This window comes from Tamandua tetradactyla, chromosome X (assembly GCF_023851605.1).
Source record: "Tamandua tetradactyla isolate mTamTet1 chromosome X, mTamTet1.pri, whole genome shotgun sequence".
NCBI classification, from domain to species: domain Eukaryota; kingdom Metazoa; phylum Chordata; class Mammalia; order Pilosa; family Myrmecophagidae; genus Tamandua; species Tamandua tetradactyla.
Genome location: NC_135353.1, coordinates 7,100,622 through 7,172,462, shown reverse-complemented (window position 1 = coordinate 7,172,462; position 71,841 = coordinate 7,100,622). Strand labels below are relative to the sequence as shown.

Here is a 71,841-nt window from a genome sequence, read left to right as displayed (position 1 = left end):
AGCGTCACGAGACCCTGTATGATCTGGTGCAGAGTCACCACTCCCAGTGCTCCCACGATTCCTGGCAAGTGGCTCCGCTCTGTTCCCCTGCACCTCAGTCCTGCTCACCACAGGGCCTTTGCTCATGCTCTGAGGGTTGGCAATGCAAATAAACACCCCCAGTGCATTAAAATATTAGATAGATAGATAGATGATAGATAGATAGATAGAAATGTTCCTTTTACCACAGTAATAAAATAACAAAATAAATCTTACAATAAATAGGCAGGTTATCCAGGAACTCCAGTCAGATCATGCCTCACCCTTGCTCAAACCCTGCAATGGCTCCCAGCCAACCTGGACCCAAAGCTAAAATCATACAAGGCCGAGCATGACGTGCTGTAAAATATCCATTCCTATGACTCCCTCCAATCTCCCACGTCGTTTCATCACCCATTACACTGACCTGCTCACCTCAGGGCCTTTGCTCATACTTGAAGGCTCCTAATGTAAATAAAAAACCTTACTGCAATAAACAAACAAATAAATATATGTGTAGTGTGTGTGTGTGTGTGTGAAAAGCATGAAAAGCTTCATTTACAATAGTAACAGAAACTTTAAACTAAACCTGATTTAATATGCAGGACAAACATGAACCCCAGGCTGATCATGCCTCTCCCCTGCTCCAAACCCTGCAATGGCTCCCATGCAACCAACAGTCAAAGCTAAAGCCTCACGAGGCCTGCATGATCTGGTACCGAGTCAGCACTCCCAATGCTCCCCCGATTCCTAGCACATGGCTTCCTCTCTGTTTCCCAGTATCCCAATCTTGCTCATCACAGGGCCTTTGCTCATGCTCTGAGGGCTGCCATATAAATTAACTACTATAATACATGTGGCAGGCTTGGTGACCAAGCTCCTTTGACACTAGCAACTTAAAAATTAATCCAAACCTGACGTCAGATATGCAGGACATTCATGATACCCAGACAGATCATGCTTCACCCCTGTTCAAAGTCCTACAATGAGGAGCACACGGGTAGTTCATTGGTACTATTCTTGTCTGCCATGCAGGAGACCTGGGTTTGAGTACCAGCCCATGCACACCAGAAAGGAAAAAAAAAACAAAGAAAAAGAAAACCCTGCAACGGCTCCCATCTGACCAAGAGTCAAAACTAAAGTCCCACCAGGCCCTGCACCATATCATGTACAATCACAACTTTCAACGCACCCTCCATCCCACTACTTGACTTCATCTCCCATGCAACCAACTCTCCTTACACCAGTCCTGCTCACCACAGGGCCTTTGCTTATGCTCTGAGGGCTGCAATGTAAATACACAACTACTCTGCAAAAAATGGATAAACATATATTATAGGAAGCATCCATTTACATTAGTAACAAAACAGATTAAATTAAACCCAACATTAATATACAGGACATCATGAACACCAGGTAGATGATGCCTCACCCCTGCTCAAAACCCTGCATTGGCTCCCACCTGATGTAGATTCAATGTAAAGGCTCAAAAGGCCCTGTATAAGCTGTGTAAAATGTCCATTCCCATGACTCCCTCCACCCTGCCCTGTGGTTTCCTCACTATTTCCCCATTACAATGACTTGCTCACCACAGGCCCTTTGTGCATGCTCTGAAGTTTGCCAATGTAAATAAACAGCCCCACTGCTCTCAATAAATAAATGTAAATATATATATACACATATGAAGAAAAATATATTTGCAGTACTAATGAAAATGTTTCAAAAAACCCTGATATCAATGAAGTTCAGGCAGATGATGTCTCTGCACTGCTCAAAACCCTGCAATGGCTCCCATCAGACCCAGGGTCAAAGCTGAAGTCCCACAAAACCCTGTAGGATCTGGTGCACAATCAAAACTCCCAACACTCCCTCCATCCCACCATATGGCTTCCTTACTATTTTCCCAGAACAACAGACCTGCTCACCACAGGGCCTTTGCTAATGCTTTCTGGGTTGCTTTGTAAATAAAAATCCTTGCTCCAATAAAGACCAAACAAATACATACATATGAAGATAAAATCATTTACAATAGTAATGAAAACATTAAACAAACCTTAAAACAAATATGCAGGATATTCCTCTTCCCTAGTCACAACCCTGCAAAGGCTCCCATCTAATTAAGAGCCGAAGCTATAGTCTCACCTGGGCTTGCAAGAGCTGGTGTACAATCACCACTCCCTATGCCCTCTCCACTCCTGCCATGTGCCTTATTAGGTTTTAACCCAGCCTGAATGATCTGTTCACTGCAGGGCCTTTGCTCATGCTCTGAGATCTGCCAATGTACATAAACAACCTTATCAAAATAAACAATTAAATACACACACACACACACATATATATATACATCTACAATAGTAACGAAAATGACTAAAATGAAACTGACATTAAATATCCAGGACATATTTGAACCCCTGTCAGATTGTGCTCCATCCCTGTTCAAAACCTTGCAATTGCTCACAATTTTCCCAGACTAAAAATGTGACAATCTCATAAGGCCCTGCATGATCAGGTGTACAATCACCACTCCCAGTTTTCCCACCATCTCACCACATGGTTACCTTGTTGCTTCCTCTGAATACAAGTCCGGCTCACCACAGGGCCTTTGCTCATGGTTTGAGGGCAGCCAAAGTAAAAAACAAAGCCCTACTGCAATAAATAAATAAGTATGGGTGTGTGTGCGTGAACAGGAAGAAATGCTCCATTTGTAACAGTAATGGAAACATTAAGGTAAACCTGACATTAATTATGCAGGATATCCGTGAATTCCAGGCAGGCCATGCCTCTCCCCTGCTCAAAACCCTGCAATGGCTCCCATCTGACCCAGAGTCAAAGGTCAAGTCTCACAAGGCCCTGCATGATCTGGTGCAAAATCACCACAAGAAGTCCTCCCACCATTCCTGCCACGTGGCTACTCACTGTTCCCCCGTACCCTAGTTCTGCCCACCACAGGGCCTTTGCTCATGCTCTGAGGGCTGAGAAAGGAAATGAACAACCCCACTGCAATAAACACATAAATGTATATGTGCGTGTGTTTATGAAGAAAAGTTCCATTTACCATAGTAACTAAAAGAGTAAACTAAACCTGACATTAAACATGCAGGACATTCATGAATCCCAGACAGATCACACCTCACCTTCTTCACAACACTGCAATGGCTCAAATCCGAAGCAGACCCAAAGCTTAAGTCTCACTAAGCCTTGTGTGAATTGCTGCATGATCACCATTGTATGTGCGCTGTCCAATATTCCCACATGGATTACTACTTCCTCAGTACACCAGACCTGCTCACCACAGGCCTTTTGCTCATGCTTTGAAGTGTACCAGTGTAAATAAACATCCCCACCGCTCTCAATAAGTAAATAAATATAAATACATACATATGAAGAAAATATTTTTACAGAAATAATGAAAAGATTAAAATAAGTCTGACATCAATGAAGCTCAGGCAGTTCATGCCTCGCCCCTGCTCAAAACCCTGCAATGGCTCCCATCAGACCCAGGGTCAAAGTCAAAGTCCCACAAGGCCCTTCTTGACCTGGTGCAAAATCTCTACTCCCCACAGTTCCAACACTCCCTCCATCCTACCACGTGGCTTCCTTGCTGTTTCCTCATTATCCCAGACCTGCTCACCACAGGGCCTTTGCTCATGCCTTGAGCACCCCCAATGTAAATGAACAATCTTACTGCAATAAATAATGAATGATATATAGATATATATGAAAAGGAAGAATAGATCTACTTGTGACAGAAATGAAATATATTTAAATAAACCTGACAATAAATATACAAGACATCAACCCTAGCCAAATCATGATGCGTCACTATTCAAAAGCCTGCAACGACTTCCATCTGTCCCAGAGTCAAAGCTAAAGTCCCACAGGGCCCTGCATGATCTCGTGTACAATCTGCACTCCCAACGCTTCCTCCGTCTTGCCACCTGGTTTCCTCGCTGTTTCCCATGTCCAGCAGACCTGCTCATCACAGGGCCTTTACTCGTTTGTTGAGGGCTGACACTGTAAATAAACAACCCTACATCAATCAATCAATAATTGTGCGTGTTATTGCACATGCACACGCCTAGGAAGAAAAGCGCCATTTACAATTGTAACAAAAATATTAGAACAAACCTGACTTTAATATGCAGGACATCATGAATCCCAGCCATGCCATGCCTCACCCCTGCACAAATCCTGCAATGGCTCCCTTCCCGCCCAGAGTCAAAACTAATGTCACAGATGGCTCAGCATGATCTCATGTACAATCACAATTCCCTGCGCTCCCTCCACTCATCCCACGTGGCTTCCTCCCAGTTTCCCGAGCACACCAGACCTGCACACCACAGGGCCTTTGCTCATGCTCTGAGATCTGGCAAATATAAAGAACCCTACTGTAATAAATATACCAATATATGACAAATAGATTCATTTACAATAGTAACGAAAATGATTAAAATAAAACTGACATTCAAGCTCCAGGACATACTTAAACCCTGCCAGATCATGCTTCATCCCTGCTCAAAACCTTGCAATTGCTTCCAATTTGCTAAGACTAGAAAGTGACAGTCTCACCAGGCCCTGCATGATCGGTTGTGCTATGAACACTGCAAACGCTCACTCCATCTTGCCACATGGCTACCTTGTTGCTTCCTCTGTACACAAGTCCTGTTCACCACAGGGCCTTTGCTCATGCTTTGAGAGCTGCCAGTGTAAATAAATAGCTCTACTGCAATATATATACACAAATGTATATATAAAGAAAAGCTCCATTTACAATAGTAGCGAAAAAGATAAATTAAACCTGATATTACATGTGCAGGACATCTGTGAGCCAGATCATGATTCAACCTTGCTAAAATCCCTACAATGCTTCCCATATAACAAAGAGTCAAAAACTAAAGTCCCACCAGGCCCTGCACCATCTCGTGTACAATCACACCTCCCAACACACCCTCCACCCTGCCCCTTCACTTCATTGCTGTTGCTCTTCTACACCAGTCCCACTCACCACAGGGCCTTTGCTCATGCTTTGAGGGCTGCCTTGTTAATAAACAGCGTTACTGCAATGTGTGTGCGTAGGAAGAAAAGCTCTATTTTTAATAGTAACAAAAAGATTAAACCAAACCTGATATTAAATACTCAGGACATTCATGAAGCTCAGGCAGACCATGCCTCAGCCCTGCTCAAAACCCTGCAATGGCTTCCATCTGACCAACAGTCAAAGATTAAGCCTCACCAGGCCCTGCATGATCTGGTGTAAAATCACCAGTCCCTATGCGCCCACCATTCCTGGCACGTGGCTTCCTTGCTGTTTCCTCTGTTCACCAGTGCTGCTCACCACAGGACTTTTGCTCATGCTTTGAGGGTTGCCAGTGCAAACAAACAACCTCACTGCAATACATTGATAAATATATATACATAGGAAAAGATCCATTTACATTAGTAGCAAAAAATATTAAACTGAACCTGACATTAATATGCAAAACATCCTTGAATCCCAGCCAGATCATGCCTCATCCTTGTTCAAAACCCCGCAGTTACTCCCATCTGACGCAGAGTCAAAGCTAAAGTCTCAAAAGGCCCTGCAAGACCGGGTGTGCAACCACGACGCCACCGCTCACTCCATTCCTGCAAAGTGGATTTTTTGCCATTCCCCTATTACACCAACCTGCTCACCACAAGGCCTTTGCTCATTTATTGAACATAAATGAACAACCCTACTGCATTAAGTAAAGAATTGTGTGTGTGTGTGTGTGTGTGTGTGTGTGTGTGTGTGTGTAACAGGAAGAAAAACTCCACCTACAATAGTAACAAAAATGTTAAACTAAACCTGAGGACATCCATGAACCCCAGGCAGACCATGCCTCACCCCTGCTCCAAACCCTGCAATAGCTCCCATCTGACCAACAGTAAAAGCTAAAGACTCACAAGGCCCTGCACGATGTGGTGCAAAGTCACACTCACAATGCTCCCTACACTCCTGCCTCATTTTTTCAGACACTGCCTGGGCTCCAGGTGGTAAACAGCTTCTGAGGACAAATAAGTCACAGAACAGTGCCATTTGCTGGGCAAACTAGAAAGTGCAGGGAATCTACAGGGCTTTTCAGAGCCTCTCCAGATCCTGTCCCAGGTTCATTGGAACTGGTCTACACCCCTTGCATGGTTACCCTGCCCTGATTAGGCTGAGAAATACACATGACACATCTATCAAATCAGTGCCCTAATACAAACGCGGACAACAGCTAAATCCTAAACAGGAGAGAGAAATCAACCTTCAAAATAGACCGATCAAGATAAACCAATGATAATATATCAGCAAAAAATCACAAAGCATACTAAAATTCAAGAATAAATGGCCCAGTCAAAGAAAAAGATTAAAAAGTTGGAATACCTATTATAACCTGCCAACCCCCAACCAGGACCATTCCAGCCAATCCTTAAGAACACCTAGGGCAATTTATAAGATTCCTCAAGGGTTACAGGCACTAGAGCAACTTGCCAGAAGCCTACAACCTCCAGATGTGTCCCTGGTCCAGATAAGTTCCGAAACCTAGCCCAGCCTCTCCAGAACATCAGATAGTTCCATCTCCTTACCCCATATTAGTGACAGACCTTCCAACCTGAAAAATTTAGAATTGCCATAGCCCAAACAACCCCAAAGAGAGGGATGGAAAGATCAAAGGTGATGGTGGAATTATTCATAGAAGATAGGACTTAACAAATGAATATGAAGGTTGAATCATTAAATTGACATCTCCTTTAGTCTCCAGTATCTTAGAGCAACTAGAAGTAAAAAACCTAAAATCGTGAAATTGCAACCCATGTCGAAGTCTGAACTCTGTTCTACAACTAATTATGGTGCTGTGCTTGGAAATTTATAGCTTTTTTGTATGTATGTTATTGTTCACAAAAAAAGAAGGAAAAAAAAGTTGATTGTGATGATAAAGTGTTTAAGCCCTCTAGCCTCCTATGTCCTGGAGCAGCTAGAAGGAAAAATCTAAGAGGATTGTATGGTAGCCCATGACAAACTCTGGGATCTGTCCTGTAACCACTTGTTGAAGAGTGCTTTGAAGACTATTGCTTTTTTATTTCTTTGCTTTGTATATATGTTATACTATAAAACAAAATTTTTTTAAGTTAGAGTAGATACAGAATCTGCAGTAACTAATCAAAGATGTGCAAACAAATCTCCTGAGTCAATTCACAGAAATGAAGGAAAATATAAATAAAGATAAAAAAGATATTAAGAAGACACTAGAAGATCATAAAGAAGAATTTGAACAAATACACAGAAAAGTAACACATTATGGAAATAAAAGACATTGTAGAAGAAATTTAAAATATACTGGAGGGTGGGCAAAAGTGGCTTAGTGGCAGAGTTCTCACCTGCCATGCTAGAGACCCAGGTTCGGTTCCTGGTGCCTGCCCGTGTTAAAAAAAAAAAAAGAAAGAAAGAAAGAAAAATATACTGGAGACACACAACAGCAGATCTGAAGCTGAAGAAAGAATCAGTGGGTTAGAAGATAGTTCAATGAAATTTGAACAAACAAAAGAACAAATGAGAAAAAAATGGAAAATTTTGAGCAGGGTCTCAGGGAAATGATTGACAACACAAAGTATGCAAAAATACACATCATGGGTGTCCCAGGAGAAGAGGAGGAAAAAGGGACAAGAATAATATTTGAAGAAATAATGGCTGAAATTTCCCAATCCTTATAAAAGACGTAAATATGCAAATCCAAGAAGTCCAACATACTCCAAACAGAATAAATCTGAATGGACCCACTCCAAGAGACTTATCAGGCTGTGAATTGCCAAAGAGAAGGAGAAAATTGTGAAAGCTGAAAGAGAAAAGCAATTCACCGCATAAAAGGGAAGCCAAAAAAGACTTAAGTACTGATTTCTCATCAGACACCACGGAGACGAGAACGATTGCCAGTCAAGAATTCTCTGTCCAGCAAAGTTGTCCTTCAAAACTGAGGGAGAGTTTAAAATATTTACAGATAAGTAGAAACTGAGAGTGTTTGTGAATAAGAGACTGTCCCTAACTTCCCCATTTGGAGGACTTCTGATAATCTCACAAGCAGTAGGGACAATGAAATCAATAGGCTGAGCCCTCAACCTTGGGGTTCTCTCCTATGAAACTTATTCCTGCAAAGGATAGGCTAAACCTACTTAAAATTAGGCCTAAGAGTCATGCCCAGAGAACCTCTTTTGTTGCTCAGATGTGACCTCTCTCTCTAAGCCAACTCAACAGGTGAACTCACTACCCTCCCCACTACATGGGACGTGACTCCCAGGGTGTAAAGCTCCCTGGTAACATGGGACAGAACTCCCAGAGCGAGCCGGCACCCAGCATCAAGGGATTGAGAAAGCCTTCCTGACCAAAAGGGAGAAAAGAGAAATGAGACAAAATAATGTTTCAGTGGCTGAGAGATTTCAGAGTCAAGAGGTTATCCTGGACGTTATTCTTATGCATTAAACAGATATCCCTTTTTAGTTTATTGTTTAATGGAGTGGCTGGAGGGAAGTACCAGAGACTGTTGAGCTGTGTTCTACTAGCCTTGATTCTTGAAGATGATTGTATAATGATTTAGCTTTTGCAATGTGACTGTGTGATTGTGAAAAACTTGTGCCTGATGCTCCTTTTATGTGTGGTATGGACAGATGAGTAAAAGCATATGAAAATAAATAAATAAATAATAGGGAGGTAAAGGGTGAAATAAAGAGGGTAGATATAAATGCTAGTGGTCAATGAGAGGGAGGGGTAAGGGGTATGGTATGTATGAGTTTTTTCTTTTCTCTTTTTTATTTCTTTTTCTGGAGTGATGCAAACGTTCAAAGAAATGATCATGGTGATGAATTCACAACTGTATGATAATATTGTGAACCATTGATTGTGCACCATGTATGGAATGCATGTGTGTGAAGATTCCTCAATGAAACATTATTTTTTTTAAAAAAAACAGACTGTCCCTATGAGAACTGCTAAAAGGAGTCCTGCCAGATGAAAAGAAAAGACAGGAGAGAGAGGTCTCGAAGAAGGTAGAATTGAACAGCACTAGTAAGGGTGACTTAAAGGAATAAAAGAGATTTGACTAAAAACCAAGGATAAGATGTTTGAATTAAGGACTGCCTTTATAGTAATAACTGAATGTTAATGGATTAAACCCCCCAAGCAAAAGACACAGATTGGTAGAATGGGTTAGAAAATATGATCTGTGTATAGGCTGTTTCCAAGAAACTCATCTTCATTCCAACAATATGAATAGGTTGAAAGTGAAAAGATGGAAAAAGATATTCCACACAAGTAATAACCAAAAGAAAGCTGACTTTCACAATGGAGATGAATTAGCTTGCAAATTTATAGTTCTAAAGCTGTGAAATTGTCCCAATTAAAGCATCAACAGGATGATACCTGGACTCTGAAGAAAGGCCACTGGCTTCTGGTACACCTCTGTCATATGGGAAGGCACATGGCTGGCATCTGCTGGTCCTTTGCTCCTGGTTCCATTGCTTTCAGCCTCTGATTCCAATGGCTTTCCCTCTGAGCATCTATGGGTCCTCTCAGCATTGCTGGCGCTTTTCTTCCTCCATGAGCTCTCTGAGTATTCTTTTCTTTGTTCTCTGGGGTTTTCTGTCTTTTATCCTCTCACAAAGGACTCCAATAAAGGATTAAGACCCATCTTGAATTGGGTGGGTCACATCTCAATTGAAACAACCTAATCAGAAGGCCCCACCCACAATAGGTCTGCACCCATACGAATGGATTAAAAGCACATGGCCTTTTTTAGGGTACATGACAGCTTCAAACTAGCACAGCTACTAAAATGCGCTCTGTAAGAACAAAAAAATTGACATAAAATGTCACCTAGCATTGCAAATTATTGTTTGCGGCAAGTCATTGAGAAATCAATCAGTAAACTCTTTCATACAATGTGACTATAATGCTCCAGGAACAAAATCAGCGTTCTCCTATTGACAAATGACGATGTCATTGTCACAAGAACTTTCAGTAACTTTCTCATTCCTTCATGCAGAGAACGCAACTTAGTCTTATCGTTCTGTGAGAATAATTTATTTAGCATTTAGTACAATGAGGCCATATGTTATCTTCTAATACAATATGCCTTCTTAGAATATTTTGGTACAAGAATTAAGAATTGTCTCTTAGATCAAACACATATTATTGCATCCAGATTATAACAAAATTAATGAAAACGATCAAAAGATGATTTTGTGAAACAGAAAAGAAAAGCACATTAGATTTTTATTTTAGGCATTGCTTTACTCTTTCTCATTTATCTTTCATTAACAAAACCGTTGGCTTTTTGGAAATTGCAAATTACTTTACATTCTTTTTTTTTATTTTTTTATTAACGGAAAGAAAGAAAAAAAGAAAAAAAGAAAAAGAAAAAAAGAAACTAACACAACATTTAGAAATCATACCATTCTACATATGCACTCAGTAATTCTTAACATCATCACATAGATGCATGATCATCGTTTCTTAGTACATTTACATCGGTTTAGAGGAACTAGCAACACAACAGAAAAAGATATAAAATGTTAATATAGAGAAAAGAAATAAAAGTAGTAATGATAGTAAAAAACAACAACAAAAAAACCCTATAGCTCAGATGCAGCTTCATTCAGTGTTTTAACATGATTACTTTACAATTAGGTATTATTGTGCTGTCCATTTTTGAGTTTTTGTATCTAGTCCTGTTGCACAGTCTGTATCCCTTCAGCTTCAATTACCCATTGTCTTACCCTGTTTCTAACTCCTGCTGGACTCTGTTACCAATGACATATTTCAAGTTTATTCTCGAATGTCCGTTCACACACATCAGTGGGACCATACAGTATTTGTCCTTTAGTTTTTGGCTGGACTCACTCAGCATAATATTCTCTAGGTCCATCCATGTTATTACATGCCTCATAAGTTTATCTTGTCTTAAAGCTGCATAATATTCCATCGTACGTATATACCACAGTTTATTTAGCCATTCTTCTGTTGATGGACATTTTGGCTGTTTCCATCTCTTTGCAATTGTAAATAACGCTGCTATAAACATTGGTGTGCAAATGTCCGTTTGTGTCTTTGCCCTTAAGTCCTTTGAGTAGATACCTAGCAATGGTATTGCTGGGTCGTATGGCAATTCTACATTCAGCTTTTTGAGGAACCGCCAAACTGCCTTCCACAGTGGTTGCACCATTTGACATTCCCACCAACAGTGGATAAGTGTGCCTCTTTCTCCGCATCCTCTCCAGCACTTGTCATTTTCTGTTTTGTTGATAATGGCCATTCTGTTGGGTGTGAGATGATATCTCATTGTGGTTTTGATTTGCATTTCTCTAATGGCCAGGGACATTGAGCATTTCTTCATGTGCCTCTTGGCCATCCGTATTTTCTCTTCTGGTAGGTGTCTGTTCAAGTCTTTTTCCCATTTTGTAATTGGGTTGGCTGTCTTTTTGTTGTTGAGTTGAACAATCGCTTTATATATTCTGATACTAGACCTTTATCTGATATGTCATTTCCAAATATTATCTCCCATTGTGTAGGCTGTCTTTCTACTTTCTTGATGAAGTTCTTTGATGCACAAAAGTGTTTAATTTTGAGGAGCTCCCATTTATTTATTTCTTTCTTCAGTGCTCTTGCTTTAGGTTTAAGGTCCATAAAACCACCTCCAGTTGTAAGATTCATAAGATATCTCCCTACATTTTCCTCTAACTGTTTTATGGTCTTAGACCTAATGTTTAGATCTTTGATCCATTTTGAGTTAACTTTTGTATAGGGTGTGAGATATGGGCCTTCTTTCATTCTTTTACTTATGGATATCCAGTTCTCTAGGCACCATTTATTGAAGAGACTGTTCTATCCCAGGTGAGTTGGCTTGACTGCCTTATCAAAGATCAAATGTCCAAAGATGAGAGGGTCTATATCTGAGCACTCTATTCGATTCCATTGGTCAATATATCTATCTTTATGCCAATACCATGCTGTTTTGACCACTGTGGCTTCATAATATGCCTTAAAGTCCGGCATCGCGAGACCTCCAGCTTCGTTTTTTTTTTCCTCAAGATGGTTTTAGCAATTCGGGGCACCCTACCCTTCCAGATAAATTTGCTTATTGGTTTTTCTAATTCTGAAAAATAAGTTGTTGGGATTTTGATTGGTATTGCATTGAATCTGTAGATCAGTTTAGGTAGGATTGACATCTTAATTATATTTAGTCTTCCAATCCATGAACACGGTATGCCCTTCCATCTATTTAGGTCTTCTGTGATTTCTTTTAGCAGTTTTTTGTAGTTTTCTTTATATAGGTTTTTTGTCTCTTTGTTTAAATTTATTCCTAGGTATTTTATTCTTTTAGTTGCGATTGCAAATGGGATTCATTTCTTGATTTCCCCCTCAGCTTGTTCATTACTAGTGTATAGAAAAGCTACAGATTTTTGAATGTTGATCTTGTAACCTGCTACTTTGCTGTACTCATTTATTAGCTCTAGTAGTTTTGTTGTGGATTTTTCCGGATTTTCGACGTATAGTATCATATCGTCTGCAAACAGTGATAGTTTTACTTCTTCCTTTCCTATTTTGATGCCTTATATTTCTTTTTCTTGTCTAATTGCTTTGGCTAGAACTTCTAACACAATGTTGAATAATAGTGGTGATAGTAGACATCCTTGTCTTGTTCCTGATCTTAGGGGGAAAGTTTTCAATTTTTCTCCATTGAGGATGATATTAGCTGTGGGTTTTTCATATATTCCCTCTATCATTTTAAGGAAGTTCCCTTGTATTCCTATCTTTTGAAGTGTTTTCAACAGGAAAGGATGTTGAATCTTGTCAAATGCCTTCTCTGCATCAACTGAGATGATCATGTGATTTTTCTGCTTTGATTTGTTGATGTGGTGTATTACATTAATTGATTTTCTTATGTTGAACCATCCTTGCATACCTGGGATGAATCCTACTTGGTCATGATGTACAATTCTTTTAATGTGTTGTTGGATACGATTTGCTAGAATTTTATTGAGGATTTTTGCATCTATATTCATTAGAGAGATTGGCCTGTAGTTTTCTTTTTTTGTAATATCTTTGCCTGGTTTTGGTATGAGGGTGATGTTGGCTTCATAGAATGAATAGGTAGTTTTCCTTCCACTTCAATTATTTTGAAGAGTTTGAGGAGAGTTGGTACTAATTCCTTCTGGAATGTTTGATAGAATTCACATGTAAAGCCGTTTGGTCCTGGACTTTTCTTTTTAGGGAGCTTTTGAATGACTAATTCAATCTCTTTACTTGTGATTGGTTTGTTGAGGTCATCTATTTCTTCTTGAGTCAAAGTTGGTTGTTCATGTCTTTCCAGGAACCCGTCCATTTCATCTAAATTGTTGTATTTATTAGCATAAAGTTGTTCATAGTATCCTGTTATTACCTCCTTTATTTCTGTGAGGTCAGTAGTTATGTCTCCTCTTCCATTTCTGATCTTATTTATTTGCATCCTCTCTCTTCTTCTTTTTGTCAATCTTGCTAAGGGCCCATCAATCTTATTGATTTTCTCATAGAACCAACTTCTGGTCTTATTGATTTTCTCTATTGTTTTCATGTTTTCAATTTCATTTATTTCTGCTCTAATCTTTGTTATTTCTTTCCTTTTGCTTGCTTTGGGATTAGTTTGCTGTTCTTTCTCCAGTTCTTCCAAGTGGACAGTTAATTCCTGCATTTTTGCCTTTTCTTCTTTTCTGATATAGGCATTTAGGGCAATAAATTTCCCTCTTAGCACTGCCTTTGCTGCGTCCCATAAGTTTTGATATGTTGTGTTTTCATTTTCATTCGCCTCTAGGTATTTACTAATTTCTCTTGCAATTTCTTCTTTGACCCACTTGTTGTTTAAGAGTGTGTTGTTGAGCCTCCATGTATTAGTGAATTTTCTGGCACTCCGCCTATTACTGATTTCCAACTTCATTCCTTTATGATCCGAGAAAGTGTTGTGTATGATTTCAATCTTTTTAAATTTGTTAAGACTTGCTTTGTGACCCAGCATATGGTCTATCTTTGAGAATGATCCATGAGCACTTGAGCAAAAGGTGTATCCTGCTGTTGTGGGATGTAATGTCCTATAGATGTCTGTTAAGTCTAGCTCATTTATAGTAATATTCAGATTCTCTATTTCTTTATTGATCCTCTGTCTAGATGTTCTGTCCATTGATGAGAGTGGTGAATTGAAGTCTCCAACTATTATGGTATATGTGTCTATTTCCCTTTTCAGTGTTTGCAGTGTATTCCTCACGTATTTTGGGGCATTCTGGTTCGGTGCATAAATATTTATGATTGTTATGTCTTCTTGTTTAATTGTTCCTTTTATTAGTATATAGTGTCCTTTTTTGTCTCTTTTAACTGTTTTACATTTGAAGTCTAATTTGTTGGATATTAGTATAGCCACTCCTGCTCTTTTCTGGTTGTTATTTGCATGAAATATCTTTTCCCAACCTCTCACTTTCAACCTATATTTATCTTTGGGTCTAAGATGCGTTTCTTGTAGACAGCATATAGAAGGATCCTGTTTTTTAATCCATTCTGCCAGTCTATGTCTTTGATTGGGGAATTCAGTCCATTAACATTTAGAGTTATTACTGTTTGGATAATATTTTCCTCTACCATTTTGTCTTTTGTATTATATATATCATGTCTGACTTTCCTTCTTTCTACACTCTTCTCCATATCTCTCTCTTCTGTCTTTTCGTATCTGACTCTAGTGCTCCCTTTAGTATTTCTTGCAGAGCTGGTCTCTTGGTCACAAATTCTCTCAGTGACTTTTTGTCTGAGAATGTTTTAATTTCTCCCTCATTTTTGAAGGACAATTTTGCTGGATATAGGAGTCTTGGTTGGCAGTTTTTCTCTTTTAGTAACTTAAATATATCATCCCACTGTCTTCTAGCTTCCATGGTTTCTGCTGAGAAATCTACACATAGTCTTATTGGGTTTCCCTTGTATGTGATGGATCGCTTCTCTCTCGCTGCTTTCAAGATCCTCTCTTTCTCTTTGACCTCTGACATTCTAACTAATAAGTGTCTTGGGGAATGCCTATTTGGGTCTAATCTCTTTGGGATGTGCTGCACTTCTTGGATCTGTAATTTTAGGTCTTTCATAAGAGTTGGGAAATTTTCAGTGAAAATTTCTTCCATTAGTTTTTCTCCTCCTTTTCCCTTCTCTTCTCCTTCTGGGACACCCACAACACATATATTTGTGCGGTTCATATTGTCCTTGAGCTCCCTGATACCCTGTTCAAATTTTTCCATTCTTTTCCGGATAGTTTCTGTTTCTTTTTGGAATTCAGATGTTCCATCCTCCAAATCACTAATTCTATCTTCTGTCTCTTTAAATCTATCATTGTAGGTATCCATTGTTTTTTCCATCTTTTCTACTTTATCCTTCACTTCCATAAGTTCTGTGATTTGTTTTTTCAGTTTTTCTATTTCTTCTTTTTGTTCAGCCCATGTCTTCTTCATGTCCTCCCTCAATTTATCGATTTCCTTTTTGAAGAGGTTTTCCATTTCTGTTCGTATATTCAGCATTAGTTGTTTCAGCTCCTGTATCTCATTTGAACTATTGGTTTGTTCCTTTGACTGGGCCATATTTTCAATTTTCTGAGCGTGATCCGTTATCTTCTGCTGGTGTCTGGGCATTTAGTCAGATTTCCCTTAGTGTTGGACCCCACAGGTTGTAAGATTTTTCTGTGAAATCTCTGGGTTCTGTTTTTCTTATCCCGCCCAGTAGGTGGCGCTCGTGGTACACGTTTGTCTACGGGATCCACCAGTAAAAGTTGCTGTGGGTCCTTTAACTCTGGAAAACTCTCGCCGTAGGGGAGATTTGGCAGCCGAAGCGTCTTGGAAGAGTGCCAGCCAGCCCGGGGGTCCGAACGCGGGGAGGGTCACCGGCCACCGCAGCACGGGAGAGCACCTGACCAAATTTCCTAGTCGGCCCGGGGCGCCAAGCGTGGCGGAAGGGTGCCAGCTGTCGCAGCCCGGGAGAGTGCACTGTTCCCAGGCGGACCGGGGAGTCACGTGTTTGGAAGGGACCCCCTGGTCACCGTTCTCCGCAGTCTGGGGATTTCTGACCCAACTGTTTCAGTTGGTCCGGGGGGCCTCGCGTGGTGGGGACGCCAGCCGCTGCGGCCTGAGGGGACCGCCTGCCCAATTCTGCCAGCTGGCCTGGGAAGGAGGAAGGGAGGGACTCTGGCCGCTTGCCGTCCCTCCCAGGAAAGCCCACGTCCCTCGGTGTTCTCACCGGAGCTGGTTCTCCCAGACAGTCAGCCGTTCCAGGATGGGGTACGCTGTCCCTTTGATCTCCGTCGTGGCTCCGGGAGCTGCTCTGTATTGTCTCCACTCCCCCAGTAGCTGTTCTGGAGGAGGAAAGGTGAGGGCGGCAAGGCTGTAGAGGCTGGTGGTTGAGGAGCCGGTGAAGGCGGGGGAAGAGGGCACCGTGGTGGTTGGAGAGCAGCCGGAGCAGGAGGGGGAGGAGGGGGGAGAAGGAGGGCGGGCGGGTCGGCTGCTGCGGGGCGTGGGCGCCGCGCGGCGGGCCGGCGGAGAAAGAGAGGGGAGAAGGAGGGCGGGCGGGTCGGCTGCTGCGGGGCGTGGGCGCCGCGCGGCGGGCCGGCGGAGAAAACACAAATTACTTTAAAGTTACAGAATAAAAAATGCAGAAAAATTTGAATGTGGATCCCTAATTTCATGTATATGCTTATTATATATTTAAGATCATTTTTAAAAAAAATAACATGGTACTGACATAGCATGGACATATTGATCAATGGAATTGAATTGAGAGCTCAGAAATAGACCCTCAGATCTCTGGTCAATTGGTATTTGATAAGGCCCCCAAGCCCACTTAACTGGGACAGAACAGCCTCCTCAATGAATGGTGTTGGGAGAACTAACCCAACCAAAACAATGAAAGAGGATCCCTATCTCACACCCTATACAAAAATTAGCTCAAAATGGATCACAGACCTAAATATAAGAAGTAGTACCATAAAACTCCTGGAAGAAAATGTAGGGAAACATCTTCAAGATCTAGTGATAAGCAGTAGTTTCTTAGACTTTACACCCACAGCACAAGCAATGAAAAAAGAAATAGAAAAGTGGGAACTCCTCAAAATTGAATATTTCAGTGCTTCAAAGGACTTTGCAAAAAATGTGAAAAAACAACCAACCCAATGGGAAAAGATATTTGGAAACCATATATCTGATAAGGTTTTGATATCCAGTATATATAAGGAAAGTCTACAACTCAACAATAAAAAGACAAACAACCCAATTTAAAAATGGGCAAAGGGCATGAATACTGATAGTTCTCCAAGAGGAAGTACAGATGACTGAGAGGCACATGAAAAGATTCTCAGCTTCACTAACTGTTAGGGAAATGCAAATCAAATCCACAATGAGCTGTCATCTCCGCCTTCTAGAATGGCCGCTATTAAGCAACAAGGAAACTACAAGTGCTGGAGAGGATGCGGGGAAATTGGAACATTTATTCACTGCTGATGGGAATGTAAAATGGTACAGCCGCTGTGGAGAACAGTTTGGCAGTTCCTCAGAAAGCCAATTATAGAGTTGCCTTATGACCCAGGAATCGCACTACTCGCTATTCTCAGAAGATCTGAAAGCCGGGACACAAATAGACATTTGCACACTGATGTTCATGCTGGTATTATCCACAATTGCCAGAAGAAAGAAGCAATCCTCGTGTCCATCAAAAGATGAATGGATAAAGAAAACGTGGTATAGGCATACAAAGGAATATTATTCAGTAGAAAGAAGGAATGAAGTTCTGATGTCTGCTACAACATCGATGAGCCTTGAGGACATTATGTTGAGTGAAATAAGTCAGACAAAAAAGGACAAATATTTTATGAGCTCACTGATATAAACTAATCATATTATGTAAATTCACAGACATAAAAAAAAGAATATAGGATGGGCCACGGTGGCTCAGTGGCAGAGTTCTCACCTGCCATGCTGGAGACTTGGGTTCGATTCCTGGTGCCTGCCCATGCAAAAAAAAAAAGAGTATAGGCTACCAAGATATCAGAATGAGGCTAAAGAATGCGAAGCAGAATGAATAACCATAGTGACCTTAAATGTTTTGAAATGGACAGAGGTGATGGTAGCACATTACTGTGAGAATAATTAGCAGTGCTGAATGGCGTGTGAATGTGATGGAAAGGGGAAGTTTAGTCATGTATGGCACCAGAGGGAAAGTTGGAGATTAAAACATAGGAATGTATAACGCAGTGAATCTTGTGGTGGATAAAGCCCATGATTAACTGTACAAATTTTAAAAAGTTCTTTCATGAACTAGGGCAGATGTGCAACACTATTAAAAGGAGCTAATAATAAAGGGATATTTGGGGGAAATGTACCTGTTGCAGGCCATGGACTGAAGTTAACAGTAATATTTCAATACTCTTTTGTCAACAGTGAAAAAAAATGTGCCACACTGACACTCTGGGTCAATAATATGGGGGTATAAGGAGTATGGGAGGATTGGGGTTTTTTTTTTTTTAATTTTCATTTCTTTTCCATGGTAATGAAAATGTTCTAAATTTGATCATGGGGCTGTATGCACAACCACGTGATGATACTGTGAGCCAATGACTACATACTTCAGATGGTTTCTATGCTGAGTGAATATAACTCAACACAATTCCATTAAAAATAATAAAGTTTTAAAAAGGAATGGGGTGGTGCAACGGTGGCAGGATTCTTGCCTGCCATGCCAAAGACGCAAGGTCAATTCCCGGTGCCTGCCCATGCAAAAAAATACAAGGAATGAAGTTCTGTTACATGCAACAACATGAATGAACCTTGAAGACACCATACTGAGTGAAATAAGCCAGATATCAAAGGACAAATACTGTATGATCTCACTGATATGAAATTCTTAGAATAAGCAAGGATATAGAGTCAGAAAGTAGAATACAGGCTATCAGAGGCTGAGATAGGGGTAGGAAATGGGGAGGTAGTACTTAATTGGTATCGAACTTCTCTTTGGAGTGATGGAAATGTTTTGGTAATGGATAGTGATGATGGTTGTATAACATTGTGAAAGTAATTAACTCCACTGAATTGTATATTTGAAAGTAGTTAATATGGGAAATTTTAGGGTTTATCTATGTTCCGAGAATAAAAATTTTAAAAACCCATAAAACTGTACAACATAAGGAGTAAACCCTAAATTAAACTATGGCGTACAGTTCATAGTGTAATTATAATAATAGTTTCATCAATTGTAACAAAGGTACTCATGCAGAGTGCTAATAATAGGGAAAGTTACGTATGACTGTATTAGTCAGGGTTCTCTAGGGAAACAGAGCCAACAAGACATACCTGTAGATGAGATTTTATAAAAGTGTCTTACAACCACAGAGATGCAAGAGTCCAAATTCCATAGGGCAAGCTGCAAGCTGGCAACTCCAATGAAGGTCTTCATTCGATGAATTCCCCAGGAGAAGCTGGCTGGTTACAATAGAGACAAAAGTTCTTTTTTCTGACTGCTGAAGTCATCACTCCTCTTTTTAAAGCCTTCAACTGATTGGATTAAGCGTCTCTTACTGCTGAAGACAGTCTCCTTAGTTGATTGTCATTGCAATCAGTCATAGATGCAATCAACTTACTGATGATTTCAAGTCCACAAAATGTGCTCACAGCAATGATTAGGCTAGTGTTTGCTTGACCAGACAACTGGGCATTTATTACCTGGCCAAGTTGATGCATAAACCTAACCATCACAGGAGGTATATGGGATCTCTGTATTTTTCTGAAAGATTTTTCAGTAAACCCACAGCTTCTCTAATAACAAAGAAGTTAAGTGAACAGGAGAGAGGGAAAGAAGACCGGAGCCCCAGGCCGTGACAGCAGAGTTGCTTTTCCTGCCATTTTGTGGCAGCCCGTGTCCCCTAACCTCTAGCTGACACAGCTCCTCTCGGAACACTAGTCCATGGCTGTGCCTGAGCTCTTTCTCCGGCATGGACAAGTGCAAATTGTATGAAGCTGGGATAAAGACTCCCATGAACTTCTGCTCGAATGGCATCTCAGAGGCTGGGGCTCCCTGGAAGTGCTGGCAAAGCCAGATACGTCTTAACTCCAGCAGCTCCAATGTTCAATCTTGCCCTCAGCTCTGCCCTTCTCACTTGTTCCATGTGATTCCCCAAGGAGCTGTGCTTTCATAGGCAGGAAGCTACAGGTTGGCACTGCCTTTCAATTACTCTCGGAACCTTGTAGATGAAGCTACTAAAAGTGAGGTTCACAAACCGATGCTGGTCTGTGAAACGTTACTGGCCCCTGATATGTACAGAAATGGAGTGACTAAGCAGGCAGAGTGATTTATGTCTGTGGAATCTAATAATAAAAAATATGGGCTTCTGTTACATACGTTTCTTTCTTTTTTCACTTAATTGAACCACGAATTTTACTGTATTTTCCAAAAATATCAATCCACTGCAAACTCTTTTGCATTTCCAAGCAAAAAGAGTTGACCTTCCTCAAAAAGTTGAGAAGCACTACTCTACAGCATAACTGATAATAGTTTCTCTGAGTTTTGGCTGAACCTCTTTCCGCTTTTAATTTCCATTTCTTTTGTTTGCTTGTTTTCAGGAGAAATCTAGGAAAAAGACTCAGATTCATGCCCTGGTCGCTGATCTACTCAGAGGCTCTAATTGCTTATTGTGTTTTGTTGTGTCCAAATTAAGACATCTTTCTCAATTATTCAGATACAGGATTAATACAATTTCTAGATTCAGGGAAGGTGGCAATGGTGGAAGTAACATCATTTCAGAACCTTCACAACCCACCCTCTAACAAAGGAGCAAATGACAAAGAGAACCCATAAATCAGTATCTATTCTTTTCAAAACAAGAAAAGACTGTGATTAGTAATCTTAAGTGAGAAAAAATGATCAACCCTGTTGCTTCATTGAATTTTAAGTGAATACATTCAGGCAGTTGCATTTAGCATGAGCCTTAGTGTCTGGAAAAATGGGTGGTGGGGTGGCATGGGTGGCCTGCACAGCCAGCCCTTGGCTTCTTTACCCTCCCTGGCAAGCTTCGAGCCCCACAGGGATTATGGTTCAAACGCAAGCCGGGTTTACTGTGGACACCAGAAATGGAGGTCAAGAAAGCAAAGTAATTCTGAGTCCCCCGGATCAGGATTGCTTTCTTACATAATCAGCATCACAATTTCTAAGAAATTTAAATACAGATACTATCACTTAATCCCTTGATAATTGGGCAGGAGGGAGGACAAGAGGCCAATAAATAGCACATCTCTTTCCTGCCTGAGTTCTGAACCAATTGAGAAAGATGACAAAAGCACCAGCAGTTGGAGAATTAAAACACAGCCTTTAGGCTGATATAGCTCCACTGCTGGATGCAGCTTGATAGGAGAGCCAAAGAGGCCTGCTAAATCTACACACACACACACACACACACAGGTTTAGAATTAGAACAGCCCATCCAAGGTAGGTTTGGGGTCTGCAGAGCAGCTTGCATCCCAAATATTTCTGCCTCCCACTGGGCCAGATGGAAAGGGAAGGAGAAACAGACTACATCCCCTAAACTCAGAACCTTTTACAAGTTAATTTCACCCAATTAAGAAATGTGCCCCCACCAACCTCATAATTCACTCCACCTCCACTGGGTATCTCCTTCCTTGAAGGAACCACAGGAGAAAACATTTACTCACATACACCCACCATTTCACTGGTTTTGATCCTTTCTTTATCCACTAGCCTTTACCATTAAATTGCAATGGTATATCCTCTTTCTATTTTCTCATCCCAAGTTCTTTCTCGACATGTCGCCCAATGAATTTTATCAGAGTTTCTGCCGCCAGATCAAATGAATGACAATAATAAGATACTCTAATGATAAAGGTCCCACAGATAAGACATCTCCCACTGTGAATATCCCAGGAGACAATAAAGTCCAAAATCTCCTAGCAAGCCAAAGTTTGAAGCCATAAAAGAAAAGCCCCCAAATAAAAGTCTTTTGATCTTCTGAACTAAAGTTCAAAGAACCTGAAGTTCCAAAGATCTCTCTTCAACCTTGCTTCTTGTGTAATCTCGGTTAGAAGTTCTTGACGGCCAGTGAGGCCAGAATTCTGCAGTCTACACCACCCCTCGCGGGAGTACCGGTGCTCTGTAATCAGGGCCTTGGTAATTACAGAACGCCAGTGCCAAGTCATCCCTGAATCTCGTATTTAAACAGTCCCAAGAATGCATAGGACACACAGGAACACCCAACACTGGCCTTACTGCCACCAAATTTAGAAGACAAGTTAATGCCTATCCCAGGCTAAATTATGCTCCCTGAACTTGTCATGGTGTCGGCCAATGTCCTACCAGAATCTGTGGCATCCAACTGGAGGGAGATGCAGAAAATCTGGTCAATCTTGAGACATGTGGTACCTGAGCTATCAGAGCTTTAGAACATCCAGGAGTTTGCAAAGGTGGCCGCCTTGGTAAATTAGGTCTCATTTCAGTTGACTTTCCTTCAGTGTTAAAATTTATACTTCACACTTCTTATTTTCCATTCCTTCCTTTGGATCTGACAGCTAGGTGGCCCTGATACTAAATTGAGAGCATATTATCTGCTGAAGGAGCACCCACATTCGCCATGAGCAGGTGCCCTCAGCCCCAGGCCATGCTGTCATGGTCCCTCGCCCCAGTCCAGGAGCTGTTGTAACCCTGACCTCTGCCTCCAGGCCAGGCCTCTCCTTCGACTCCCATTTGCTTTCATTGTTCATTGGCTCCCTTCAAGGAGGCTTGGTGACTGTAACACCCCGCTGGTTTTCTAGGTCGGTCCCTTTCACTTTATAACACAGGTAGGAGCAAGAGTGCCTGGCAGAGGTTTTCCCAAAGCCTGGTCCATGGGCGTCTGGAATGATAAAGGTTTCCATGGCATTTGTGTCCATGAAATGGCTTTATTCGAAAAACTGTGGGCAAAAGGAGAGGGGGGGCCAGAGCGGAGGAAGAGGAAGGTGGAGGGGTTGGAAAAGTGCCATGCACCCACCTTGAACTGCTGGGAGCCCCTCTAGAGCAGAAGTCAGAGGCAGAAGCTTCTGGAACGATTCAAGAGGGTTTTTGTGAGAGTCTATGCTCGCATAAAGCTGTTGGGGGTGTCCTGTTTGAAGGTGTGGCAAGAAGTTGGGGAGAGGGCCTTCTCCCTGCTGCTTTCCAGACCCCAGCACTGTGCCTGCTCTCCGTGGATTGGAACCTTTCGAGGCTGGGTGACAGCTTCGGCCTGGGGACCAGCCTTCCTAAAATGGGTGGTGGTGGTAAGGAGGCTTTTGCCAGCTGCTTCATGGGCAATGGAAGTAAGCACGGGCCAAATCGTGGTCTGCAGACCAGAGTGGCTGCAGCTGCTTGGCTGCTTTACATAAGAAGGCATCAAAGCATCTTCAGGGGCCCACAAGAAAACGGGGCACATTGGGCCAGAAGGAAGACTGCGGTCTTGTTTTACATAGATGTGGGCTGGGGTGCAGGTCAGACAGGGTGTGGCTAGCCATGCAGTTATTACTTGGAATTTTAGGTTAGCTGAGTGGCAGCCTTCTCAAGGTGCCGTGCATAACCCTTGTCCCCTACTGCACTCAATGAAATAAGCCACGTTCATGGCTGACTTTGCAGAGAAAAAAATGCAGACCCAGGGCGGGCCACGGTGGCTCAGCAGGTAAGAGTGCTTGCCTGCCATGCCCGAGGACCCAGGTTCGATTCCCGGTGCCTGTCCATGTAAAAAAAAAAGCAGACCCTGAGAGCCCTGATTACGCTCCCTCCTAGTCATTTCCACGGATCATAGACTCAGCATTGTGTGGGGTCAAGCTTCAGCCCCGCTGCCCCTTTACACTCCTCTCTGGCCTGGCTGTGTCACTTGATTCAGACCCAGCCAAATGTTTTCTGCCACTAGAATCAGCCAGAGACCCAATAATACACTATGATTGTGCAACGAGGGCCCTGAGTGTCAGTGTACCTGACTTGAATAGCACTGCCAAGACCGATTCTGTTAAATAAGGTTTGTAAATAAAACATCAGTAATTGGGCTTGAGTTTGGGTTCGGCTATCAGCCAACCCACGTGATCCTGGGAGGACAGTTCCCCTGGTGGCATGGTTCCTGGGTACAGCCTGCTACCTCCCCTCCCCTCCACTAGGACCTTCAGATTCCTGCCTTCGCCACTATTTAAGGCAAGTTACAGAGTGAGGCCGCTTTCCCAGGGACATTCATTCCCTTCCCAACAGCCAACCAGCAATACTTCTGAGGGCTAGTCCCTGTGGTCTAGAGGGGTTGAAACCCAGCATCTGGTCTCCGGGAGGCCATACTGCCGAGCCCGGGCCCCTCCGCCCCACACTGCTCCCCTGGAGAAGGGCTCTTCGTTCTCCCCCTGCTTCTCCCCAACAGTTCAACAGGTACTAGAAGATTCTCTAGCAAAGTCTTTCCCCCTGAATTCCACTTTATCCACTGAGCCTGCCCTCCCATGCAACCGCAGATCTCTTTGCCAGGGTGGGTCCTTGTATCGATGGCTGTAATACAGAAAAAAATGTAGAAACCATTTCAATGTCTGTTTAAGGAAAGAGAAGAAATCGGAATTCCTGATAACTGCTCTTTATTTATATATTGTGTTTACTGTCATGCATTTGTTCTGATTATTGATTGATCGGGTGATTATTTTTAATTAACTAATTTAACCATACTGACATAGATTATAAGGCATCCATACTGTGGAATGGCAGAGTTAAAAAGAGCAAAGTAAACTGATTTGTCCTGGCAGAAAAATTTTCCCAAAAATATTAAGTGTGAGCCATGCACGCAGCAAGTTTCTATATTAAGACGCTATTTAAATCTTATTAATGTGTGTGTGTATGTGTGTTATGTGTGCGTAAGTGTGCTGAGGGGGGTATGTGTATACATACATATGTGAGTGTGTGTGTATGTGTGTGTGAGGTGTGTGTATATGTGTGTATTCATGTATGTATATATATGTACATGTGTGGGTGTGTGCACATGTGTTGATATGTAGAGGCAAACTAGAGAAAGGAATGAAGCACACAGTTAAGAATGGATAACTCTGGGAGAGTACAGGGAGGATTAAAGGAGCAGAAACGGGACTTTTACTTCTTACTTTTTAACTGCTTGGATTGTAAGTGACTTTTATCTTCGCTTTTGCATTTTTCAGTATTTTCAAGCTTTGGGGCCAATTGAAACAAAGTAATCCTGACATTTCTGTGGCCCAGTCATGGCGGAAAAAAGTGGAAATGATTTGGTGTGGCATAGGGCAAAGATAAAGTCAAGGGTCCAAGTCTGAGAAAGATAAACTTGAATCTCACAGGTAGAAAGTTACCAAGGGACAGAAATGGGTTCCTGGAAAGGCTGAGAGTAGGGAAGGTAGGAGAACAGAAGGGAGCTGGGCCCAAGCTTCAAGGGGCCCCAGTCTAGAGGGAGGATGGTCACTCTGCCCCCTGCGGGCCCTTGTGCCCTGGGCTACTGTGACAGTAGGTGTCAGGGAGATGGCAGAGGGAAGTCCTGGCTAGGCTGTGTGCTCAGTCAGGGCAGGTGGCTGCATTCAGGGGGCTCCTTGTGATTTCTGGAGCAGGACCAGTGGTGTGGCAGGAGCATGGGCTGGTCATCGAGGGTGGAAGGCTTCCTGACCACCTCCTCTGAATCAAGGACTGGATGTGCTGTCCTCAAGGAACTTGTCCAGCTCAATGACTCCATGTGAATCAAAGCCAAAATACAACTCAGGGTAACACACAAGGGGGCTGGGAAAACAGGAATCACAACCACCTTGTAGGCTCAACAAAGCTACCATCAAAATTGGTTTTCAAGTTCTGGTGAGCCCACTTCGAGCTTCAGTGGCCCCAGGAGAAATGGGACGTCCATAAGAAGGTAGCTCCCAGCAGCTGGGTGGCAGCCCCACTTCCATAGTGCCCTGAATTCTATTGAGTCTTGATTTGTTAAGTGTCCAGAGTCCTTAGAAACCTTCTCCTCCTCTCCATTGCTGTGATGGGGGGATGCACAGGAAGAAATCGGAGGCTAAACACAAGGCTTCCACTTATAACTTGGGTGCTGTCACAACAGCCTTCCTCACCCTCCCACCCCCATCCTGCCAAGGGAAGGAGGAAGCAAACATCCTCCCTGAAGTCCTGGAAACTACCTGGTGCTGTTCCCTTGCTCCCCACTCCAGACCCAGACCAGCCAAAACCAATGCCCCTCCAGGCACCCAAGGCTCTGTTGTCCAGGGAGTTCTCATTTCCGCCCCAACCCTCTCCTAGCTTGGAGAATTTGCTCCCACCCTTCTGCTCTCTGCTTTGCCCATTCTACACCCTCCAGGAACGAGCGTGCCTTCATCCATGATCAGTATGCCAAAGATACCCTATTCTCACTCACTCATTCCATCAAGTGTACTCCTCAGGCATTTACTCTGGGCCGGACCCTTTACCAAATGCAAGGAATGCAGAAACGAACTACAGGCATTCAATCCACAAATATTTATCCATACTCCTAATACAGGCCAGCCACTGTGTGGGGTGTTGAATAAGACACCATTCTCACCGTCAGGGAGCACATAGACAAAGAAAAAAATCAAAGAATTACAGAACTCAGTGGTAACAATATATTTGGGAAGCCCAGAGTGCTGGGGTCAGGGGAGGCTTCTGGAAGGAGGTGACACTGAAGCTGGAGCCTCCTCGTGTCTGAGGACCCACTGAAACAGGGGAGGCAGCAGCTACTGGGGACTATGTTTCCTTCTTCACATCCTAGTAGCTGCAGGAATCCTATGGTCTTGGGGGTGGCAGTAAGGGAAAGACAATACAGCATATACTCAAAAGTCAAAAGTAGCCAGACCTTGCATGGCAAAGGAATTCCCTGCTGTGTCAATGATTCTGCAGGCCCAGCCTCTGCTTTAACTATTTAGTAACACCAAGCTCAGTCTCTCACTCCCACCCCCCAATTCGTCAAAACACAGAACAGCTCTGAAAGAACACTTTTCCTTAGAGTTGATGAGAAATAACTCCACATTAAGATTTCTCTCACCTTGGCCCATACTTTTAATAATTCAACAGGTGAGCTAAAGTGACATCAGAGTGAGCAGTTCGTCATGCTCAGTGAACAGAGGGCAGAATTCAAGAGGCTAGTAGAATGAAGACAAGAGCTAAGCGCTGAAAAGGGGGTTGGAGGGCCTGGAGAGCCCACTACCTTCCCACCAGTGGAAAATGCTCCAGGGTCCTCTACGACGTGGGGAGCTTCTAGAAAACCTTCCTTTCCAGCCCAGGAGTTCCACAAACAAAGAGAGTACAGGATGGACCCATTGCAGAAAAACCACACTGTAAACTCTGAGTTTATCATCTTGGGTTTTGGGGACCTGGTGGAACTACAGCTGCTCTTCTTTGGGCTCTTTCTAATCATGCATCTTGTCACGCTAGCAGGACACACAGCCATCGTGCTTGTCACCCTCACTGACTCCTGCCTCCAGACCCCCATGTATTTCTTCCTTCGCAACCTGTCGACCATTGAAATTTGCTATATATTGGTTATTGTCCCTAACATGCTGGCCAGCTTCCTGTCCGGGAGCCAGCGGATGTCCTTCACGGGCTGTGCCCTGCAGATGCACCTCTTCATTGCTCTGGGTGGGGCAGAGTGCTTCCTGCTGGCCGCGATGGCCTATGACCGCTTTGTTGCCATCTGCAAGCCCTTGCGCTACCCACTCATCGTCACCAGAGCCCTCTGTCTCCAGATGCTGGCTCTGGCGTGCATCAGCGGCTTCGCCCTCTCGCTCACCCTGACCACACTGATCTTTCTCCTGCCCTTTTGTCACTCCCACGAAATCAATCACTTCTTCTGCGACATCCCCGCTGTGCTATTCCTGGCCTGCTCAGACACACGAGCCAACGAGATTGCTGTCTTCCTCGTCTGCATGCTCATCCTTTTGATTCCCTTCCTGCTGATCCTGCTCTCCTATGTATTCATTATTGCTGCCATCCTCCGGATCCACTCGGCAGAGGGCAGGAGCAAAGCCTTCTCCACCTGTGCTGGCCACCTCCTGGTCTCGCTTCTGCACTACGGCTGCGCGATCTTCATCTACATCCGCCCTAAGTCCTGCTACACCCCAGAGCAGGACAAGATCGTGTCCTTAATCTACACCAATGTAACCCCCATGCTCTATCCTATGATCTATAGCCTTAGGAACAAGGAAGTCAAGGGTGCGCTCAGGAGGCTTCTGCTGCCCCACAACCCGATGAAGCGGCAGCCCAGCGCACGCTGAAGGCCAAGTGTGCCTGGAACTCACCGCCCTTTTCCTGTGGTTAGGAAGATGGAAGGACCCCTAGGGCTCAGAGACGTGGTAGTTTGGGGGTGCTGGAAGACGTTTTGCTGCCCCCCGCCCAGGCCATTCCTTCCATTATTGGGAGCAGTATCAAGGACAGACAGAAAGAAGGTAATAAGATGACCCAAACCAAATGTGAAGTCAGCCGCATCTTGGGCCAGAGAATCGATAAGGATAGAATCACCGGGAGCTCCCAAGTCCGAACTAGGTAGAATGAAGGGGATGAAAGGTGCAGCCATCCCAGAAACTGAATTCCTGCATCAGCAGAAAAATGGCCTAGAGACCCAGCAGTGTGGCCCACAGCAGCAACAGCAGAACTGAAGGCATGTGTCCTGCCCAGACAGCATGCCACCCTCTCCCGCTCGCCATCCTCACAAAGGCATGTCAGGACCTGCTCCATTTCCAGCTTCTGGGCCAGCTGACACTGCCTTATCCTTCAAATACCCTTAAAGGGCCACGGGCTTCCAGACGGTACCCTGCACGCCTGAGGCTTCTCCGATTGAGGGATTCAGATTAGGTGTGATGATCTCCAGAAAACATTGGCTGACTCCCACTCCCACCCCACAGGCTAGGCTAAATGCCACAAAATCCCTGGGCCTCTGTCCATCATTGCACTCAGCACCTCATGTACACCAGGCACCAGGCACCAGGCTTGGCCCTGGGGGCACAGGAAAGCATAAGACATGGTCCCCACCGTCAAGGAGCTTCCAAAGATGAGCCCTGGCTGCTATAAACTATGACAATTCTCTTCCATGCTTCCAGGGATGGTGGTGAGAACTGCACGGGAGGATGCATGGAAAGCGCAGGACGCAGCTTCCAGCGTGCTGGGTGCTTGGTCAACAGCAGTGAGGATTGGCCGCAGCCTAGGGCAGCCCTTGTTCCTTCCGTGTTCCCCTTGCCCCCTTCTGGCTTCACTTCCTTCCTGAGCCCTTAGAGCAAGGACTGTGACAACACAGGGTGGAAAGCCAGGGTTTTCTCCATCAAATGGCATTTTATGAAAACCTTATAGGAAACTCAGATGGTGATTCTGAGGTGAGTTTTGGGCAGAAGGCAGCTTCTCTTTCCTTCCTTTAGTGAGGGCTAAATCCACATGGCCCCAGAGAAAGAAAAAGAGAATGGGGTGAGAGCACAATGACACCTCACTCCAGCTCCCATGTGGCCACCCATACTTTGGGGCCATGTGATGTCACTGTAGTTGTGCAGTGAGCACCCCTTCATTTGAGTACCTCTTCTCTTACTGCTCCAAGAAGCCTTAGCTTCCACTGCTCTTATCGCTAAATCCTCCCCTACTTTCAAAATAAACCACGGAAACGTGGACAACTGCTAAAGTTGGGTGAAGGATGGTTGGGGTTTTAGACTATTCTCTCTGCTTTTGTATATATGCGTAGTTCTCATAATAAAAAGTTATAAAAACAGAAGTCTACTGGTTGGTCCCCTTTGTCCAGGCTGACCCCTTATTAAAACGTCCTCACCAACTTTGTCATTTATCTAAGTTCAACTCTTCCTTTAAAACGCAGCTGGAAGGCCAATTAATTCCACGAAGCCTTTCTGGTTGCTGTTTCTGTCCAGTTTCCATTCATGGAGCCAACGAAAGGCTTGCAGGAGCACTGCCGACGGGGCAGCGCTGGGGTAAAAGGGTACTGGAGCTTTCTTACACTAGCGGTGTCTGCCCGAGAGGATGCCCAGCCAGTCGTCGGCCTGCTGCATGGCCTCGCGGTCGTTGTTCACGGGCTTGCTGGCGTCCCAGGAGTCCCAGTCGGGACACAGACCTGCAGGGGAGCAGGGGCCGTGGGGCCACCGTGAGCCTGGGCCGCCCCACCCCCCACCACCGGAGGCCGCCCGGCCCCAGCCCGCCCCCTCACCCACCCGGGGCACAGCTGTCGACCAGGGCACCCAGGGCGCGGCCGCTCTGCCAATCGCGGCTGAAGTTGGTGATGGGCAGCTGCGGCAGCTTGTTCTGGATCCAGCCCAGGAGCCGCTGCTTGGGCGTCTGCTTCTTGGCCTCCTCGTCCTCCTCCTCGTCCCACATGGGCATGGAGATGGAGTAGTGCAGGATCAGCGTCCACACCAGGCCCAGGATCAGCTTCAGGTTGCCGTCCACAATGGCCTTGCTGTCTGCGGGGACGGGAGGGGCAGCGTCTGCAGGCGAGGGCCCCCCCAGGCCCCCCCACATGCACAGGGCCGGAGGGACGGGCGGCTGCCCCAGGGCAGGGGGGTGGGACCGTGGGGGGCCCTCTCTGCCCTAGGGTGCTATGGGGGGGTGTGCAATGGGGAGGAGTCTGAAGCGAAGGAGACACCTGGGGGTGGGGTACGCAGAGACACACGAGGGCAGCACAGTGCAATGAGGGCCGCGTTGCCAGAAGCCCCGGGCCCTGGGCACCCTCCACAGGGTCAGGGAGGGCCTCGAGGGTGCCCCAACAGACGGCTCCAGAGAACGAGAAGGGGCGCCTCCCATCACAGGGGTCCTGTAGAGAGCAGACAGGTAGATTAGCCCAGCTGAGAGGCCCAGAAACTAGGGAGCTCAGAAGTCAGCATGCTTTGAAGCCAAGGTACCTAGAAGACAGGACTGCCAGGAGCCAGGACACCCAGAAAGCCAGTGAGCTCAGAAGCTAGGGCACCCAGAAGCCAAGGCTCCTTGAAATCAGAGCACCCAGAAGCTGGCTCGCCGGCAGCGTGCCCACAGTGCACCCTCCTTCTTCCTAGCCACCTAACGGGCCACACTCCCCAAAAGGAAAGTGGTTAGGGGGCCGCACCCTCTGCCCCCCAGCAGGGCACTCGGCACCACAGCAACACTGCTCAGCACTGGGCCCCACCCAAGGGCCCCTCTGCGCCTCAGTCTGTTGGGGGACAGGGTCACAGTGTCAGGGCAAGGAAAGGGAGCACTCTGGAGGGGGTTCAGAGAAGGGCTGGCTTCCGAAGAGTGCATCGCCGGCAGCCCTCTGGAAGCCCAAGGCCCATAATCCCAGATAATATTTGCCTGGTCAACTGGGGAATGGACACAACCGAGTCCTAGCAGGCAGCTCGGAGCAGACAGGCAGGCCTCCCCGCTCCCCGATGGGCTTTTATCCCGGGCTGTGCACCACCGCTCCGACCTCTCCCAGATGGCGGGCGACAGGGCAGGGAGGGCGGCCAAGGCTGGGGGTGCTCAGAAAGAGTTGGGGCGCAGAGCCAGCTGGGGCTTCCCACCCCCTGTCCGGGATCTTTGGGGGTCACCGAGGCCTGCCACAAGGCCAGGCTCTCCAGCCCTCTGTTTTAGGACAGCTTATGCTCTCCCCATTCCCCCTTACAAAAGAGGAAGTGTTCCACTCAGGCCCACCCCAGTGGAATCTCTAGGGAAAGGGGCCCTGGAATCTGTAGTGACCAGTGGGAAGGCTGGCCTAGTCATAGAGGTAAGAGATTGTGCCGGCCTGGCCTGGGAGGGAGCAGTCAGGGTGGACCGATGTAGGGGTGTCGATCAGATGGGAACTGGGAGCCTGTGGGAATACCTGCCACCAAGACCGAGAAGGAAGGAGAAGCCCACATCTGGGGAACAGAAGTAACAAGGAAGGAGATGGTTCAGGGTTTGAGGAGCCTACAGAACATCTGAGTTCAAGGGCTGTACTGATTTGAAGTTCAGGAGTTCGAGAAAGATGCTGAGCATTTAGAAATGAGCAAGCAGGTCCTTGCTTATTTAACCATGACCTTCCTTGAATTAATACACCCTGGTCCTGGCCCCTCTTATCCTCAGTCATTACATACAATGTTTATTGTGGTTTTTGATATGTTTCATGTGTTCCAAACAACTCTTCTCTGATTCAGAAACACGAAGGCCCTGACTGCTATGCAGCCAGTCATGCGCCAAGCAGGAGTGGAGCTATGGAGGGGGGGGGCCTGTTATTTTCTGAGTGCCTCCTAAGTACCTATCTGTGCATGCCTGTATGTTTTGTGTTCACGCGTATGTGTGCATTTACATGTGAGTACCTGGAAGGAACGGAAGCAAAAATATTTTGTTGTGTAATACTGATGACACACTGAGGAAGCAAGAATAACTTTCCAGGCAGGATAGGTCCCTTGTACACAAGTTAGAAAGGGATGCTTTTTGGAAGCAGCTCCAAGTGACACCACAGCATGCACTGTCTCATTTGCCCTAAGGTGTCTAGCCTGGGCCCTGCGGCTCAGTGACCACAGGGACTTCATCATGGCACAGTTCTCTTAATTGCATCCTGAAAACGTGCCAATTAGAAGAACTTTCAGAGGAAGAATGAGGTCCCGAGTGCATGGAACAGAGTAATTAAAACTTCAGCAAAGTAGTTCACTTGGGAACTCATTAGAAGTTTTTCTCAACAATGATTGCTAACTTTCTAAAATTAGTTTTCCTGTAATAGCAAGTTCACTGTAGAAAATAGAAAACACCAGCAAATGTGAAAAAGAAAATCAAAATTGACCATTAACTCACCACTAAAGATAACCACAGTGGAAATTTTGGTGTATTTCATGATGAAATAAGCTACATCGTGCCAATGATAAGAACGTGGTATTCACCCAATAAGTGTTACTGATGATTATTATTCCATCTCTAATAGGTTTAAAAATCTTTCCCCATCCAAAAATCAAATAAAGTTCTCCTAAATTTTCTTCTAGCGTTTTACTTTTACTTTTATTGCTTGTCTAATACATAAATGCTTTGTCATTATAAATGTTTCATATAATACAGACAGATGAGGATTAAACTGGAAGCATTCTTTCTCACACTTCCACTCTCACTCTTCCACTGAGATAGGCAACAACGCTTTAATAAGTTGGTGCTTATTTGTCCTCTCTTATTTCTAGTCATTCATTTCATTTCATTCATTCAGCAGATAGCACTACCTAAAAAGTGCTCCACACCAAAGGATGAGAAGCTGAGGCCTTTAACCATGGACTCAGCCCCGCTGGCTGAGTAGGAGTCCAAACACCTCCACACTTCTCAGCCTGTCCTGGGCACAGGTCGGGTGCAGACAGAAAAGCAGGAAACATGCTGGGAGCTTCAGGTGGGCACCAGGCACGGCACTGTCTACCCCAGCCGCCTGGAAGTCTGAAATCCCAAAGGGTGTGCAGTCGCCCCAAAGCTTCTGCTTGATCTGAAATGTGGGGAAAGAAAAACATATATGAAATAACAAAGGGCGAGAAGAGGTCAGCTGGAGACCACAGTGAGCCGCAAGGGAGGGAGAAGGTGGTGGTGTGATTCAGAAGGTATATAGGAAAATCAGGAAAGAACTCATTAGCAGGCAAACCACACAGATTTTATTGTAGGACTGGATGGGGAGAGTGAAGAAGAGTGTGTTGTCAAGGACACATCCAGGAAGGGAATGCAATTGACTGTGATGGGAAAATACAGGAAAAGTACAGACTGAGGCAGGGTGAGAGATTAAGAGTTCTGCGTTGGGTATATACAACATTATTGCTGGCATGTCCAAGAAGAAATGGCAAGGAAACAAAAGGGAGATCCCTGGCTAAAGAGAGAGTAGACAATAGTCACCCCTCTGCCTCATCTTATGGGACCATCCACAGGGTGGCACACAGCCCATCATTCCCTCCTACACGTGGAGGTGTTTCCAGGAGCCGAGCTGCCCGCTCGGTTTCCAGGACCCTCTTCTGGGTCTGTCTGTCCCAGGGCCCCAGGGCTCCCGCTTTTAGAAGGTCTACTTCCAGGGCTCTGGCACTGCGGCCCAAGGCCGCGCGAGGCTGAGGCTGCAGCATGGAGGGGACCAAGGGGCCTGGGTTCTAGTACCTCCCCCTGGTCGGCCCGAGCCCCATCCGGTCACCTCCCGCGGCCTCAGTCACTCCGTCTGGGCCATGCCCCCCCCACCCCGCTGTCCCCCGCCGGCTGTACCTTCCCTGTCGATTTGACCCCCTTCCAGACGCAGAAGTAGACCAGGACCCAGCAGGCCAGCAGACACAGGGTCACCTCCCAGTTGAGGGCCCCAGGCACCTCCAGCCCCCCAGAGAGCCGCAGGACTTTGTTCCTAGGAGCCAGGGGGACGCCGGTGAGGGCCGGGAGAAGGGAAGCTGCCCCGAGGGGTGGCGGCGCCTCCATCCTCCGGCCTCTGCTCTGGCTGGCGCTCCTGTGCCCCCCACCCTGAGGTGTGGAGTGGGGAGGGGGGTGGGAGGGCCGCCGGCCTGGGCCCCCAGTCCCTGCGGCACCAGCTCCCTCCCCCTAGGCGGGCGCAACACGGGAAAAGGCGCGTGACAAGGACAGGCCAGGCCCCGGAGGGGTGGCTCTGCCTCCCCAGGTCATCTCCCCAACTCACTCCCAGAACTCGATGACGGGGGACCAGCGTGTCACATGTGAGCTCGGCCAGGCCGGCCTTGCCTCGGGGGAAGGGGGGAACGGGGCGCCGGGCGCTGGGCGCTGGGCGCGAAGTGGTCACGTGCTAAGGGGTCTCCCGGCCCCGCAGCAGGGGCATGTTCGCGCAGGCGCGCTGAGAGCGTGGGGGGTGGGGCAGGGTGTGCACGTGGAGTCTAGCTCACTAACCGCAGGAGCAGGACGCCATTGGCGTCCCCGGTCCACTCGGTCATGCAGACTGTTGATGTGGAGGATGCGACGGGCCAGGCTGCCGACCAGGGCGGACAGGGCGCTCCCGATGGCGGCCCGGAGGACCCCGAAGGGCCCCAAAACCCCGACGATGGCGTTGGAGACACTACGCCTGAGGCCCAAGAGCCAGGAAGACTGCTCAAGTTGTATCCCCCCACACCATGGGGCCCTCAGAAGCCTGGGCACGGACCCGGGGCAGGCGTGGGGGAGAGAGGGCAGGAGGGATGGGTCTGGCGAAGCAGATTGACGGGGATGGGGATGGGGATGGTCACCCCGGGGGGTTGGGGTGGTCACCCCGGGGGGGCGGGGTGGAGGCTGAAAACCATGCAGGCGGGCAGCTGGGACGATTAGAAGGGGTGGTCTAGAGAGAACTGGCCAGGGAGGAGAGAGGATGGGGGAGGGGGGCGGGGGAGAGACAACTTGAGGGAGTGGGATGAGGCCCAGGCAAAGACAGACCTTAAGGTAGTGCCTTAAGGTGCGTGGCTGGTTCAGCGGTAGAATGGTCGCCTTTAACGCAGGAGACCCGGGTCCGATTCCCGGACGGTGCACCTCCCACCCCCACCAACTCGCCTCCCAAAAAAAAAAAAGGTGGTGCCTTAACCAGATCTTCACCAGTTCCCTCACCATGCGGTTCCCGTCTCGCATGGAGGCCCGGATGGCCCGCCGGTCTCTGGCACTGTACGCCCAACCCCATGGGCCGGTTGAGAAGCTCGCAGTGGTCGGCAACACCCTGTCTGTGTCAGTTCTAGAAAGCGGCAGGGTGGGGATGGCGGCAGGTCCTTGGGGCCGATCTCGACCCCAGGGCTGCTGTAATGAGGTCATGGGGACACCTAAGGGGAGAGCTAAGGAGGGGGCGTGAAGGACGTGGCCTCTTGCCGCCTGTGGGGAGCAGAGGTACGGAGTTACACCATTAACGATTTTGTTTTCCCCTCCCTCTTAGCCGACTGACAGCTGCAGACCCTGACCAACTCCAAATTTCCGTCACCGCCTGTATGGATCATCTTTACCTGTTGGCACGCACTATGCGGCATTTTGCACCCCCACTTTGTCTCTAAGCCTCCTGTGGGGAAGGGGGGCTGGGCTTAACGTTGTGTCCACTCTTAGGCAGTGCAGCCTTCCCTAAAGCGTTCATTTCTAAGGTAGTTGCCACTTTATTGTTGGGGGTCAATTTTTTTGCCTGTACTGGTTCTGGAGGGCTCACACCCCATTTGTTTCTTTTGATGCTTAAAAGTATGTTACAGAAAATAAAAACTTGCTACTATTCCCTGCTTGAGTTTCTTTTCAGCTACTGGGCCTCTGGATTTTCTTGTCTTTGTTCTCGGGTTGGATGTGGGAGGTTCCGGGATTCAGATGTTCAAGTCCTATAAGGTAATTAAAGACAATTTTGGAAATGGAAGAAAGTAAAAATCACTATGTCCTGTTATTCAGATGTCAGTACAGTCAACAGTTGAGAATACTTTCTTAGTCTTACACTTATATTTGCATATTAAATGCACAACACTAGAAACACTGCTATAGGAGTTTCATGGCTTCCTGGTCTTGTTTCAGATCAGTGAAGAAAAGTACTGGGAAAATTGTTAAGTGTTTGGGAGAGCAGGGAGTTAGCTAGTTCTAAAATATCTTGTATCCTGCAACCTCCCTGAACACACTGCTTAATTCTAAGTAGCTCTTTTATCGATTCCATGGAATTTTCTACATAGACCATCATGTGCACCATTAAGGGCTGTTTTACTTCTTCCTTTCCAGTCTGCATGCCTTTTATAGATTCATTGCTCTCAATGTGGTTTGGATTTTCCTGCCTCTTTGCTTGCCAGGTAGTTTTGGATTGGATGCCAGACATTGTACATTTTCCTTTGGGTGCTGGCCTATTAACTTGGAATCCCTACTGTTTAAGAGAGTATGGGGTTTCCCAGGTGGGAAAGTTTAACATTTTTTTCTCCAGCTCCTCAAGGGACTTTGCCTATATATATTTTTTCTATACTTTTAAATTATCTACCCAACATACTCTGGAACGTATCCAGGTATTACATTAAGCTATTCAGAATTACAAGAACTCATTCCCATTTTTGGCTCAATGTGTTTGGGTTGTTTAAATGAACTATGCAGACAGGTTGAGTTAGAATGTGTGCTACAAAAAAACATTACATTTTGGAAAAAATAAACCTCTTTTCTTTTGATCTTATATAGTAAGTGAAGTTTTAAAATACAGACACTGTCTTCCTTTACCCTGTATTCTGATTTAAGTATGTATTACTTTTGAAACAAATATTTCCAACAAATATTCTCACTTTGAAAAAGAATAGTCTGCTCTATTAGGTTAAAAAATAATCTCATCTTACTCTTTCAAAACATTGGAAATGGATTTGGAATTTGATGAATTATCTTCACTTCTATAGAGGACACCTGTTAGTTTTTTCATCAGGCATCTGCTCCTCTTCTTCTAGTACTGGGATCCTTATTTGCCCCTAGAAAAGTACCCCTTTCCTTCCTCTCAGCTTTTGTGATGCTGGTGGAGTTGACCTCTCCTTGATTCCAGACGCGTGTTGTGAGTCAGGCCTGGCCAGAGTGCTGCTTTCCTCTGGCCATGGTCAGCTCATCTAAGCCAGTGACACTTTCAGGAGCCCCAAGGTGGCACACTGGCAGACTAGAGGGGAAGTTGGAGCAAAAAGGCAGATCTCAGAGAATGAAATCCTGGATCCCACTGTGCCTGAAGCCAGAAACTACAACCGTGCCCCATCAACCTCACCCCGGTCCTTTAAGTTATACAAACCCATAAAGTTCTCCCGTTAAGGCAATTTGGATAGTTTGTTTCTACCTTTGCAGCAAAAAATCCTGGCCATTAACTGAAGTGATGAACCATAGATTTATTTCATATTTAATATATGAATGTGGTCTGGAGACTTGGCCCTCCTTTCTTTCAAGGGAGAAACAGGCTTTTGTCTGTTTGTTGCTAGGGGATTGGCTTCTTATAGAGAAGCCATTGTTTGGGTTTGAGAAAGCTGCCGGAATGCAATGTAACAGAAATGGTCGGCTTTTATAAGGAGGATTTATTTAGTTACAAATCTGCAGTTCCTTGGAGAAAAGGCAACTTGCTTTCATCTGGGTTTCTCTGTCACATCGGAAGGCGCATAGTAATGTCTGCTGGCTGTGCCTCCCGGCTTCTGGGTTCAAACAGCTTTCCCTGGGGTGATTCCTTTCTGTTCCTCCAAATGTCTTGGGCTTGGGTTGACTCTGAGCACTAAGTTGAGTTGTGCTGGGCTGCTGGGCTCCTGAGCTGTTCTGAGATGTTTTTCTCTCTTCTAGTTTCTCCTTTTAAGCCTCACTCATTGCAGAAAGCATGCCCCTTGGCTGACCACAGATGTAATTAGTCATAGATTAAATTCATGTGCTAATGATTTAAGTCCACAGCAACAGAACAACTGGACACCATCACCTGGCTAAGTAGACACCTGAACTACAGCCATCAAGACATTACGGTAGACATATTATGGTAGAAAAGGAAACAAATGAGTCTTTTGTGGGTAAGAATCCAAAGAGAGAGAGAAGGGGCTGCAAGAGGGCAGCTGAAGAAAAATGACTAAAGAGAAGGGGCATTGGGGCCAGCCTTTTCCAGACAGAGCTCCAGAATTTGGCTCAAAACTGTGTGGTCAATTCACCAGGGTACTTGATCTGTCTACTAATGGTGGTAATTGCATCTCAGAAGGAGAAATCGACTTTACATTACTTTTATTATTCTTTGTATGCTGTATGGCGGGGGTCACATTTCATTCTTTTTACATGTGAGTATCCCCTTATTGTAGCACTGTTTTTTGAATTTTTGTTTGGTTTGGTTTTTCGTTTCTTTGTTTGCTTTTTTGCTTGTTTGTTTGTTTTGGGAAGTGCATGGCACATTACTTCTAATGTCTGTATAATATTCCACAGTATGTATATGCATATACCATCATTCATTTAAGCAGTACCGTACCTACAGCTGTTTAGTTATTTCTAATTTTTCAACATTATAAACAATGCTGAAGTGACTATCTTGGTATGTTTGTTTTATGTAATTCATTATGCATGATAAACTTTTTAATGTTTTTTTATTGTGAAAAGTATACAAAAAAGTAATAAATTTCAATGTACATTTTAACAAGTAGTTTTGGAACAGATTTCACAGTCTGGTATGGGTTACAGTTCTACAGTTTCAAGTTTTTCCTTCTAGCACCTCCAAGACACTGGAGACTGACAGAAATGTCAATTCAGCAGTCATACTCATTTCTCCTTCTCTTTAAATAACATATATACCTAAAAGAAATACATTTCAATAAAAGTTGTAGAACAGATTTCACAGTTTGTATGAGTTACAATTCCACAATAATAGGTTTTTATTTCTAGCACTCATAGGTACTGGAGGTTAAAAGAAATATCAGTAAAATGATTCAGCACTCATTTATTAAATCCAACTTTCTCTTTATAACTCCACCATCACCTCTGGTCTTTCTCACACTCTGTAGGGGTATTCGGGCTATGCCCATTCTAAATTTTTTTAACATTTTTTATTGTATAGTATAACATATATAAGAAGCAAAGAAATAAAAAAGCAATAGTTTTCAAAGCTCTCTTCAAAAAGTGGTTACAGAACAGATCCCGGAGTTTGTGATGGGCTACCATATGATCCTTTCATATTTTTCCTTCTAGGTGCTCCAGGATATAGAAGGCTAGAGGGCTTAAATACTTTTTTTATCATCACAATCACCTTTTTTTTTCTCTTCTTTTTTTGTGAACAATAGCATATATACAAAAAAGCTATAAATTTCAGAGCACAGTACCACAATTAGTTGAAGAACAAATTTTGGACTTTGACATGGGTTACAATTTCACAATTTTAGGTTGTTACTTCTAGCTGCTCTAAGATACTGGAGACTAAAAGAGATATCAATTTAATGATTCAGCATTCATATTCATTTGTTAAGTCCTATCTTCCATGCATAATTTCACCATCAACTTTGATCTTTCCATAAGTCACTTTTGGGTTGTTTAGACTATGGCAATTCTAAATTTTTGATATTGGAAAGCTCTGTCACTAATACGGGGTAGGAGATGGAAATATCTGATGTTCTGGAGAGGCTGGGCTAGGTTTCAGGACTTATCTGGACCAGGGACCCATCTGGAGGTTGTAGGTTTCTGGAAAGTTACTCTAGTGCCTAGAACCCTTGTGGAATCTTATATATTGCCTTACGTGTTCTTTAGAATTGGCTGGAATGGTCCTAGTTGGGAGTTGGCAGATTATGACAGGTAGCAAGGTCTAACTGAAGCTTGCATAAGAGCAACCTCCAGAGTAGCCTCTCAACTCTATTTGAACTCTCTCTGCCACTGATACTTTATTAATTATACTTCTTTTCTCCCTTTTGGTCAGAATGGAATTGTTGATCCCACGGTGCCAGGTCTGGATTCATCCCTGGGAGTCCTCTCCCATATCACCAGGGAGACTTTCACCTCTGGATGTCATGTCACACACAGGGGGGAGGGCAATGATTTCACTTATAGAGTTGGGCTTAGAGAGACTGAGGCCACATCTGAGCAAAAACAGAGGTCCTCCAGAAGTAACTCTCAGGCATGCCTATAGGTAGTCTAAGCTTCTCCTCTACCTACATAAGCTGCATGATAAATTTTTATAAGGGGAATTGTTGGATCAAAGAGTAAGGCCTTTTTTATCCCACAACATTAGTGGGAGTCTCTTGTCCTTCCTACATATTGACTCAATAACCAACTGCAAATCACCCAATCACCCCAAAGTCCCCAGAGTCTGTTGCTTGAAACTCACTCTTCATTGCTTATTTCTGTATAAATTAGAGCTTTTTGGTTGTAAGTAACAAAACCACACTCTGCTAATTAAGGTGGCTTATTGAAGTTATGCAGAGGAGCTCACAGAACCGGAGTTAACAGCTGAGTAGCTAGGCATCAGAAAAGACGTGAGCCAAATCACCTCTGAGGAATCACCTCAGCAGAAGCTCACACTAGTTCTCTCCAAGGAGTTGCTATCATCTGACTAGCTCCAACCACCTTCCATCTCAGTTTGTCTCTGCTCCAGTCTCAAAATCCTTGAAGAGAAACCCTGATCAGCTCAGCTTTCAAGCCCTACAGGTGCAGGGAGAGCTGTGAAGACAGGAAGTCAGTGATGAGAGTATTAAAGGAGTGTTGTGGGTGTTGGGGGGTGGGTAATTGAACATTTGAGTTTTTGCTACAGTTTTCCTATCATAAGTAATGCTGCCATGAACACTCTTCTACTTGTGTTCTGTTTAAAAAGATTTTATAGAAACACACATTTCTAGTGTCACTAGAAACTCTCACTTTCTAGAGTTTTCAGATTATTTTCTTCATAATTTAGCTGGAAGCACAAGTTTTCCTTATAACATATTTACCTAGGTCTCTACAATTACAATATATTATCTGGCTATGAAATGAATGAAACTTAACCTACCATGCACTATAATGAAGGATAGGGGTGAGGTGGGGAAATGCCAAGATATGTAGCTGGAAAGTTGACATCCAAAATCCAACAAGTCCCACGTCCTAGTGAGAAGGTGGAGATGATCATTCAAGGCACCAGGAGTTATGTCCTAAAGGACCAACTCAAAGACACAGCTGAAGACAAAATGAAAAAGGTAGAGTCAGAAGCCAGGGTGACAATGTGACTGTGTGACAGTGAAAACCTTGTGTCTGATGCTCCTTTTATCCAGGGTTTGGACAGATGAGTAAAAAAATATGGATAAAAATAAATAAATAATAGGGTGGATAAGGGGTAAAATAAATTGGGTAGATGGAAATACTAGTGGTCAATGAGAGGGAGGAGTAGGGGGTGTGGTATGTATGAGTTTTTTCTTTTTTCTTTTTATTTCTTTTGCTGGAGTGATGCAAATATTCTAAAAAATTATCATAGCAATGAATACACAACTATGTGATGATACTGTGAACCATTGGTTGTTCATCATGTGTGGACTGTAAGTATGTGAAGATTCGTCAATAAAAATATTTTTTTAAAAAGAAGCCAGGGTGAAGCTAAAATAGAATCAGAGCACTTAAAGAACAAGGGAGAACTTCTGGAAAGATGGCCAAATAGAGTAGCTTGAAATTAGCCTTACTCCACAGGAAAGTTAGAGAAGGGACAGGAGGGCGACTGAGGTGGTGATTCGGAAGTGCGGCTGACCTGGGAGAGCTTTCTGCACCACATAGGGCAGCCCTGTTTGCAGAGGCCGAGGAACTGAGAGACCGAAAGCTGGGGCCTGGCGCGGAGGTGCGCAGGCGCAGAGCCCACGGGAGTGCACAGACGGGAACCAGGGACTAGGAAGTAAGCCAGGCTGCATTCCATGGGTACACTACCCTCACCAGGGCAGCCCCGTGACCAGAGACTCACCCCATACTCCACACACCTGAATCCTGTCACCCTCTTCATTCTCCGTGCTCCAAGTGCCCCCACCCCACAAGCCACCAGTGCACATACCTGCCCCACCCCCCCACCCCAAGTGCAGTCCAAACATCTCTCCTGCACACCTAATGAGCACTACCTCCCCACCTCTATTCCCTACAGGCTATTGCCAGTGCATAAAGGCTGCAGGCACTAACCTCAATACCCAGGCTATTCGTGTGACCCTGCCCATAGTGTCGCACAGCCTCACCCAGCCCTCCCTGAGCTCAACGCATCCATTTATGGCACTCCCAGGCCCACACATGTGCACGGGCTCCCAATCACATCATTCACCTCCGGGAACTGCACTTTACAGCAGTCCTAGAACCACACCTGCGCACACCCCTCAGCCTCACTTCCCAGCTCTGAGAAATTGCTGACCTGCGCAACCAGATCACATCTACCCCCAGTTCATGAAGGCATAACACCAACCTGCTGCCACAGCTCTACATATGTGCACAAAAGGCCCTGTGCCTTGGACCAGTCCACACCAGGGTTATGCTTGCAGCTATACCTGCCCTGAAACAAATCACCACACTGAGTGCCTCACCCTGTACCCTGCTCCCTGCTGTACAACCATCCTGCAAATACAAGGCCTTAGACTACTGAAAGAAATCAACTCCCAAAGTAAATAATCAAGATATTTACATGCCACAAAGACAGGAGAAGTTCACTAAGCCTATCACAATGCAGACAGACATAGCCCTGCCTATGACAAAATTAAAACACCAGAGGAAGACACAGATGTTGGAACAACTAATCAAAGATGTTCATACAACTCTACTTAATGAAATAAGTGGGATAGAAAACGACATAAAGGAGATCAAAAAGACAGTAGAGGGTGGGCCACAGTGGCTCAGTGGCAGAGTTCTCACCTGCCATGCCAGAGACACAGGTACGGTTCCTGGTGCTTGCCAATGCAAAACAAAGAAAAAAAGAAAAAGAAGATAGTAGAAGAGCATAAAGAGGAATCTGAAAGAAAAATAGAAAAATAGCAGATATCATAGAGACTAAAGACTCTGTTGACCAAATAAAAACATACAAGAGGCACAAAACACCAGATTTGAAGAGACAGAAGAAAGAATAAGTGATATAGAGGACAGGATAACCGACTTTGAAGACTCAAAACAGCAAATGGCAAAAAAGATGGAAAAAACTGAATTGATCCCAGGGAAATGATAGACAAAACAAAGTACATAAATGAGAAAATCATTGGTGTCCCAGAAGGAGAAGAGAGGAGTAAAGGGCTAGGAGACTAGGTGAGGATATAATGGGGGAAAATTTCTAAACCCTCATAAAGGACATAAATATACAAGTCAAAGAAGCCCAACAAACTCCAAACAGAATAAATCCAATTAGGCTTACCTCAAGACACATACTGATTAGTCTGTCAAATGTTGAAAAGAAGCAGAAAATCCTGAAAGCAGCAAGAAAAAAAAATCTACTACATACAAGGGAAACCAAATAAGACTGAGTTCAGACTACTCAACTAGCATACTGGAGGCAAGAAGGCAGTGGTATGATATATTCAAGATCCTGAAAGAGAAAGACTTCAGCCTAGAATTCTGTACCCAGCCAAATTGTCCTGCTAAACTGAGGAAGAGATTAAAGTTGTCAAAGACAAAGAAGTCCTGAAAGAATTTGTCAACAAGAGACCAGCACTACAAGAAATACTAAAAGGAGTTCTGCTGGCTGAAAAAAAAAAAGACAGGAGAGAAAGGTCTGGAGGAGGGCACAAAATTGAGAGTACCACTAGGGGTAATTTAAAGAATACAAAGAGACAGAGGGAAAAGAGTATATAGATTTGACAAATAAAATTAAAAAGGTAAGATGGTGGATTCAACAAATGCCTTTCCACTAATAACTTTGAATGTTTACGGACTAAACTTACCAATTAAAAGATGCAGATTGGAAGAATATATTAAGAAACATAATCCAGCTATATGCTGCTTACAAGAAACTCATCTCAGACACAAGGATACAAATGGATTGAAAGTGAAAGGATTGAAAAATATTTTCCACCTAGGTTGTAACCAAAAGAAAGCAGGAGTAGCTATACTAATAGACTAATACTCTTATGATGCAAAGACATCATAAGAGTCAAAGAAGGACACTATATACTAAATAAAGGGTCAATTCTCCAAGAAGATATAACAATCAAAAATATTTATGCTCCCAATCAAAGAGCTTCAAAGTGCATTATTAGACAGACATTGGCAAAACTGAAGAACGCAATAGTTGCTTCAACAATAATAGTAGGAGACTTCAATACACCACTCTCCTCTATAGATAGAATAACCAGACAGAAGATCAACAAAGAAATAAAGAAGTTAAATAACCTGACAAATGAATTAAACCTAAAAGACATATATAGGTCGTTGAACCCCAAAGCACAACGATAAACATTCTTCTCTAGTGCTCATGGAACATTCTCCAGGATAAATCATATGCTGGGGCACAAAACAGGTCTTTATAAATGTAAAAACATTGAAATTATTCAAAGAACTTTCTCTGATCACAATGGGATGAAGCTGGATATCAATAACCACCAAAAAACTGAGAACATTCACAATGAGAATACATGGAGATTAAATAACACACTCTTAAACCACCAGTGGGTCAAAGAAAAAATTGCTAGAGAAATCAGTAGCTATCTGGAGATGAATTAAAATGAGAATACAACTTATCAGAACTTATGGGATGTGGCAAAGGCTGTACTGAGAGGAAAATGTATTGCCCTAAATGCCTGTATTAAAAAACAAGAAAGAGCAAAAATCGAGGACTTAGCAGCACACCTGGAAGACCCTGAGAAAGAACAGCAAACAGGAGAAGAGAAATAGCAAAAATTACAGCAGAGACAAATGAATGGGAGAACAAAAGAACAATAGAAAGAATCAATACAACCGAAGGTTGGTTCTTTGAGAAAATCAATAAAATTGAAGACTGACAAAGAAAAAAAGAGAGGATGCAAATAAACAAAATCAGAAATGAGAAAGGGTGTGTTACCACAGACCCTGAAGAAATACAAGAAATCATAAGAGGATACTGTGAACAACTAAATGCCAACAAAATAGATGACTTAGATGAAATGGACAAATTTCTGGAGATATACAAACAAGCTACACTGACTCAGGAAGAAATAGAAGATCTCAACAAACCAATCACATGTAAAGAAATTCAATCAGTCATCAAAAATCTTACTACAAACAAAAGCCCAGGGCCAGATGACTTCACAGAGGAAGTTTATCAAACGTCCCAAAAAAGGACTAACACTGATTCTGCTCAAATTCTTCCAAAATATTGAATAAAAAAGGAACTCTACCTCACTCATTTTATGAAGCTAACATCATTTTAATATCAAAACTTGCTAAAGATGCTATAAGAAAGGAAAACTACAGGCCAATCTCCTGAATGAACACAGATGCAAAAATTGCCAATAAAATATTAGCAAATCAAATCCAGCAGCACGTTAACAGAATTATACACCACGACCAAGTGGAGTTTATACCAGGAATGCAAGGATGGTTCAACACAAGAAAATCAATTAATGTAATACAACACATTAACAAATCAAAAGGGAAAAATCACATGATCATCTCAATTGATGCTGAAAAAGTATTTGACATAATTCAGCATCCATTTCTGACTAAAAAAAACACGCCAAAAGACAGGAATCAAAGGTAACTACCTCGATATGATAAAGGGAGTATATGAAAAACTAATAGCCAGCATCCTAGTCAATGGAGAGAAATGGAAAGCTTTCCTCCTAAGATCAGGAACAAGACAAGGATGCCCACTGTCACCACTATTATTCAGCATTGTACTAGAAGTTCTAGCTAGAGCAATCAGGCAGGACAAAGAAACAAAAGGCATCCAAATTGGAAAGGAAGAAGTAAAACTCTCATTATTTGCAGATGATATGATACTATACACGGAAGATCCTGAGAAATCTACAACAAAGTTACTTGAGAAAATAAACAAATTCAGCAAGGTGGTGGGATATAAAATTAATGTACAAAAATCAGTAACATTAACCAGAGGAGTCAGTTAAGGAAAAAATCCCATTCAAAATAGCAAAAAAAACAAAAAAAAGAATCAAGTACTTAGGAATGAACTTAACTAGGGACATAAAGGACTTGTACACAGAAAACTAAATAACATTGCTAAAAGAAATCAAAGGAGATCTAAGTAGGTGGAAAGAGATTCCCTACTCATGTATAGGAAAGCTAAAAATAGTTATGATATCAATTCTCCCCAAATTGATCTATAGATTCAACACAGTACCAATCAAAATTCCAACAACCTACTTTGAAGATTTGGAAAAGCTAATTACCAAAAATTCATCTGGAAAGGAAACACACCCAGAATAGCTAAAAGCATCTTAAAAAAGAAGAATGAAATGGGAGCATTAACACTCCCTGACTTTAAAACCTATTATAAAGCCACAGTGGTCAAAAGAGCATTGTACTGGCACAAAGACAGAAGCATTAACCAATGGAATCAAATTGAGAGTGCAGAAATAGACCAGCAAATCTATGGTTAATTGATTTTTGACAAGGCCCCCAAATCCTCTGAATTGGGACAAAATAGTCTTTTCAATAACTAGACATGGAAGAACTGGATATCAATAGTCAAAAGGATGAAAGAGGACCCCATCTTACACCATACACAAAAATTAACTCAAAGTGGATCAAACACCTAAATATAAGAACTAGCATCATAAAACTTCTAGAAAAAATGTAGGGAAACATCTTCAAGACATAGTAATAGGAGGTAGCTTCCTAAACTTTACACCCAAAGCACAAGCAAAAAAGAAAAAAATAGATAACTTGGAACTCCTCAAAATCAAATGCTTCTTCACTTGAAAAGACTTTGTCAAAAAGGTGAAGAGGCAGCCAACTCAATGAGAACAAATATTTGGAAATCATGTATTGGACAAAGGTTTGATTTCCTGTATATACATACAAAGAAATCATACAACTCAACAACAAAAGAACAAATAACCCAATTATAAAATGGGCTAAACATACAAATAGGCATTTTTCTGAAGATCAAATACAGATGGTTCAAAAACACATGAAGAGGGCAAGGCATGGTGGCTCAGCAGGCAGAGTTCTCACCTGCCATGCCAGAGACCTGGGTTCAATTCCTGGTGTCTGCCCATGAAAAATAAATAAATAAGGCACATGAAGAGATGCTCATTTTCATTGGCTATAAAAGAAATGGAGATCAAAACTACAATGAGATCCCATCTTACACCTATAAGAATGGCTGCTATTAAACAAACAGGAAACTACAAATGTTGGAGAGGATGTGGAGAAAGTGGGACGCTTATGCACTGCTGGTGTGAATGTATAATGGTGCAGCCACTATGGAAGACTGTCTTGTGGTTCCTCAGAAAACTAAATATCAAGTTGCCCTATGACCCAGCAATAGCACTACTTGGTATATAACGAAAAGAGCTGAAAGCAATGACACAAACAGACATTTGCACACTGATGTTCATAGTAGCATTATTCATAATCGACAAAAGATGGAAACAAAACAAATGCCCATCAACAGATGAGTGGGTCAACACAATGTGGTATACAATTCTTGAACAAAGAGTGTTTAAGTCCAGGGTATGAGGGAAAAGTGCTATTGCATGCTATGAGCTGTGTTCAAAAAGAAACCATCAGCACTACTGCAGCAACAACAGAGGTAAATAATGGGGGGAGGGACAAGAGTTAAGAGGAGGTTTAGATTTCTTAATTGGCAAGGGTGTGTTTAATATTTTCCTTCTCTCGGGAACACTAAAATTATCTAAAATTGAGAGTGCTGATGGACTGTGGACTTTGGGCCCTCTACATGATGGCTGATGAATGCAGAGGGCTGAAGGATGCACTGATGGAAAAGTAGATTGGCGAACACTGGTGTATATTTACATAATGAAGGCTGTGCTGTTACAAAAAGGAACAAGGTCATGACGCATATAACTATGTGAATGAATATGGTGAGACCAGAAACAAAAGAACAAGAATGGTGTGACACCTTTAAAAAATGCTTATAAGAAAAGAAGGGGTTTCCAGCCCTGCCCGCAGCCCCCAGCCCAGCCCAGGCAGAGGACCGAGCGCTGCCCAGCTTGCCGCTGCCACCCCCGTGCTCACCTGGTGCACTGCGTCCCCGCACGGCGGGTCATCGGAACCTCCCCGGCCCCTCGCAGTGCTTGGCTCCGTGGGCGGGTCCCTCCGCCGGGTGCAGCTCCCTTCGCTTCTTACAAGCTATTATTGAGTGACTAGGATTCATATCAGATAATCACATACTGCTCCTAGTCGCAAAAATCCTATGAAGGAAGAATCGATGAATGAAGCTGATCTGGATGGGACTAAGTTAACAGGAGACTTCCGGAGAAGATGGCGGCTTAGTAAGACGCGCGGATCTTAGTTCCTCCTCCAGAACAGCTACTAGGGGAGTAGAAACGATACAGAAGAGCTCCCAGAGCCACGACAGAGATCAAAAAGAGAGTGTACCCCATCCTGGAACGGCTGACTGGCTGAGAGAACCCGCTCTGGTGAGATCGCCGAGGGGCGTGGGCTTCCCCGGGCGGGGCGCCAAGGGGCCGGAGTCACTCCCTTCCTCCTTCCCGGGCCAGCTGGCAGAATTGGGCAGGCGGTCCCCTCAAGCCACAGCACCTGGCGCCCCCACCACGTGCGGCCCCCTGGACCAACTGAGAGAATTGGATCGGAAATCCCCAGGCCGTGGAGAACGGTGACCGGGGGGGTCCCTTCGAATCACGTGACTCCCCGGTCCGGCTGGGAACGGTGAACTCTCCCAGGCCGTGGATGCTGGTGCCTTCCTGCCATGCTTGGCGCCCCGGGCCGACTATGAAATTCGGACGGGCGCTCTCACGGGCTGCGGCGGCCGGCGACCCTCCCCGCGTTCGGACCCCCGGGCTGGCTGGCACTCTTCCAAGCTGCTTCGGCTGGCGAACCTCCCCCACGGCGAGAGTTTTCCAAAGTTAAAGGACCCACAGCACCTTTTACTGGTGGGACTCACAGACAAACGTGTACCACGAGCACCACCTACTGGGCAGGATAAGAAAAACAGAACCCAGAGATTTCACAGAAAAATCTTTCAACCTGTTGGGTCCAACACCCAGGGAAATCTGACTAAATGCCCAGACACCAGCAGAAGATAACGGATCACGCTCAGAAAATTGAAAATATGGCCCAGTCAAAGGAACAAACCAATAGTTCAAATGAGATACAGGAGCTGAGACAACTAATGCTGAATATATGAACAGAAATGGAAAACCTCTTCAAAAACGAAATTGATAAATTGAGGGAGGACATGAAGAAGACGTGGGCTGAACAAAAAGAAGAAATAGAAAAACTGAAAAAACAAATCACAGAACTTATGGAAGTGAAGGATAAAGTAGAAAAGATGGAAAAAACAATGGATACCTATAATGATAGATTTAAAGAGACAGAAGAAAGAATTAGTGATTTGGAGGATGGAACATCTGAATTCCAAAAAGAAACAGAAACTATCAGGAAAAGAATGGAAAATTTTGAACAGGGTATCAGGGAGCTCAAGGACAATATGAACCGCACAAATATACGTGTTGTGGGTGTCCCAGAAGGAGAAGAGAAGGGAAAAGGAGGAGAAAAACTAATGGAAGAAATTATCACTGAAAATTTCACAACTCTTATGAAAGACCTAAACTTACAGATCCAAGAAGTGCAGCGCACCCCAAAGAGATTAGACCCAAATAGGCGTTCTCCAAGACACTTACTAGTTAGAATGTCAGGAGTCAAAGAGAAAGAGAGGATCTTGAAAACAGCAAGAGAAAAACAATCCATCACATACAAGGGAAACCCAATAAGACTATGTGTAGATTTCTCAGCAGAAACCATGGAAGCTAGAAGACAGTGGGATGATATATTTAAATTACTAAGAGAGAAAAACTGCCAACCAAGACTCCTATATCCAGCAAAATTGTCTTTCAAGAATGAGGGAGAAATTAAAACATTCTCAGACAAAAAGTCACTGAGAGAATTTGTGACCAAGAGACCAGCTCTGCAAGAAATACTAAAGGGAGCACTAGAGTCAGATACGAAAAGACAGAAGAGAGAGGTATAGAGAAGAGTGTAGAAAGAAGGAAAATCAGATATGATGTACATAATAAAAAAGGCAAAATGGTAGAGGAAAATATTATCCAAACAGTAATAACACTAAATGTTAATGGACTGAATTCCCCAATCAAAAGACATAGACTGGCAGAATGAATTAAAAAACAAGATCCTTCTATATGCTGTCTACAGGAAACACATCTTAGACCCAAAGAGAAACATAGGTTGAAGGTGAAAGGTTGGGAAAAGATATTTCATGCAAATAACAACCAGAAAAGAGCAGGAGTGGCTATACTAATATCCAACAAATTAGACTTCAAATGTAAAACAGTTAAAAGAGACAAAGAAGGACACTATATACTAATAAAAGGAACAATTAAACAAGAAGACATAACAATCATAAATATTTATGCACCGAACCAGAATGCCCCTAAATACATGAGGAATACACTGCAAACACTGAAAAGGGAAATAGACACATATACCATAATAGTTGGAGACTTCAATTCACCACTCTCATCAATGGACAGAACATCTAGACAGAGGATCAATAAAGAAATAGAGAATCTGAATATTACTATAAATGAGCTAGACTTAACAGACATTTATAGGACATTACATCCCACAACAGCAGGATACACCTTTTTCTCAAGTGCTCATGGATCATTCTCAAAGATAGACCATATGCTGGGTCACAAAGTAAGTCTTAACAAATTTAAAAAGATTGAAATCATACACAACACTTTCTCGGATCATAAAGGAATGAAGTTGGAAATCAATAATTGGCGGAGTGCCAGAAAATTCACAAATACGTGGAGGCTCAACAACACACTCTTAAACAACGAGTGGGTCAAAGAAGAAATTGCAAGAGAAATTAGTAAATACCTAGAGGCGAATGAAAATGAAAACACAACATATCAAAACTTATGGGACGCAGCAAAGGCAGTGCTAAGAGGGAAATTTATTGCCCTAAATGCCTATATCAGAAAAGAAGAAAAGGCAAAAATGCAGGAATTAACTGTCCACTTGGAAGAACTGGAGAAAGAACAGCAAACTAATCCCAAAGCAAGCAAAAGGAAAGAAATAACAAAGATTAGAGCAGAAATAAATGAAATTGAAAACATGAAAACAATAGAGAAAATCAATAAGACCAGAATTTGGTTCTATGAGAAAATCAATAAGATTGATGGGCCCTTAGCAAGATTGACAAAAAGAAGAAGAGAGAGGATGCAAATAAATAAGATCAGAAATGGAAGAGGAGACATAACTACTGACCTCACAGAAATAAAGGAGGTAATAACAGGATACTATGAACAACTTTACGCTAATAAATACAACAATTTAGATGAAATGGACGGGTTCCTGGAAAGACATGAACAACCAACTTTGACTCAAGAAGAAATAGATGACCTCAACAAACCAATCACAAGTAAAGAAATTGAATTAGTCATTCAAAAGCTTCCTAAAAAGAAAAGTCCAGGACCAGACGGCTTCACATGTGAATTCTATCAAACATTCCAGAAAGAATTAGTACCAACTCTCCTCAAACTCTTCAAAAAAAATCGAAGTTGAGGGAAAACTACCTAATTCATTCTATGAAGCCAACATTACCCTCATACCAAAACCAGGCAAAGATATTACAAAAAAAGAAAACTACAGACCAATCTCTCTAATGAATATAGATGCAAAAACCCTCGATAAAATTCTAGCAAATCGTATCCAACAACACATTAAAAGAATTATACATCATGACCAAGTAGGATTCATCCCAGGTATGCAAGGATGGTTCAACATAAGAAAATCAATTAATGTAATACACCATATCAACAAATCAAAGCAGAAAAATCACATGATCATCTCAATTGATGCAGAGAAGGCATTTGACAAGATTCAACATCCTTTCCTGTTGAAAACACTTCAAAAGATAGGAATACAAGGGAACTTCCTTAAAATGATAGAGGAAATATATGAAAAACCCACAGCTAATATCATCCTCAATGGGGAAAAATTGAAAACTTTCCCCCTAAGATCAGGAACAAGACAAGGATGTCCACTATCACCTCTATTATTCAACATTGTGTTGGAGGTTCTAGCCAGAGCAATTAGACAAGAAAAAGAAATACAAGGCATCAAAATTGGAAAGGAAGAAGTAAAACTATCACTGTTTGCAGACCATATGATACTATACGCCAAAAACCCGGAAAAATCCACAACAAAACTACTAGAGCTAACAAATGAGTACAGCAAAGTAGCAGGATACAAGATCAACATTCAAAAATCTGTAGCATTTCTATACACTAGTAATGAACAAGCTGAGGGGGAAATCAAGAAACAAATCCCATTTACAACTGCAACTAAAAGAATAAAATACTTAGGAATAAATTTAACTAAAGAGACAAAAAACCTATATAAAGAAAACTACAAAAAACTGTTAAAAGAAATCACAGAAGACCTAAATAGATGGAAGGGCATACCGTGTTCATGGATTGGAAGACTAAATATAGTTAAGATGTCAATCCTACCTAAATTGATTTACAGATTCAATGCAATACCAATCAAAATCCCAACAACTTATTTTTCAGAAATAAAAAAACCAATAAGCAAATTTATCTGGAAGGGCAGGGTGCCCCGAATTGCTAAAAACATCTTGAGGAAAAAAAACGAAGCTGGAGGTCTCGCGCTGCCTGACTTTAAGGCATATTATGAAGCCACAGTGGTCAAAACAGCATGGTATTGGCATAAAGATAGATATATCGACCAATGGAATCGAATAGATTGCTCAGATATACACCCTCTCATCCATGGACATTTGATCTTTGATAAGGCAGTCAAGCCAACTCACCTGGGACAGAACAGTCTCTTCAATAAATGGTGCCTAGAGAACTGGATATCCATATGCAAAAGAATGAAAGAAGACCCGTATCTCACACCCTATACAAAAGTTAAACTCAAAATGGATCAAAGATCTAAACATTAGGTCCAAGACCATAAAACAGTTAGAGGAAAATGTTGGGAGATATCTTATGAAACTTACAATTGGAGGTGGTTTTATGGACCTTAAACCTAAAGCAAGAGCACTGAAGAACGAAATAAATAAATGGGAGCTCCTCAAAATTAAACACTTTTGTGCATCAAAGAACTTCATCAAGAAAGTAGAAAGACAGCCTACACAATGGGAGACAATATTTGGAAATGACATATCAGATAAAGGTCTAGTATCCAGAATTTATAAAGAGATTGTTCAACTCAACAACAACAAAAAGACAGCCAACCCAATTACAAAATGGGAAAAAGACTTGAACAGACACCTATCAGAAGAGGAAATACAAATGGCCAAAAGGCACATGAAGAGATGTTCAATGTCCCTGGCCATTAGAGAAATGCAAATCAAAACCACAATGAGATATCATCTCACACCCAACAGAATGGCCATTATCAACAAAACAGAAAATGACAAGTGCTGGAAAGGATGCGGAGAAAGAGGCACACTTATCCACTGTTGGTGGGAATGTCAAATGGTGCAACCACTGTGGAAGGCAGTTTGGCGGTTCCTCAAAAAGCTGAATATAGAATTGCCATACGACCCAGCAATACCATTGCTGGGTATCTACTCAAAGGACTTAAGGGCAAAGACACAAACGGACATTTGCACACCAATGTTTATAGCAGCGTTATTTACAATTGCAAAGAGATGGAAACAGCCAAAATGTCCATCAACAGACGAGTGGCTAAACAAACTGTGGTATATACATACGATGTAATATTATGCAGCTTTAAGACAGGATAAACTTATGAAGCATGTAATAACATGGATGGACCTAGAGAACATTATGCTGAGTGAGTCTAGCCAAAAACTGAAGGACAAATACTCTATGGTCCCACTGATGTGAACCGACATTCGAGAATAAACTTGGAATATGTCATTGGTAACAGAGTCCAGCAGGAGTTAGAAACAGGGTAAGATAATGGGTAATTGGAGCTGAAGGGATACAGACTGTGCAACAGGACTAGATAAAAAAACTCAAAAATGGACAGCACAATAATACCTAATTGTAAAGTAATCATGTTAAAACACTGAATGAAGCTGCATCTGAGCTATAGGTTTTTTTGGTTTTTTTTTTTACTATTATTATTACTTTTATTTTTTTCTCTATATTAACATTCTATATCTTTTTCTGTTGTGTTGCTAGTTCTTCTAAACCGATGCAAATGTACTAAGAAACGATGATCATGCATCTATGTGATGATGTTAACAATTACTGATTGCATATGTAGAATGGTATGATTTCTAAATGTTGGGTTAATTTCTTTTTTCCATTAATTAATAAAATAAAAATAAAAATTTAAAAAATTTAAAAAAAAAAGAAAAGGGCCTAGATTATAAGCTTTCAGAACAGACATTAAGTCCAGAGTAGTGATTATTATTTCTGGATTTTAAGAGGCTGTTATATATATATATCCTGATATTTAGAGATAAGAATGAAGCCAAACAGGTTGGGGTTAAAGTATTTGAGAACATAGGGGTCAGAAGACAGTATCTATATTTTAGAACCACACATCCTGTTTGAGACCAATGGAAGAAAGGTTTATTTGATCTGGAACTGAAATTTTCCATACTGCATCTATTCCTTTAATCCTGTATAGATTATTGTAATGCCTGGATCCCTCCTAGAGTGTATTAAGCAGATAATCCAAAAGTATGGGCAAATTCTCCTAAGAGATAGGAGGAAAAACATGGAACTATTAAACCTTACCAACAGGGAATCACCTGATACTTAGTCAAACTTTAGGGACACCCAAATCAATAGGCCATGCCCTTGATCATGAGGGTTACTCTTGTGAAGCTTATATATGTGGCAGAGAAGCTTAGATTACCTATAGGCATGCCTAAGTGTTACTTCTGGAGGACCTCTTTTGTTGCTTAGATGTGGCCTCACTCTCTCTAAGCCCAACTCTGTAAGTGAAATCATTGCCCTCCTCCCTATGTGGGACATGACATCCATGGGTGAAAGTGTCCCCGGCGATATGGGTGAGGATTCCCAGGGATGAATCTATACTTGGCACCATGAGATAAACAACTGCACACTGACCAAAAGCGGGAAAAGAAGTGTAATTAATAAAGGGTCAGTCGCAGAGAGAGTTCAAATAGAGTAAAGAGGCTACGCCAGAGTTGCTCTTATGCAAGCTTCAAGCAGACCTTGCTACGTATCATAACCTGCCAACCCCCAATCAGGACCATTCCAGCCAATCCTAAAGAACACCTAGGGCAATATGTAAGATTCCACAAGGGTTCCAGGCATGAGAGTAACTTTCCAGAAACCTACTACCTCCAAATGGGTCCCTGGTCCAGATAAATCCTGAAACCTAGTCCAGCCTCTCCAGAACATCAGATAGTTCCATTTCCCTACCCCATATTAGTGACAGACCTTCCAATATCAAAAATTTAGAATTGTCATAGACCAAACACCCATAAAGAGAGGGACGGAAAGCTTAAAGGTGATGGTGGAGTTATACAGAGAAGATAAGATTTAACAAATGCACATGGATGATGAATCATTAAATTGATATCTCTTTTATTCTTCAGTATCTTACAGCAGCTAGAAGTAAAAACCTAAAATTGTGGAATTGTAACCCATGTGAAACTCTGAAATATGTTCTACAAATAATTGTGGTGCTGCGCTTCAAAATCTATAGCTTTTCTGTATATATTTTATTTTCCACAAACAAAGAAGGAAAAATAGTCTATTGCAATGATTAAAAAAAAAAGCCCTCTAGCCTTCTACATTCTGGAGCTGTTAGAAGGAAAAATATGAGAGGATCAGATGGTAGCCCATGACAAATTCCGGGATCTCTCCTACAACTGCTTGTTGAAGAGTGCTTTGAAAACCTGCTTTTTTATTTCTTTGCTTTGTTTATATATGATATTATACACTAAAAACTTAAAAATAAAAAATAGAACAGGAGTGAATTGACTTGGATTTAGAACTCAGAAGAAAAAGAAAGCTGGTCCTGACCTTGTATTTTATACAAAGATAAACTCCCAGAAGAATCGAAGGTCTAAACTGGCAGGAAATGAAAGCACACAGTTAAGCAAAAATGTGAAATCATAAAAATAATGGAAGAGAATATTGATGAAGGAAATTTTTGGGTGATACAAAATCCAGAAGCCATGTATGATTGATTAAAAAATAATAAACGGCTGATTATAAGGAAATGTAAGACTTATTTATGACAGAAAACACCATGAAAAATATCAAATCAGAAACTAGGAAAATTATTTATATTCCAAATTTTAAACAGCACATGATACAAAAGCGAAAAGCAAAAAAAACCCAACCAATGTCTAATTACATAATAATAAAACTCCATTACGGAAGACAACACCATGCATAAAATGAAAAGACAAACAATAAGTTAAGGGAAAAATTTTTAACACAAATAAGAAACCAAAAGCAGTTTCTCTAAAGTGTAAACAACTCTTGAAAACCAATACATGAAGACAGAAAAACTCAGTAAAAAGGTATATAACTGACAGGAACATGCATTTCAGGGACCAGAGATTTTTTTTTAATTGACTTTCTTCGTATGTTTCATTTTTGGCATTTTAAACAAAACACATTGCTACACTTGTGTTTGTAAATTACATAATCCAGGTTAAAATGAAGGCAAATAACAAAAAATCTACAGATACAGATATCAGCATTTCTTGAATTTTTAGTGTTACACTAACTTAACTACCATTTGATTAGCTAGCAGAGCTGTGAAAACTCTCAGAATTAAAGCAGAAAGTTATTAAAAACAACTATGCTGTAGTAATAATCTACGGTACTGAACGTTTTGCAGTTTATGTCAGGAAAATATAAACATACAAACATTTTCCCAATTAGCATATGAAAATCTTTATCTCTTATGATATCACAACATTTAAAAGCTATTTTATCTGGTATTACTATACCTACTTGGGCTTCCTTTTGAAAAGAACTTACATAGAGTATCTATTTTCATCCTTACACTTTCAATTTCTTTGTATCCTTCGGTCTAAAATAGATCTCTTAGGAGCACCATATACCTATATCACATTCTTTATTCCGTCAACCTGTGTCTTTTAATCAGTTAGTGGGTTTAGTCCGTTAACATTCAACTTTACCCCCGTAAAAGCAATTCTTGGGTCTAGCGTTTTATCCCATAGTTTCATCATCAGATCTATATATTCTGTCCGCCTTCTCACTGTTTGTCCTTTAAGTTACCCTTGCTAATACGCTTCAATTCTGTACTCTCCTCCAGACCTCCCTTTCTAGTCTTTTCTCAGTCAACAGAGCTCCCTTCAATATTTCTTGTTGAGCAGGTCTCGTGTTTGCAAAGTCTTGCAGCCACTGCTTATCTATGAAGATTTTACTCTCTCCCTTAATTTTGCAGGACAACTTGGCAGGAGAAAGGATTCTTCGCTGGAAGGCTTTCTCATTCAGAATCTTCAATATATCATAACCCTGCCTTCTCCTGTTGAGTAGCCTGAGCTCAGTCTTATGTGGTTTCCCCTTTGTGGCATAACTCTCTTTCCTCCTGCTGTTTTCGTGTCTTTCTGCTTCTCTTCAGGTTTGACCTTCTGATAAGTACACGTCTCGGAACAAGCATATTTGGATTTCTTTTTTTGGGGATTAGCCGGACTTGCTTAGTTTGGATGTTTACGTCTTTTATAACAGTTGGGAAGTTTCCCCCCGTTTTATCTTCAACTAGCCTTCCTATGCCTTTACTTTTCTCTTCACCCCCGGGACACCAGTAATGCTTGCATTTGTACACTTTGTGTTTTATGTCATTTCCCTGAAATCAAAGTGCATTTTTCCCCGTCTTTCTTGCCATCTGTTGTTTTGAACATTCAAGTTCATTTGTCCTGCCTTCTGATTTGCTTATTCTTTCTTCTGTTTCAAAATCCACTATTGTGCATCTCTAATACGTTTCTAATTTGATCTACAGTATCTTTCAGTCCCTAGAATGTCTGACATTTTTCTTCTTTCAAATTGTTCTTTACGCTTCCCTAGTATCTTCTTGATATGTTTCATACCATTATGAGTAACCTTAATTAGCTGCTCTGAATTCTTCGCCCCCTCAATAATTTTTAACTTGGTCATTCTGTCGAGCCATAGTATCTGCCTCTTCTTCAAGCTTCTCCAGTACTTTCGTGATACCCTTTGCTTCTGTCTGAACAAGCTTGACACCTGTTCCATATTCTGGGGTCCCCTTACATGATTTTATTTGGTCATTGGGCTCAGCCATGTCTGTCTGCCTGGACCTTCACATGCTTTATAACCTTCTGCTATGGATGTGGCATTTCAATGTCTTTAATAAGGTTAATTTGCAGGTTTGTTTCCCTCCCACATCCGAAATTTTGAATCTGGACTCCAGCCAGGGTTGCTGACCTCAGCATGCACCAAAATCCGCCAACTCTAGGACAGGGGTACAAGGAATGGTAGAGTCCTTCCACTCACATAAGGAAGTAACGTAAGTCTCGACCTCCTAACCTGGCCCACATTTCCCCAAAACCACGTTAACATATGCTAATGAAGGATTCAGTTTACCAGAATATGACAGGCGCCTAAGGTATGACGTTTACGTGATTGTTTCCTTCTATGGAAGGGCAGTCGGGTATGCAAATGAAGGATTCAACATACCCTAACCTCTGATTGGCCAAATACGACGGTCACCTGATTGGCCCCATCTACGGAAGGCGGTCGGGTATGCAAAGGAAGGATTCAACCTACCCCAACCTGTGATTGGCCAAGAAGGACGGTCACCTGATTGGCCACCTCTACGGAAGGGCAGTCGGGCATGCAAATGAAGGATTCAACATACCCAACCTCTGATTGGCCAGGAACGACGCTTACCTGATTGGTCCCCTCTTTGGAAGTTCAGTCGGGCATGCAAATGAAGAATGCAGTATACCCTAATCTGTCCTTGGTCAAAAGTAAATGAATAATTGTGATAATAATGTGTCAAAACCTCAGTTTTTGATCGACTAGTTCCTGAGACAAGCTTGAAACTTCTAAGTAGCCAGCCAAACAGGAACCGAGGGAGGGACTCCTTTGCATTAGGGACTAATGTAAAAGGGGCATGTGCGCTGCCATACCTGGCACCTGTTTGTTCCTATGAGTTCCATTCCTCATGAGAAATTTAGAATTGTCATAGACCGAACACCCCTAAAGGGAGGGGCGGAAAGCTCAAAGGTGATGGTGGAGTTATACAGAGAAGATAAGATTTAACAAATGCACACGGATGATGAATCATTAAATTGATAACTCGTTTAGTCTCCAGTATCTTAGAACAGCTAGAAGTAAAAACCTAAAATGGTGGAATTATAACCCAGGTCATACGCTGAAATACTTTCTACAACTAATTGTGGTGCTGTGCTTCAAAATTTATAGCTTTTCTGTATATATTTTATTTTTCACAAAAAAAAGAAGGAAAAATGTCGATTGTGACGATAAAAAAAAGTGCCTTGTAGCCTCCTATATTCTGGAGCAGCTAGAAGGAATAATATGAGAGGATCACATGGTAGCCGGTGGTAAACTCTGGGATCTGTCGTATAACTACTTGTTGAAGAGTGCTTTGAAAACTTGCTTTTTTTTTATTTCTTTGCTCTGTATATACGTTATACTACACACTAAAAAGTTAAAAATCAAGAAAAAGAACAGGAGGGAATGGACTTGGTTTTTGAAGTCGGAAGAAAAAGAAAGCTGGTCCTGACCTTGCATTTTACAGCAAAATAAACTCCCAGAAGAATCAAAGGTCTAAAATGGGGGGAAATGAAGGCATACAGTTAAGCAAAAAAATGTGAAATCATAAAAACAATGGAAGACAATATTGATGTAACAATTTTTTATGTGATACAACATTCAGAAGCCATGCATGATTGATTAAAAAATAATAAGTGACTGATTAAAAAGAAATATTAGGCTTATTTATGACAGAAAGCACCATGAAAAATGTCAAATCAGAAACTAGGAAAATTATTTGTGAGTCAAATTTTAAACAAAAAGCCAAAAGAAAAAAGAAACAACCAATGTCTAATTACATAATAATAAAACTCCATTACGGAAGACAACACCATGCATAAAATGAAAAGACAAACAATAAGTTAAGGGAAAAATTTTTAACACAAATAAGAAACCAAAAGCAGTATCTCTAAACTGTAAACAACTCTTGAAAACCAATACATGAAGACAGAAAAACTCAGTGAAAAGGTATATAACTGACAGGAACATGCATTTCAGGGACCAGAGATTTTTTTTTTAATTGACTTACTTCGTATGTTTCATTTTTGGCATTTTAAACAAAACACATTGCTACGCTTGTGTTTGTAAATTACACAATCCAGGTTAAAATGAAGGCAAATAACAAAAAATCTACAGATACAGATATCAGCATTTCTTGAATTTTTAGTGTTACACTAACTTAACTACCATTTGATTAGCTACCAGAGCTGTGAAAACTCTCAGAATATAAAGCAGAAAGTTATTAAAAACAACTATGCTGTAGTAATAATCTACGGTACCGAATGTTTTCCAGTTTATGTCAGGAAAATATAAACATACAAACATTTTCCCAATTAGCATATGAAAATCTTTATCTCTTATGATATCACAACATTTAAAACCTATTTTATCTTGTATTACAATACCTACTTGGGCTTCCTTTTGAAAAGAACTTACATAGAATATCTATTTTCATCCTTACACTTTCAATCTCTTTGTATCCTTCGGTCTAAAATAGATCTCTTAGGAGCACCATATACGTACATCACATTCTTTATTCCGTCAACCTGGGTCTTTTAATCAGTTAGTGGGTTTAGTCCGTTAACATTCAACTTTACCAGTGTAAAAGCAATTCTTGGGTCTAGCGTTTTATCCCATAGTTTCATCATCAGATCTATATATTCTTTCCCCCTTCTCACTGTTTGTCCTTTAAGTTACCCTTGCTAATATGCTTCAATTCTGTACTCTCCTCCAGACCTCCCTTTCTAGTCTTTTCTCAGTCAACAGAGCTCCCTTCAAAATTTCTTGTTGAGCACGTCTCTTGTTTGCAAATTCTTGCAGCCACTGCTTATCTATGAAGATTTTACTCTCTCCCTTAATTTTGCAGGACAACTTGGCAGGAGAAAGGATTCTTCGCTGGAAGGCTTTCTCATTCAGAATCTTCAATATATCATAACCCTGCCTTCTCCTGTTCAGTAGCCTGAGCTCAGTCTTATGTGGTTTCCCCTTTGTGGCATAACTCTCTTTCCTCCTGCTGTTTTCGTGTCTTTCTGCTTCTCTTCAGGTTTGACCTTCTGATAAGTACACGTCTCGGAACAAGCTTATTTGGGTTTATCCTTTTTGGGATTAGCCGGACTTGCTTAGTTTGGATGTTTACGTCTTTTATAACAGTTGGGAAGTTTCCCCCTGTTTTATCTTCAACTAGCCTTCCTATGCCTTTACTTTTCTCTTCTCCCCCGGGACAGCAGTAATGCTTGCATTTGTACACTTTGTGTTGTCTGTCATTTCCCTGAAATCAAAGTGCATTTTTCCCCATCTTTCTTGCCATCTGTTCTTTTGAACATTCAAGTTCATTTGTCCTGCCTTCTGATTTGCTTATTCTTTCTTCTGTTTCAAAATCCACTATTGTGCATCTCTAATACGTTTCTAATTTGATCTACAGTATCTTTCAGTCCCTAGAATGTCTGACATTTTTCTTCTTTCAAATTGTTCTTTACGCTTCCCTAGTATCTTCTTGATATGTTTCATACCATTATGAGTAACCTTAATTAGCTGCTCTGAATTCTTCGCCCCCTCAATAATTTTTAACTTGGTCATTCTGTCGAGCCATAGTATCTGCCTCTTCTTCAGGCTTCTCCAGTACTTTCGTGATACCCTTTGCTTCTTTCTGAACAAGCTTGACACCTGTTTCGTATTCTGGGGTCCCCTTACATGATTTTATTTGGTCATTGGGCTCAGCCATGTCTGTCTGCCTGGACCTTCACATGCTTTATAACCTTCTGCTATGGATGTGGCATTTTAATGTCTTAATAAGGTTAATTTGCAGGTTTGTTTCCCTCCCACATCCGAAATTTTGTATCTGGACTCCAGCCAGGGCTGCTGACCTCAGCATGCACCAAAATCCGCCAACTCTAGGACAGGGGTACAAGGGATGGTAGAGTCCTTCCACTCACATAAGGAAGTAACGTAAGTCTCCACCTCTTAACCTGGCCCACATTTCCCCAAAACCACGTTAACATATGCTAATGAAGGATTAAGTTTACCAGAATATGACAGGCGCCTAAGGTATGACGTTTACGTGATTGTTTCCTTCTACGGAAGGGCAGTCGAGTATGCAAATGAAGGATTCAACGTACCCTAACCTCTGATTGGCCAAGTACAACGCCTACCTGATTGGCCCCATCTACGGAAGGCAGTCGGGTATGCAAAGGAAGGATTCAACCTACCCCAACCTCTGATTGGCCAAGAAGGACGGTCACCTGATTGGCCCCCTCTACGGAAGGGCGGTCGGGCATGCAAATGAAGGATTCAACGTACCCAACCTCTGATTGGCCAAGAACGACGCTTACCTGATTGGTCCCCTCTTTGGGAGGTCAGTCGGGCATGCAAATGAAGGATTCAACATACCCCAACCTCTGATTGGCCAGGAATGACGCTTACCTGATTGGCCCCCTTTCAGGAAGTGCAGTCGGGCATGCAAATGAAGAATGCAATATACCCTAATCTGTCCTTGGTCAAAAGTAAATGAATAATTGTGATAATAATGTGTCAAAAACTCAGTTTTTGATCGACTAGTTCCTGAGACAAGCTTGAAACTTCTAAGTAGCCAGCCAAACGGGAACCGAGGGAGGGACTCCTTTGCATTAGGGACTAATGCAAAAGGAGCATGTGCGCTGCCATACCTGGCACCTGTTTGTTCCTATGAGTTCCATTCCTCATGAGAAATTTAGAATTGTCATAGACCGAACACCCCTAAAGGGAGGGACAGAAAGCTCAAAGGTGATGGTGGAGTTATACAGAGAAGGTAAGATTTAAAAAATGCACACGGATGATGAATCATGATTTTATTTGGTCATTTGTCTCAGCCATGTCTGCCTGCCTGGACCTTCATATGCTTTATAACCTTCTGCTATGGATGTGGCATTTTAATGTCTTTAATAAGGTTAATTTGCAGGTTTGTTTCCCTCCCACATCCGAAATTTTGAATCTGGACTCCACACAGGGCTGCTGACCTCAGCATGCACCAAAATCCGCCAACTCTAGGACAGGGGTACAAGGGATGGTAGAGTCCTTCCACTCACGTAAGGAAGTAACGTAAGTCTCCACCTCCTAACCTGGCCCACATTTCCCCAAGACCGCGTTTACATATGCTAATGAAGGATTAAGTTTACCAGAATATGACAGGTGCCTAAGGTATGACGTTTACGTGATTGTTTCTTTCTATGGAAGGGCAGTTGGGGATGCAAATGAAGGATTCAACATACCCTAACCTCTGATTGGCCAACTACGACGGTCACCTGATTGGCCCCATCTACGGAAGGCAGTCCGGTATGTAAAGGAAGGATTCAACCTACCCCAACCTCTGATTGGCCAAGAAGGACGGGCACCTGATTGGCCCCCTCTACGGAAGGGCAGTCGGGCATGCAAATGAAGGATTCAAGATACCCAACCTCTGATTGGCCAAGAACAACGCTTACCTGATTGGTCCCCTCTTTGGAAGGTCAGTCAGGCATGCAAATGAAGGATTCAACATATCCCAACCTCTGATTGGACAGGAACAGCGTTCACCTGATTGGCCCCCTCTATGGAAGGGCAGTCCGGCTTGCAAATGAAGAATATACGCTAATTAGCAATGCATGCTAATCTGTCGTTGGTCAAAAGTAAATGAATAATTGTGATAATAAGGTGTCAAAAACTCACTTTTTGATTGACTAGTTCCTGAGACAAGCTTGAAACTTCTAAGTAGCCAGCCAAACGGGAACCGAGGGAGGGACTCCTTTGCATTTGGGACTAACACAAAAGGAGCCTGGCGCTGCCATACTGGGCACATGTTTGTTCCTATGAGGGCCATTCCTCATGAGAAAGTAATAGAAGAGCACCTGCCGTATACGTGAGCATCTGAAGAACTCTCTGGAGTTAATAACTCTGAGCCAATAACCCTGCTCCGTAATGGGGGATGAATGCCTCACACCACAATGAGGACTCCTCTTGTGTCGCTGATGCATCTAATGACCCCCATAATCGCACATCCCCACCCCTAACCCCCAGTCCCGGGTGGCGTTGGGTCTTGGAACCCGGCTTTTCACGTTCATACACCTGTAGTCTTCAGGATTCCACGGTGGGGAGGGAAGCAGCCCTGGACCCTAATAGGTCTCTTCCACAGGTTGGATGTCAAAGACGGACACTGTCCATGTCTCCCCTGTCTCCCCTTCCTCTCCCCAAGCAGGGCCCTACAGTCCTCACCAAAACAGAACAGCAAAAACAATAACAAGGCTCTCACAGCAGCGCCTCAGAAGAGCAGAGAGCAGGCACTTTACATTGCCCAAGTGAAGTCCGTGCACAGAAGAAGCTGGTCTGCCGCCTTCCAAGTTCGCCCCAGGCACTGCCAGCTACAAAGCCAAAGGGAAAATCATCCCAAGCCAGCTGCGTGGGCAGGCGGAGTCGTGACTGAGCACATTCACCCGTTTGTCGGAACTTCGCCCAGGGCCTCTCTATGGAAAGCAGAAGACCCTCCATGATCACTCGCACCTTGGACCCACGGACCTCGCACCCTGGACCTCCGTGTTACACGGAGCGGGAGCGACCCCGGTCTCCCCTACTCCGCCATCTTACCAGAAGGATGTGGACCACGGATGATAAATGGCTAATTTGGTGTGTGATATGATCCTATTTATGTAAAAAATTATTAAAAGTGCATGTTAATAGATTCTAATAAAAAATCTGGAGGAGTAAGCATAAAAATGTTAGTGGTTCGTGCAGGGGCTGGGGTTATGAGAAATCTTGCTTTCTAACTCACACGTTTGTGTAAAGTATGTTTTTACTATAAGTGTATGTTACTGTTGTAAGAGAAAATTAAATTTTATAAGCATACGGAACTGTAAGTACATCATGACTCCAATTTTGTCTTCATGCTTTCAATATATTTGCACAAACATTTGTGGTTTACTAGGACACTTGAAGGAAAACCATCAAGATACCAACAATTTTCTACTCTGGGTAGTGAGGGTGTTTTTGTCATTTTATAAGATTTTGTCATTATATACCTTATCAAGTGAGCTTGTAATATTTTCATAAGGAGAAAGCAATAACAATAAACAATGTTTTAGACCCAAGAATGTAACAGAAATATTTGATCCTGGCATACAAAATAAGTTTTACCAAATGGATCTTGTAAAATTAAATTTCAAATTCATGTATGATTGGATTCGCATCCAAAGCGTCGGCGTTAGCCAGCGTCACTAAGGAGGAGTGTGCCTTTAGATTAACGTGACTGGTATCTAGGAGGCACTTTCTTTCCAACTGCCTTGGACAAGGCCCTCTTCACCTCCTTGTATCTCCTGCTGTAGATGATGGGGTTCAGCATGGGCATGAGGACCACGTAGAGCACAGCAAGCACCCGATCTCGCAAGCCAGAGTATGCAGAGCTGGGAAAGATGTAGCAGACGACAGAAGTGAGGCAGAAGATATAGATCATAGTGATGTGAGCACCACGGGTGGAGAAGGCTTTTCTCCGTCCCTGGGCAGAGCGAATCCTGAGAACAGCAGCCATGACGTGGATATATGAGATCACCACGAGGACACAGGGTACAAGAGCTACCACAAAGCTGAAGAAGAAGAGGGCAAGTTCGTTGGCACGTGTACCAGAGCAAGAGAGTTTGAGGAGTGGTCGGAGATCACAGAAGAAGTGGGTGATGAAGTGAGGCCCACAGAACTTGAGTAGAGCTGCAAGGATGGTGTGGGTGAGTGCATTGGTCAAGGCAAGCAGGCAGGAGATTGGCCCAAGTCCTATCTGGGTCTGGCGGCCCATGAGGACAAGGTAGTGCAGTGGCTGGCAGGTGGCTGCATAACGGTCATAAGCCATAGCTGTGAGCAAGAAGCACTCCCAGGATGCCAGGAAATGGAGAAAGAATATCTGGGTAAGACAAGCACTATAGAACATTGTCGGCACTGGAGCCAGCAGATGTGCCAGAACCTGAGGCACTGTGTTGGAGATATAGGCAGCATCGAGCAGTGAGAGGTTGGCTAAGAAGTACATGGGAGTGTGGAGTCGAGAGTCTATTACAGTAAGACTTTCGAGGCCCAGGTTCCCACCCAGAGCTACTATGTAGACCAGCAGAAAGATGATGAAGATAAGGGGCCTCAACTCCTCTGTGTCAGGCCTTTCAGAAGAAAGTGGGACAGTAGGGTCTCGTTGTCCTGCTGCATGGAGATTGAACTCTGACCATGCACAGAAACTTGCAGCTGTAGGGTCAAACAGAGGCAGATGAGGGTCTAGGTGGGAGTACCACCTGAGAAGGAGGAGTGGGGCTGAGGGAGAACCAAAGTCAAAGAAGGCAGATTTCAGGCTTAAATGAATCAGATTCAGAACTGCAGGACTGAGTTTAGGGTCATGAGGCCAGTGTTAAGGAAGAGACTTGGAGAAGAAAAATGGTAGTACCATAAACCTGCAAACCGAGAGGGAGTTCACGGACCTTGAAGACACAGTGCGTGTAACCCCCCTGTAGAAATATCAGAGTCAATCCTTCAGCAAACCTTACGTGAATAAGTAACCTCAGACATGACAACTATTTGACACATCCCATTGTTTCACCATTTCCAACTTAGCAGAACTCCAACTCAGGGTGAGTGATGAGACGTCAGTCAGTGCCATCCTTCTCCTGCTCTGAACCTTTCAGATGCTCCTGTCTCACTCAGAGTCAAATCCAAAGTCCTCCCAAGGCCCTCTGTGATGTGCCCCACCTGACCTCTCTGCTCACAAGGCAAGAAGTCTGTCAGCTTCCTACCCCAAACCACACCTTTAAATGTGTGTAACTCAGCAAACATTCTCGCCTACTTCCTCACTCAGTGGGAGAAGACTCCTCCTTCTTATCTAACATCAACTTCATAATATGCTCTCTCAATCGCATCATCTTATTTATGTCTTCTTTATGAATTGACCCCTTTAACTTTAGGGAATTTCCTTCATGTCCTCATATTCCTTGCCTGAAGCACATGACAAGATGGATGAGCCTAGAGGACATAGTGGTGAGTGAAATTAGCCAGACACAAAAGGATAGATATTGTATGATTCCACTTTTATGACCATGGTAAGGATAAAATTGGAGGTTTATGATAAAGAATATAGGGGACCTAGAGATACACAGGAGCTTGAAGTGGATGAACAGTTAGCTAAGGAGGCTGAACTTCATTGTAAGGGAATAGACAGAAGTGAAGGCGGCTCACTAGTGAGTCTATAAGTAATATTACCAGGTTGAAGATGAACATGATTGAAAGGGGTTGTATAGACTCACGTGTCCCATGGATTAACACTACAAGTATAAATAAGTCCTTGCATGAGCTACTGCAAAGGTATGACTCTTGTACAAAGAGTGTATGATTTCAGGGTATAGGGGGGAAATGCTATTGCATGTTATGGCTATGTTTAACAGGAAAGCATCAACAGGACTGCAGCAATACCACGGGTACATAACGGGGGAGGGACAAGAGTTAGAGGGAGGTCTGAATTTTCTATTTGGGGAGGTTGTGCTTATTGGCTATCTTTCTCTTGGGAACAATGAAATTATCTAAAATGGAGAGTGTTAATAGACTTTGGACTTTGGACGTTATACATGAGTCCCAGTAGATGGAGGTGGCTGAAAAGTGCATGACTGAGAAGTAGATCGGCAAACGATGGTGTATGCATAGAATTGAACACTGCGCGGCTACAAAAAAGAATGAATTTTTGAGGCATGCAATAATATGAATGAACCTGTGGGACATTTGGTGAGGCAGAATAAGCCAGAAACAAAAGAGCAAATATGGTGTGATCTCATTTAGAAAATACTTGTAAGAAAACAGGGGCCTAGATTGTAATCTCCTATAAAACCAGTTACATTTCGTCCAGAGTGGTAATTGTTATTTCTGGATTTTGAGGGGCTGTTTTATATACGTGTATCCTGGTATTTAGAGATAAGAATGAAGCCAACCAGGTCAGGATTAAGTTAATTCAGAATACAGGGTAAAGGAAGACATAGTCTGCATTTTAGAACTTCACCTATTCTTTGAGACCAAAGGAAGAAAGGTTTATTTTGTCCAAAACCTAAATTTTCTGTATCATATAATCTAACTCAAGCTGTCCACATAGATCATTTAAGCAATTCAAAGAACATGGAGCCCAGAATAAGAATGAGAGCCTTTAATTAACCTATATAGTTTCATGGAACGCCTGGATACGTTCCAGAGTATATTTAGCATATCATCAAAAAGTACTGGCAAAGTCCCTTGAGAGATGGGGAAAAAATATGGAACTATTAAACTGTACCACTGGGGAAACCCCGGATACTGTTTCAAACATTAGGGACCCCCAAATCAATAGACCAAGCCCTTGGTCATGAGGCTTGCTCTTGTGAAGCTTATGTCTATACCGGAGAAGCTTAGCCTGCCTGTAGGTACGCCTAAGAGTCACCTCCAGAGGACCGCTTTTGCTACTCAGATGTGGCCTCTCTCTCTAAGCCCAACCCTGCAAGTGAAACCATTTCCCTCACTCTTACGTAAGCTTCAGTTAGACATTGCTACTTAGTATAACTTGTCAAACCCCAACCAAAACCATTCCTGCCAATCCTAATGAATACCTAGGGCAATGTATAATATCCTACAACATTTCCATGCACTAGGGTAACTTTCCAGAAACCTACAACGTCCAGATGGGTCCCTGGTCCAGATAAGTCCTGAAATACAGAGGGCCCAGCCTTTCCAGAACATCAACTAGTTCCATCCCCTTATCCCATATTACTGACAGCCGCTTCCAACTTGAAAAAGTTAGAATGGGCAAAGCCTAAATACCCATAAAAAGTGGGAGAAAAACCAAAGGTAAAACACTGTAGAGAGAAATTACCTAAATAGAGATATATACTAGGTCCATAGATCAGAAGACTCAATTTGTTAAGATGTTAATTCTAACCTAATTAACTATAAATTCAACACAAGCCCCATCACATTCCCAGCAGACATTTTCATACAAGCTGAAAAACTGATTTTAATATTTATATAGAGATGGAAATTACCTATGATAGTATACATAGTCCTGATTCTAGGATTTACCATAAAGGTACTGTAAGCAGTACAGTGTGCTATTTGGCATAAACATAGGCAAATAGACCAATGGACAGAGTAAAGTGCCTAGAAATAGACCCACACTTGTACGGTCACTTAATTTTTGTTTTGCAAAGGTGCCAAAGGCAATCTAATTGGGAAGGAAAAGTCATTCCAACAACTGTTGCTGGAACAACAGGATATCCATGTGGAACAAGATAAAGCCCAATCCTTATCCCAAATCATACATGAAAATCAATTCGAGGGATAATAGATTTAAATGTAAAAGTTAAAACTATCAAGTTTTTGCACGACAACATAGAACAAATATCTTTGCATTTTAAGGGGAGACAAAGCTCTCATAGACAAGACATAGAATGCAATGGCCGTTAAATAACAAATTGACAAGTCTTCATCAAAATTTCAAACTTCTACTCAACCACAAGCACCGTCAAGAAAATGAATAGCCAAGCCACAGACTGGGAGAAAATATTTGCAAAACATAATTCAACAAAGCACTTGCACCCAGAAAGAATTTCTAGAACTCCATTACAAAAGACCAACCACCCAATTTTAAAAATGGATAAAATGCTGAACTGACACATCACAAAAGATGACATACAAAGGGCCAGTAAGCCCATGCAAAAAAAAAAAAAGTGCTCCACACAAGTAGTCATCGGAAAAATGCAAATTAAAGTCACAAGATACAGCTAATCACCCTCCAGAGCAGCTAAATTGTAAAGGGGTGATAATACTAAATGTTGGTGAAGATGTGAAACATCTGGGACCCTCAAAACTTGGTGGGAGTGTAAAATTATACTACTACTTTTGAAAAAATTCTGGCAGTTTCTTATAAAGCAAAACAGATACGTAACCAATGACCCGGAAATTCCACTTTTAGGTATTCATTCAAACAAAATGTCCATAATTCATGATCGCCCAAAACTGGCGACAGCAGAATGGACAAACTGTTGTATACTCACACCACAGAATACAACAGCAGTAGAGAGGAATGAATATGCAACAAAATGAATAAATGTTAAAATATTATGCCCAGTCAAAGAAGCCTTCCATCAAAGATCACACGCAGCAGGATGCCAGTTATATGGAGTTCTAGAACAGGGGCAAAACTAATCTATGGCTAAAATCTTCTAAATAGTGGCTGCCGCTGTAATGGGGATAGGCCCAGGGATGCCGATGTTGTACGTCTTGATAGATTTGGTTACATGGGAGTAAACACCTGTCAAGGCTCATCTGTTGGCACATTTAAGATTTCTATATTTTGCTGTATGCAAATTTTACCTCAAAAGGAAACCTCAATAAAAAAAATATATCGAACTGTAGTTAATGACATGCTTGCTGAAGTGGGGAGGGGTTCAGCGTTTTGATGCCTGCTAATGAATCAAAAAATAAGATAGAGAGATGGATAGATGTGTGATCAAACAAACAGAAAAATGTAAATGGTAGAAACCAGTGATGCATATACAGGTGTTCACTGTACAAGTTTTTCAACATTCTTCTAATCCTGAGAATTTTCATAATAAAACGTGGGGAAAACAGTAAACTAAAAATTACAAGTTATACATCAAAGAAGAAATCATAATAGAAAGTAGGCAATGCTTAAAGCTAAGTGACAATAGGAATGCAATATATGAAAGCTTGTTGAATGTAGCATAAATGATGCATGGAGGGAAATTCAAAGCTTTGAATGCTTAAAGTAAAACTAACAATGACTATAAATGAATGTGCTAAGCCTCACTGAAATTGAAAGCATATTAGCTGGACACTGTGTGAGGAAATTATAACTGGCTCAAGTAATAGAAAACCTGAACAAATTTAGATATTTTAATGAAATGGAATCAGTACTTTCAAATCTACCCTCACCCATATGGAATCCACTAGGGCCAAACAGTTTGCCTAAGTGTTTAAGGAGCAGATATTCCTAATCTTACACAAACTCTGCCAAAGAATAGAAGAATGCTGAATGCTGCCTCAACTCGCCTTATAAGGCATCTTATCATTTCATTTATAAAC

At 42.7% G+C, this 71,841-nt stretch overlaps 4 protein-coding genes and 1 long non-coding RNA gene across 5 annotated transcripts in view; 2 read left to right on the top strand and 3 right to left on the bottom strand.

Moving 5' to 3' along the window:
• Positions 1-27,360: 27,360 nt before the first annotated feature.
• On the top strand, positions 27,361-28,323 carry LOC143671671 (olfactory receptor 10V1-like). Its single transcript, XM_077146909.1, has one exon. The coding sequence runs from the start codon at positions 27,361-27,363 to the stop codon at positions 28,321-28,323; it is 963 nt and encodes a 320-aa protein (XP_077003024.1).
• Positions 28,324-30,039: 1,716 nt separating this feature from the next.
• On the bottom strand, positions 30,040-31,309 carry LOC143671670 (filamin-A-like). The gene is made up of 4 exons (XM_077146908.1): positions 31,137-31,309; positions 30,764-30,848; positions 30,250-30,580; positions 30,040-30,152 (listed from the first exon to the last, which is right to left on the bottom strand). Exons 1-4 carry the CDS (start codon positions 31,307-31,309, stop codon positions 30,040-30,042), a joined length of 702 nt encoding a protein of 233 aa, XP_077003023.1.
• Positions 31,310-33,037: 1,728 nt separating this feature from the next.
• Positions 33,038-34,756, bottom strand: LOC143671280 (uncharacterized). Its single transcript, XR_013169529.1, has 3 exons — positions 34,653-34,756; positions 34,235-34,367; positions 33,038-33,482 (listed from the first exon to the last, which is right to left on the bottom strand). It is a non-coding gene; the product is annotated as an uncharacterized LOC143671280 (long non-coding RNA).
• A 92-nt stretch (positions 34,757-34,848) lies between these two features.
• Positions 34,849-36,214, top strand: LOC143671127 (cancer/testis antigen 1-like). The gene is made up of 3 exons (XM_077146101.1): positions 34,849-35,082; positions 35,552-35,674; positions 35,877-36,214. Exons 1-3 carry the CDS (start codon positions 34,919-34,921, stop codon positions 35,989-35,991), a joined length of 402 nt encoding a protein of 133 aa, XP_077002216.1. The 5' UTR covers positions 34,849-34,918; the 3' UTR covers positions 35,992-36,214.
• Positions 36,215-65,998: 29,784 nt separating this feature from the next.
• The window catches only part of LOC143671669 (olfactory receptor 3A3-like), a 6,313-nt gene continuing 470 nt past the window's right edge, over positions 65,999-71,841 (bottom strand). The window contains exon 2 of the mRNA XM_077146907.1: positions 65,999-67,025. Within this exon, the coding sequence (XP_077003022.1) occupies positions 65,999-67,025 (1,027 nt within the window). The remainder of the gene's footprint in view (positions 67,026-71,841) is intronic.

Excerpts from the sequence above, each read along its gene's own strand:
- LOC143671671 (XM_077146909.1), top strand. The coding sequence starts at position 27,361 with ATGGACCCATTGCAGAAAAACCACACTGTAAACTCTGAGTTTATCATC.
- LOC143671670 (XM_077146908.1), bottom strand. The coding sequence starts at position 31,309 with ATGCACTCTTCGGAAGCCAGCCCTTCTCTGAACCCCCTCCAGAGTGCT. Across the intron at positions 30,849-31,136 it reads GCCCTGCTGGGGGGCAGAGG|GACCCCTGTGATGGGAGGCG; the intron begins GTGCGGCCCCCT and ends TGCTCTCTACAG. Across the intron at positions 30,581-30,763 it reads CCTCCCTGACCCTGTGGAGG|CCGCCCGTCCCTCCGGCCCT; the intron begins GTGCCCAGGGCC and ends GCCCTGGGGCAG.
- LOC143671127 (XM_077146101.1), top strand. The coding sequence starts at position 34,919 with ATGCAGACTGTTGATGTGGAGGATGCGACGGGCCAGGCTGCCGACCAG. Across the intron at positions 35,083-35,551 it reads CCAGGAAGACTGCTCAAGTT|TTCCCTCACCATGCGGTTCC; the intron begins GTATCCCCCCAC and ends GATCTTCACCAG. Across the intron at positions 35,675-35,876 it reads GTCGGCAACACCCTGTCTGT|CCGACTGACAGCTGCAGACC; the intron begins GTCAGTTCTAGA and ends CCTCCCTCTTAG.